Here is a 60,948-nt window from a genome sequence, read left to right on the forward strand (position 1 = left end):
ACCCAGGTTGAGGACCACTGCAACACCATCTCACTTGGAGATCTGCAAATAATTGAGTGCAGGGGTTTGAGGGACTACAGATACCCAAATCCCTCTGCCTTGCCTAGCTAGCCACTCCCAGCCCAATGTCCTCCAGATATTAGCAATACTGATGGAAGTGGAAAGGAAAAAGGTTGAGAAAAGGAAAAAGGAAAAGGAAAGGAAAAAGGTTGAGAAACATTGCTCCAGTGACACCTGGAAGTCAGCGGGGGGGGGGGGGGGGGGAGGCAATGTAATATCATTGGGGAGGGAGTTCCATAGCTGAGGGGTCACCACTGTGAAGGCCCTGTCTCTCGTCCTCACCAGTCGTGCCTGCGAAGGGGGTGGGACCGAGAGCAGAGCCTCCCTGGCAGATCTTAATGCTCTAGATCAGTGTTTCTCCACCCCGGGGTCGGAACGCCAGGGGGGATCACAAGGGGGGTCTCAGAGGGGTCGCCAAAGACCATCGAAAAACACATATTTCTGATGGTCTTAGGAACCCTTTTGCCAGAGAAGGTTGATCTCTCCGTCTGTCCTTCTCTTCCTTTATGGTGCTGGTGAACTACAACTCCCAGAATTCAAAAACAGCCCCCCTCCAATACCACAAGTATTCAGTGTTGACTATGTAGGTAGTGTGCCAATTTTGGTGCAGATCCATTGTGGGCTGGGTTCAGCGTGCTCTTTGTAGGTGAACTATAAATCCCAGCAACTACAACTCCCAAATGTCAATGTCTGTTTTCCCCAAACTCTACCATTTGGGCAGATTGAGCATTCGTGCCAAGTTTGGTCCAGATCCATCATTGTTTGAGTCCACACTGCTCTCCGGTTGTAGGTGAACGACAACTCCAAAACCCAAGGTGAAAGCCCACCAAATCCTGGTGTCTTTAGGGCTTTTAGGTGTCTCCTGGGCATACTATATATATTAAAGCGCTTATTGTGATCCAGATTGCTTGCTCTATTGAAACATTAGGCCAAGCTTGTATCCATATCAATGCCATTCAGCTAAGAACTCCCTCCTCCATTCAAATGCTCAGCAGCTTTTTGTGGCTTTGATGAAACCCCTGCCTCCCCACTTGGTCTTTTAATTGCTCTGTATGACTGTCTTTGTGGATGAACTGTTCTCCCCATTCCCATCCTTTGAAAGCAGTTCTATTCCAGTTGATACTTGCCTCCAAAGAAAACAATGGCAAACCACCTTGAGTACCTTGAGTACTCCTTGCAGAAGAAAACCCCATGAAAGGCATAGGGTTCTCATAAGTTGACAGGTAACCTGAAGATACACACCAACCACCCATTGGGGGATGTATCTGTGTATATATATCACCACAAAGGTTGTGAAAACCACCTTCAAGTGTTGTGAGTGATGGATTAGTAGGCTCTGGGAGACCAGTTTGATTCAGCTATGGGACACCCATTGGGTGACTTTGGGAAGTTACTCTCAAACATGGAGGACAAATCTTGCCAAGAAACCTCCATGATAGGGTCTAGAATCATTCCCCATGTTGTTTAACATCTACAATCCAAGGTTACACCATTAAGCTGTATTAAAATGGGTTTATATATCTCTGGAATGACCAGGGTGGGACAAAGAACTCTTGTCTGCTGGAGCTAGTTGTGAATGTTTCAACTGACCACCTTGATTTGACATTGTTGTGCACCTTGAAGTTGTATCAGAGTCCTGGGATTAATAGACTACATCCAATCAGATTTTAGTGAATGCCACATGATCTTGAGAGATGGTCCAATTCCACATCACTACATAAGAAAAGTCTTCAGAACAATTTATTCAGAACTACTTTTTAATACAACATGGCAACAAGCAAGAAACAAACAAAAAAACGGAAGAACGTACTATGTATAGAGAGATACAGCTTGTTTGCTATAGAGAAAATGAAAAAAAGGAGGAGCCAGTCAAGTGTGGGTGCCAATTGATCCTGGGGTGAAGGATGGGAAGTATCCGGGAAGACTTTTTTAGTACAAACAATATACTAAGGTTTTGTCACCTTAGTATATTGTTGATATTAATGTGACAAACCCTTAGTATAAACAATAAACAATGCTTCCTTCAAATGGAGCATCACCAGAATGTAAACAATGGACAAAGCACATCGTTTCAGGTGTTGCTGGGACTGCAGGACCCATCAGCCCTGGATACTGGTGAGCAATGCTAGCAGAGCTGTGGTTCAGCAACATCAGAATGGCCTCACCTTACTGACCCTTGCTTCAAACCTTCAGGAAAGGGAGATGGAATGAGGCTTATTTTTGCAAACTCTGAATCCTCCAGGTGTTTTGGACCTCCGCTCCCAGAATCTTTGATCATTGGCCAAAGTGGCTGAGGCTTCTGGGAGTTGATGTCCAAAACACTTGAAGTTTGGGAATTAATGGAATAAGGCATTTGCAGTATTGAGTATGACATGTTCCTCATTCCGACCTCTCCCTTACTAATTGTGGCAACACAGAAAGTTCAACAAGACAAGGGATGGAACACAACTGACCTTTGGAATTGCAGCTCTCATCCTCCATTGCCATTGGCTATGGACAGGACATGAAGGTCCCACCCCCTAACTAAAAATCCCACTTGGATTGTACCCAGTTTCCAGCAGACTTCCTTACTATATCCTCCCATAATATCTTCAAGGGAGCCACTACTACCACAAGGAAGTATTTGCAGGCTTCAACCTAGTGATAATTTGGACATCACACACAACCTCTCTCTAGATCAGTGGTTCCCAACCTTTGTACCTCCAGGTGTTTTGGACTTCAGCTCCCACCGTTCCTAACAGCTAGTAAGCTGACTGGGATTTCTGGGAGTTGAAGTCCAAAACACTTGGAGGCCCAAAGGTTGGGAACCACAGTTCTAGACCAATGGTTCTCAATCTGTGGGTCCCCATATGTTTTGGCCTTCAACTCCCAGAAATCCAAACAGCTGTAAACTGGCTGGGATTCCTGGGAGTTGTAGTCCAAAATACCTGGGGACCCATGGATTGAGAACCACTGGTCTAGTTGGAAAACAAGACTGGCCCAACTATGATGTACAGTGAGAAATGGCTCCCAATGTGATGCATCTCAACAGGTTCTCAGGGTCTTAGAAGACCACTTCTTCCATGGCTTCCAGTTCCATCCCCTGTCCCCCCCCCCCCCCCCCACTTAAATACTATATATTTATACCCAAGGTTTCTTCCAAACTCTTAAAGTTCTCTTCTCTCTACAACTGTATGGAACCCAAAATGAAGGTAGACATCCTCTCCCTTTCGCCGACCATGTATGTTGTGATTTTAAATGCCAGCAAGACCCATTCTGAAAAAATGCAATGTCTATGCTGTAGAGAAAGTTTTAAGAAGTGTTTTAAAGACATATTTAAAAGATCTAACCTAGATATATAAAAAAGAACACTGTACATAATGATGATAAGGTCTGGATGATGAAGACTTCTCCAGGATGGTCCAAACCTCAATATCTACCTGCTCTAAAAGTAATGATAGAACAGAATCCAGTTGCCGCCTTGCACTCTTGTTCCAGAGAATTTGCTTTTCTGTGCAATAAAACATAACTTCCCAATTGGACAAGATGCCCTTTCTTATTTGCTAATGCATTAATAGGGAAGTTGTCTTCCACCAAAGTCAGATACTTCCTTCCTTCTTCAGATGTTGGCTGCAAGATATGTACAAGTGTTGCAAGACATCATGGATGTTGGCTGCAAGACCAGTTTGAGTAGCCCCGCAATAGGTAGAAATCTCCAATAAGCTCTTTTCAGCATCTTCCACAACTCAAAGGTTCAGACGTCTCTGTGGTTTCTATCTGGATGTGAAGGACCAAACTCAGATGGAATGAGGCATTGTTCCATCACTGAATGCTTTGGTTGACCAAACCAACGGTTGTCCTTGGAAAGTACTAGTACTAGTGTCTGTCATCATCCTGCAGCAAAGAGATGAGGGACAGGTCAAAAAGGCCCTTGAAACAAAGCATCCCACATACATTCACTGGAAGGAATGGGAAGGTTGTGCCAATAATAATAATAATAATAATAATAATAATAATAATAATAATAATCACAAATGTAGACTCTGCAAGGAAGCAGGTGAAACATTAGATCCCATCCTCAGCTGCTTCAAGAAGATCGCACAGACAGCCTCCATGCAGAGGCACAACACCGTTGCTCTGATGATTCATTGGAACTTGTGCCACAAATCCCATCTGCCTGAGACAAAGAACTGGTGGGATCACAAACCGGAAAGAGTTACAGAGAATGAACATGCCAAATTCCTGTGAGACTTTCAGATTTAGACAGACAGAGTTTTGGAGCATAATACTCCTGACCTCACAATCATGTTAAAAAACAAAGTATGGATTGTTGATGCCGCAATCCCAGCAGGTGACAGCAGGATTGCAAAGAAACAACTGGAAAAACTGACACGATATGAGGATTTAAAGATCGAACTGCAAAGACTCTGGCACAAGCCAGTCAAGGTGGTCCCAGTGGTGATCGGCACACTGGGTGCAGTGCCTCAAGACCTTGGCCTGCACTTAAACACAATCGGCGCTGACAAAATCATAATCTGTCAGCTGCAAAAGGGATCTACATGCATTATTGGGATCTACACACATTATTTGCCAATACATCACATAGTCCTAGACACTTGGGAAGTGTCCGACATATAATCCAATACAACAGCCAGCAGAATGTCTGCTGTGGACTCATCTTGTTGTGTTTCAAATAACAACAACAACAACAACAACACAACACACAGTCCTAGACACTTGGGAAGTGTCCAACGTATGATCCAATACAACAGCCAGCAGAGTGTCTGCTGTGGACTCATCTTGTTGTGTTTCAGACGATGATAATAATAATAATAATAATAATAATAATAATTATTATTATTATTATTATTATTATTATTATTATTTTATACCCCTCCCCCTCTCCCTGAAGGTATCAGTGTAATGTCAATATATATATTGTACAAGTTTAAAATCTCCGTGCCGCTAGCTGTGAAAGAGTTAAGTTGTGGAATGTTATGAAGCATGTGTGGAACAGAAAAGGAAGATGTTGCAATAGACTAGGAGGCTGGACATTGAATTAATGAGCTGATAACAGTGGGGTATAAATAGAGCAGACACCATTTTGTTCTTTCCCTTGGCTCTTCTCCCTTGCATCTGACTGTACTAACGAGGAACTGTTACTGCAATAAGAGAAATGTAAATAAAGAGCTGCTACCGAAGTAGAAACAACCGTGGTCTGAAGCCAGTTAACTGAATGATAAGAAGCAAGTTGGCCAGCAAATTGCACTGATAGAAGGGACTCAGAGTGGCTTACAACAAGCAACAAATACAAAAATTATATATAAACAGTAAATAATAAATAACAGTAATAAACAATGATCATTTAGTAAAAACTAAAATAACACGAGTATTTAGAAATAACAATTTAAAAGCTAACTGCCCTTTAAAAACAATATAAATATATATCCAGTTCATTGGGAAATATACTCACAGAATCGTATGTTCTCTCTTGGAATCTCACTGTAAATCTATGGTCAACTGAATACAAACTCTGGTCTGGAATATTTTTATTATTCAGGACCCACTCAAGGGGAGAACTCACCAATCCTCCTTACAGTTGAAGTATGCACTCACATGTGTGTGTCCAGACACTCCAAATGCACCTCTTCCAGAGTGGGGCGGAAAGCTGGGTTATCCAGTTCAAACAACTCAATGCCGCCTTCAAGGTCACGCAATCTATTAATGATAATCTTGTCTTTCCGGCCAAGCATCTTCGGCTTTAATAACAAAATAAAAGAAAGGGTTAGGGAACCATGACATGCACTGCACTATAGCATGCTATCACATTAAGGAACAAACAAACATGTGCAGAATTAAGCTACTTTCAAGTGACTGGTATGTTTCATAAGACGACAGTTATATTTCTAAGACAGGGAGAATAAAATATAGTCTTCCAGATTTTAATGAATATTGATTCCATCATGGGTTGCTGTAGGTTTTTCGGGCTGTATGGCCATGTTCTAGAAGCATTCTCTCCTGACGTTTCACCTGCATCTGTGGCTAGCATCCTCAAAGGTTGTGAGGTCTGTTGGAAACTAGGAAAATGCAGTTTATATATCTGTGGAATAATGTCCAGGGTGGGAGAAAGAACTCTTGTCTGTTGGAGCTAGGTGTGAATGTTTCAGTTGGCCACCTACAAGAAGCACTGCCTGAATATCAAGCAAAAAGTGGGTGCTAGAAACAATATCATATGAAAGCTGACTGGCACAACCTGGGGATCACAACCAGACACAGTGAAGACATCTGCCCTTGCGCTATGCTACTCTGCTGCTGAGTATGCATGCCCAGTGTGGAACACATCTCACCATGTTAAAACAGTAGATATGGCTCTTAATGAGACATGCCACATTATCAGGGGGTGTTTGCGCCCCACACCACTGGAGAAACTATACCATCTGACATCTACCAGGAAGTAGCAACTAACAGTGAAAGGACCAAGGCAGGGACATCTCCAGATTATCCCTAGTTTGGGTATCAGCCAGCACGTCAACGACTTAAATCAAGAAATAGTTTTCTAAGATCTAAAGAGACACTCGCTGGAACACTCCAGCAAGCGAGAGTCCAAAAATGGCAGGCTCAAACCCAGAACCTCAATCAATGGCCGATACCAAATGAGAGACTCCCCCCTGGGCACACAGAAGACTGTGCGACTTGGAAGGCACTGAACAAACTGCGCTCTGGCACCACGAGATGCAGAGCCAACCTTAAGAAATGGGGCTACAAAGTGGAATCCACAACATGCGAGTGTGGAGAAGAGCAAACCACTGACCACCTGCTGCAAGGCAACCTGAGCCCTGCCACATGCACCAGGGAGGACCTTCTTATAGAAACACCAGAGGCACTCCAAGTGGCCATATACTGGTCAAAGGACATTTAATCAACTACCAAGCTTGCAAACTTTGTGTTTTGTTTGTTTGTTAAAAAAATGCAATACAACTGTTTGGTTTGCTCCTGACACGATAGATAGATAGATAGATAGATAGATAGATAGATAGATAGATAGAGATGTCTATCATTCATTTACAACTTTGGGACTACATCAGCAGAATTTATATAAATAAAAATGTAAAATTCATTTGTGGGATTAACATAACTCAAAACCCCCTGGATGAATTGACATGAAATTTGGATACTATACCCCTAACAGGCCAATGAGTGACCATCACTCATAACCCCCCCCCCAAAAAAAAAACAATGGAAAGGACTTAAAAACCCAAAAAGGCTAAATGACAAAAAAGCTAAATGACAATGCAGAAAAAAAGGGAAAGAAGAGGGAGGGAAGGGAGGGGAGAAAGAAAGAAAGAAAGAAAGAAAGAAAGAAAGAAAGAAAGAAAGATGGAAAAAGGGAAAGATAGAAGGAAGCATGGAAGCAAACAGCAAAGGAAGGAAGGAAGGAAAGAAGCAGAGGAGTAAGAAAGAGAAAGGTGAAGAGAAAGAAAAAGGATGGAAGGAAGGAAAGAGATAGAGAAGGAAGGAGGGAAAGAAGGAGAGAAAGAGGGAGGGGAGGAAAGGAAAGAGAAAAGGAGGAATGGAAACAAAGCAAAGGAAGGAAAGAAAGAGGTAGAGAAGGAAGGAGGGAAAGGAGAGAAAGAGGGAGGGGAGGAAAGGAAAGGGAAAAGGAAGAATGGAAACAAAGCAAAGGAAGGAAAGAAAGAGGTAGAGAAGGAAGGAGGGAAAGGAGAGAAAGAGGGAGGGGAGGAAAGGAAAGAGAAAAGGAAGAATGGAAACAAAGCAAAGGAAGGAAAGAAAGAGATAGAGAAGGAAGGAGGGAAAGGAGAGAAAGAGGGAGGGGAGGAAAGGAAAGAGAAAAGGAAGAATGGAAACAAAGCAAAGGAAGGAAAGAAAGAGGTAGAGAAGGAAGGAGGGAAAGGAGAGAAAGAGGGAGGGGAGGAAAGGAAAGAGAAAAGGAAGAATGGAAACAAAGCAAAGGAAGGAAAGAAAGAGATAGAGAAGGAAGGAGGGAAAGGAGAGAAAGAGGGAGGGGAGGAAAGGAAAGAGAAAAGGAAGAATGGAAACAAAGCAAAGGAAGGAAAGAAAGAGATAGAGAAGGAAGGAAGGAGAAAAGAAAAGAAGAAAAAGGAAGGAAGGAAGGAAAGAAAGAGGGAGCAAATAAAGGAGAGAAAGAGGGAGGGAAGATTGGCCACAGCAACGCGTGTTGGGTACAGCTAGTATTCCTATAAAAGACTCAATCTAATAATGCTCAAAGTGTGGCAGACCTGAGGAGTCTGGTTCACCCGCCATGCTCTGCTCCACGGGAAGGAAGTTGCATAGAATCTGTATGTCTGTATGTTTTTCTGTAATCTGATAGACCCTCTCACACTGGAAATTGCAATAAAAAGAACCCATGCATTAAAGTTATTGAAAAGTCATTCATGACAAATGCACCCTAAGACACTAGGATCCTGGTGAGAGCAAAACCATTGGCAACTACAGTTACAAAAATGGATTGATATAACTGAAGCAAGGCTGTCTTACCAGCAAAACCAAGATGGGAAGAGCAATAAGCGCAAGGACAAACAAAGCCAGGATGACTACAGCATAGATGGGAATCCCTAAACTGGCAAAGGGTGGCTCCAACATATCACCTGGAGGACAAAACCAAAGGGAACGTCATGTTACATTTTCAGGACAGGCTTAGATTGAAGCAATGTTCATTCTTTTCTGACTTTGGGCAGAATCCCTTGCAGTCCTCCATAAGTTGTTTGGCTGCCAATCCCATAATCCCCCTCACACGTGTTTATGTTTGGGTGGTGGAGCCCAGTAATGTTTGGAAGGCCCTGAATGGCTTATTCTTGCTATTTCGAGGCATACCTGCTACTGTAAAGGAGAATGGATCCACCTGAAGAGTAGATGAATCCAGGTAATCCTTTGGACCAACTGCAAGAGCAAGAGTCCGGAGAATATCCTTGCTTGTCGGGGCAGGATGATGGAATATCACATCTCCATGACACACCAAGGAGCCACCTCTGCAGTCCAAAGAAGAATATAACAAACCCTAGCTCATAATGGGGATGGTGGGCCCAGCAGCTCAATTATCTGGAAGGCTGCAGGTTCCTTATAGTGACTAAAGATCATATAGTAAACTAGCCGTCCCCTGCCATGCATTGCTGTGGCCCAGTCTGTGTATATGTGTTTTGTATGTATGTGTGTGCATATTTTTCTGTATATGTGTATATATGTGTGTTTCCATATGTGTGTGTGTGTGGTTTTATGAATGCATTGTAATGTATTTTTATTTATTTATTGTCTTTTTAAGTCTCTTCTGTTGTGTTTTTCAGTGTTTTTATGAGTGATGGTCACTTGTTGGCCTGATAGGTGTCTTGTGTCCAAATTTGGTGTCAATTCATCCAGTGGTTTTTGAGTTATGTTAATCCCACAAATGAACATTACATTTTTATTTATACAGAAGAGAAATGCCTACTTACGTAATCTCCCGGATTGCCACTTGAAGGAGGTTTTTGTACTTGCCCAGTACATGCATTATCTAATGGGAGGAAAAACAGTTTTTACAACTCTGTTACATCATCAGTCAAAACCCATGACAGTCAAGATCAGTGTTTCTCAACCTGGGGGTCGTGACCCCTGGGGGGGGTCATGAGGGGGTGTCAGAGGGGTCGCCAAAGACCATCAGAAAACACAGTATTTTTTGTTGGTCATGGTGGTTCTATGTGCCAAGTTTGGCCCAATTTTACCATTGGTGGGGTTCAGAATGCTCTCTGATTGGAGGTGAACTATAAATCCCAGGAACTACAACTCCCAAATCTCATGGTCTCTTTTCTTCAAACTCCACCAGCATTCACATTATTGAGTATTCATGCCAAGTTTGATCCAGATCCATCATTGTTTCAGTCCACAGTGTTCTTTGGATGTAGGTGAACTACAACTCCAAAACTCAAGGTCAATACCCACCAAACCCTTCCAATATTTTCTCTTGGTCATAGGAGCTCTGTCTGCTAAGTTTGGTTCAACTCTATCATTTGTGGAGTTCAGAATGCTCTTTGATTTTAGGTGAACTATAAATCCCAGCAACCACAACTCCCAAATGACAAAATATCCCCCCCCCTCCATATTCAAATTTGGGCGTATCGGGTATTTGTGCCAAATTTGGTCCAGGGAATGAAAATACATCCTGCATATCAGATATAAACACTGCAATTCATAACAGTAGCAAAATTACAGTTATGAAGTAGCAACAAAAATAACGTTATGGTTGGGGGTCATCAGAACATGTAATATAATTGTAATATAATTGACTGGTTGCCCTGACACGACAAATAAATAAAATCAGAACATGAGGAACTGTATTAGGAAGGTTGATAACCCCTGGTCTAGATCTAGGGTGATCAATTGGGATAGATCCATGGGTCAGTATTCTTCCTCTAAAATCCTCCTGACTCCTAATTATGGTGTCGTGTCCTCCACTTACCACTCCAGAGAGATCCCTCACAAGGTTCAGATGCTCCACAGAAGAGCGGTCCATCATTTTCTCATTGAATATTCTGTTGGTCACCAAGAAAGAAATGGGGAGTACTTGAAGGCTGAGCCGTGATCCTGTAAATTAGAGAACACTGTAGATCTAGCAGGCTGGCAAACTTCCATTCATGCCCCACCGTCACACTCAAAATGAGCTGAAGAGAGGTTGGGTTGGACCTACTGACCATCGATGGAGAGAGACGTGAGATCTACTGAGTAATTCGAAAGCTCTGTCAGTGCTTCTAGAGCCCAGCCAACGTCAACATGAATGTCAGTATCGATATAGACTTCTCCATTTATATCTATGCCACCCTGGAGGTTTCTGTGAAATAGAAACTGTGCTGAGTTAATGTAAGGAAAACAGAGATGGAACCAAAATCATATCTAAGTCTAGAGTTGTATCCATACTGCCTATTTGCATTCTCTTGAGGCATACTGTCTCTAGTACCAGAAGTAGTCTGCCCTCCACTTGAGGACTGACCGAAGATTAGCATCACCCAGATCTGAACAAAGTTAAATTACGTACATACCCACTTTCGATGAATGAGATGTTCTGCACGGCGTAACGAGCTCCAAGTAACATAGTCACCTACAAGAACAAGAGTAATGTTTTAAATTAGTTACAAGGCTTCAGCTCAGGTGGTAAACACCAGGATGAACCATCTACATTGGATACAACACCCACTACTGGAAGGACATGGTGGAGGACACAGTCTAGCCTAACTAGGAAAAGTGGGATTTATGTGTTCCTGAGCAATCTATTAGTGGAACACAAACTACACAAGAACTTGACATTCTGGATGCTAAATCTTCCATTACTCTAGCTATCTATCTATATATTCATTTGAAACATGTATATTCCACCCTTCTCACTCTGAAGGGGACTCAAGGTGGAGAACAACAGGGAGGGGGGCTGATCTAATCTCACCTGGGAGGGAGTTCCATAGCCGGGGGGCAATCACTGAGAAGACCCCCCCGCCAAACACGACTGTGACAATGGCAGGACCAAAAGCAGAGCCTCCATAGAAGAGCTTAGTCTTTGCGGTGGTTCGTAAAGGGAGACGTGTTTGGACAGGTAAACTGGGCTGGGGACTTTTAGAACTTTATAGGCCAAAGCCAGCACTTTGAATTGTGCCCAGTAGCAAACAGACAGCTAGTGGAGCTATCGTAATATGGGAGTTGTGTGTGCCCTATATGCCGCCCCAGTTATTAACCTGGCTGCCTTTCATTGGACTATTTGAAGCTTCCGAACAGTCTTCAAGGGCAACTCAATGTAGAGTGCATTGTGGTAATCTATCCTGAATATAATGAAAGCATGGACCACCGTGGCTGACTTCACAAGGTGCTGGTGAATAATTTTTAATCGTGCGAAAGCCCCCTCAGCCACCGCTGCAACCTGAAGCTCCAGGCTCAGTGATAAGTCCAGGAGGACACCAAAGCTGTCTTCAAGGGGAGTGTAACCCCATCCAACACAGGCTGTAACTCTATACCCTGTTCGGCCTTACGACTTGTCTGAATTCAACTTCATCCAGACTGTCACAGTGGCCAGGCTGTTCATGGCCTGGACAGCCTCCTTATCATCTCGTGGAAAGGAGTAATAAGGTTGGACGTCCTCTGCATACAGATGGTATCGGACTCCAAAACTCCGGATGATCTCTCCCAAGCCTAAAGGACACTACTCTCTTTGTTGGCTTCTCTTCTTACCAGATGGTTCCAATTCATCACACCACCCAAGGCTCCTCCAGAATCCAGTTCTAGAGCAGTGAATGACCTGGACTGCCTCCTTAGCATCTGGTGGAAAGGAGTAATACAGTTGGATGTCATCTGCATACAGATGGCAACGAACTCCAAAACTCCAGATGATCTCACCCAAGCCTAAAGGACACTATTTTGTTAGCTCCTCTTCTTACCAGATGGTTCCAATTCATCACACTACCCAAGGCTCCTCCAGAATCCGGTTCTAGAGCAGTGAAAGATATGGCCAACTTCTCAGGTTCTAGGTTGTCCATGTCGAATCCTAATGGAAAGGGGGATGACAATGCAAACAGGAGACATGCCTGAAAGTTGTAAGCAAATATTCCTAGAAACCATCATATTGAGATTACTCGAATTCAGTTGGCACAGAGCTCATTTGATGGGTGGTGCTTACCATTGGAATGAAGGGACTGTAGATCTAGCCTCCAGTCAAAGAAAGTGTCCATCGCCCGTCTCTCTACCTCTGTGGCAATTGTACGGATGATATCAGAAGGTGTGGGAACGGGGACCCTTCTCTGGAATACAGCTTCACACTTAACAACCACAGAGCCATTCCTATTCAAAAGTTAAAATAATTAATCAGGCCAGGATTTCAGCAGAACTCCAAACCTATCGCTAACAGAACACCTGTCCTTTGCTTCTTCCAATTCCATTTGGATGTCACCATCTCACTTTTCATAGGACAGAGTGGAATTGATACCGTACACGAAGACATTCAAGCACAACGCAATAGAAGGAAACTCAAGAGAGAACAGGACCAAGAGATTCAGATCAAGTCTAGAACATGGAGTAAAAAAACAACTGACAAAGCCATTGGGAGCGATGCTCCAAGGAAGTCACTCTCATCCTAACATATTGCATAAGACACACATTTTGCCTGGAAATTAATATGACACATTGATGAATGCTACTTACAAGAATCCAAGAATGTTTGTTTGAAGGAAGCCCTCGTAAGTAGATAGCATCTTGTTTACCTGGAGAGAGAAGATCACATAGATTTATTGTTCCAGGACTCTTTGCTCAAAGGAACATTTAGAACATCATTTCTCAATCTTCCTAATGCCGTGACCCTTTCATACATTTCCTCCTGTTGTGGTGACCCCCCACCATAAAATCATGTTAGTTACTACTTCATTACTGTAATTTTGCTACTGTTACGAATCATAATGTAAATATCTGATAGGCAGGATGTATTTTCATTCACTGGACTAGATTTGGTACAAATACCTGATATGCCCAAATTTGAATACTGGTGGGGTTGGGAGGGAATTGATTTTATCATTTGGAAGTTGTAGGGCTGGGATTTATAGTTCACCTACAATCAAAGAGCATTCTGAACCCCACCAACAATGGAACTGAACCAATCTCGGCACACAGACCTTCCATGAAAATACTGGGTTTGGTGGGCATTGACGAGTTTTGGAGTTGTAGTTCACGTACATCCAGAGAGTACTGTAACCCAAACAATGATTGATCTGGACCAAATTTGGCACAAATCCTCAAGATGCCCAAATGTGAACACTGGTGGAGTTTGGGGAAAATAGACCTTGACATTTGGGAGTTGTCGTTGCTGGGATTGACCTACAATCAAAGGGCATTCTGAACCCCACCAATAACAGCATTGGGCCAAACTTCCTACACAGAACCTCCATGACCAACAGAAAATACTGTGTTTTCTGATGGTCTTTGGCAGCCCCTCTGACAACCCCTTGCAACCCCCCAGAGGTCCCAACCCCCAGGTTGAGAAACACTGATTTATAAGGAAGAGTTAGGATGGAGCGACAAGACAGATACACCCATTGAAGCAGCCTGACATTCCATTCCCCATTCTTCCAACATGATGGTATGCATCAAGCCAGAGATACAACTGAGGCAGCACTATACTATTGTATCACCTGCACTGCCAAAGATTAATAATGTGTGCCTGTAGATCAAATATACCACAGAAGTGTGCTGGAGGACCAACAAATGCCTAGAGAGTTGTTCTCTCTAGCAATCTTCAGGTCCTCCAGCACAATTCTATGGTCAGAAGATATTACTAAAATCTGGAAATAATTACATATTGAAAGTAAAACTCTTAAATGTGGAAGGCCAACATTACTTCTCTGGAATGCTATCAAAATATCCAGATTCTCCTATACAGATACATGTATATGTGAAGGTCGCTAGAGTACTTACTGTTAATTGTACTTCTTTTTCCAGCTTCTTGTAGCTTCCAGAGGTCTTGTTCTCCAAGGATTGCAAATAATCCATTCCAGTGAGACGAAATGACAGGGGTAGAACATGCAACTCTGGAACCAGTAACAGAGGCGTCTTTGAGGAGATCAGATTCTCTTTTGTTGTTGCTTCCCTCAACACTGGATCTTTGGACTCTGGTTGCTCTGAAGATCGACCCCTTGGGATCACAGCCACCCCTTCAGTTACTATCCTTGTGATGATCGCCTTGGTGCTGGTGGCTTTGGTTCCCACCCCAACAGTAGACTTCTCCTTCCTAACATCTTTTGGGCTTAATGTGGAGACCCAAACATTCCTAGTCAAGTAGGGTTGGGAAGTCAGGAAAAGCTGAGCTAAAGATGGAGTGAAGGAGGATGGGATGGTTCTCAAAAGGCAAGAAATGTGGCTACAAGTTGACTTTGACTCTTCAGGAAGAAATTTGGAAGTGGTCAGGAGAACGGTTGTGGCAGAAGTAGTCTCTGAAATGGACAGATAAACAGAGGAATCTGGGTTAGGAATATACAAAGTTGCTATACCATCATCTTGTAAAGTAATGACAGCAGAAGCATCAACAGACTTACTATATCTTGGCTCGGTTCTGAATGTAGTTGTTCCAGCAGAGGCATCTGAGTCCTTTGAAGGCAGACTTGGTGGTTCTATTACATCCACAATGCTAGCTGATGCTGGAGAAGATGTCACTGCTTTGGGGTCAGGCTGCCAATCTTCTGAACTTGAGAACCTGGGCAGTGTTGTGACCTCCAGTGCTTCCTGCTCTTTCCGAGCTTTTTCAGCAGCCCCACTGTGCATTTCCAAGGACAATTCAGGAACACTGGTCCTAGAGGAGTCAAGTGATGTAATGTACATTGATACAGACCCATGGGTTGTCACTACAGAAGTTCTCTCTGGCTTTGTAGTCTCTGCAAGGGAAGCTGTGGCATGCAAAGGCATGGGGATGTCACCTTTCCATTGAGAGGATGTTACGCTGAAAAGCTCTATTGCTGGACTGGCTGTAGGAACTCCTGTGTGAAGATCATCATGGGTCATCCCAGGAGAAGTGGGTCCCACAGGCAAGGTAACCCTTACTGTGTCTTGGAAGGGATGAGATGCAAGTGTGGTGCCTGTTCCTTCTGAAAGCATGTGCACAACACCCTTGCTATCCTTCTTTGTGGTGAACAATTCAGTAGGTTCCTCAGATGTCAACACAACCCTAGATATGTCAAGAACAGTGGGATCTGGAGGAGATGGTGTTGCATCTCTCCACCTCTGAGGCAAGGTGTAGTGCTGACCTGCAAATTCAGCTTTGGGCTGTACAGAAATGAAGCTGGAGGCCAACTTTAGAGTCTGTGTGTCCTCTGTAATTGTATGTGGCAACTCCAAAGTGAAGATAGGTGACACCATAGTAGTTGTGGCCATCTCCACCAGCTCCCAGTAACTAGGAGTGTTAGTCATCGTTTCCAATGAACTATCTTCTCGAACAGGGATATCATACCCAGTTCCAGAATGCACCACATCAAGTGAAGCAGCAGTTGAAGGTTGCCAATATTTGAAGTCTGAGCCAAAGCTGATGGTATCACCCTTTGAGTTGGCCTCATGTGTAGGAGCACCATAAAGTTCAGCATGTTCCTCTCCTCTAGGAGAAGTCATGTCCTTCAATTCTAGCTTGTTTCTGTCATTAGCCCATGAAGTGCTTAGTGTGTCCTCAGTTGCTGCAGAGGAGACCTCATATGCTTTTGTTGTATCAAGACCTGGAGATAAAATGGGCATGGCTTGACTTCTGAGATCATATTTCGAATGAGAAGTCTGTTTTCCAAGAGACAGGTTAGCTTCTGTAGCCATGCCAACAGCTATTGTACCAGCATCTGGTTGGACAGTGGCAAGAGAACGGCTGAATGTTGACACTCCTGTTTCAGGTGAGTGAGTAATAGGAATAGCCGTTTCTGTGGCCAACTGGTAAATACTACTATTCGACACATCACTGGAAGACTCTTCTTTGGGACTATAAGACGTCACAGATAAATTTGCATTCCTCAAATGATAATCATACATTTTGTTGGAGCTTTGAGGCCACTGTGTGATGGATTCATTTGTGGAGGGTTGGCCTGAAGAGTTGATCCAAGTAATTGTAGATGATAGATCAGGCCCAAGTGGGAAGGAACGCTTACTTGCACCATAGTGAACAGCTGAAGTCAGAAGGGCCTCAGTTTGTGTAAAGGGTTTTGCATCAGGTTGGGTTCCAACCATGGAGGTTGATGGGGAAGACATACTATGAGTTGTGGGAGAAGATGCAAATGGGAACAAGCTGGCCTTCAGAGGTTCAACTTGGGGATGAGTGTGAAACTGCCTGCTAATTGTAGAGTCAGTGAAGTATCTCAATGGAGGAAGAGTAGGATGAGATGAGATCTTAGCTGAATGACTACTTGAGGACCTAACAGAGAAAGGGATTGGGGTTACACTAGTAGAAGGCACTCTACTAACAGGTTCAGTGATATCAAGTTCCTGGCCAGGATGCATGGTCATTTGGTCAGAGAAAGCTTTCCTTGAGCTTGAATCAGAAGACCATATTGGAAGAGAGTCAGATAAAATATTGGTAGAACGGTGAGATATTGTCCCACTACTTGAATGGAGACCTTTCCTCCCTGTGTCCATGGTCGCAGGTGGTTCCCCACCAGGAGATGTTGGACCTTGAGGTCTACTGCCCAGTGTCTCAGGACTTGTAGGAGTGAGGTAAGTATAGGTGACCATAGTAGAACTGTGGTTAGCATTTCCCATAGCCTGCCAAGGAGGATGGCCTTTGACAGATCCATTATTCAAATCTTGATTGCTCACATCCCATCCATTTGGGAAGTTCTGGAATGAGAAGGGTGTTGCAGAACTTGGTCTTCTGTCAGGTGGAGTTTGGTGAGATGCAGCCAAATGGCTTTCGTTGAATGCAGTGGTGCTGGCGACTAAAGGAACCACAGCCAAGACAATTGGCAACATCAGTCTTTTGGAAATGGCTACCAAGCCAGCAGGATTTTGCAGAGAACCTCTCCTGGATTTCCCGGAGCCTCTGTGAGAGTCCAGTTTGTCGGCTAGTGGTCCCGCTTGGCGGCTTGCAACACAAGAGTCCATCGCTGTTGGTCAACTGCACAACGGAGGAAAAGTTACTTGTTATAACATAACTTCACTTAAAATAGCTTTCTTATAGGAGTCCACACTGCCATATAATCCAGTTCAAAGCAGGTAATGTGGATTATCTGCTTTGATAAGGCATGGGCAAACTTTAGTCCTCCTTGTGTTTTGGACTTCAACTTCCATAATTCCTAACAGTTTGCCCATTCCTGATCAGGATTATATGGCAGTGTAGACTCATATAATCCAGTTCAAAGCTGGTAATGTGGATTATCTGTTTTGATAATCAGGCATGGGCAAACTTTAGTCCTCCTTGTGTTTTGGACTTCAACTCCCATAATTCCTAACAGTTTGCCCATTCCTGATCTGGATTATATGTAGACTCATATAATCCAGTTCAAAGCAGATAATGTGGGATTTATACAGCCATGTGAAAGGGCCCTGAAGCCCCATCAACACTGCCATATAAAATCCAGATTATCTGTTTGAACTGGATTATATGGTAACCCAGTTCAAAGCAAATATTGTGGATTATCTGCCTTGATATTCTGGATTATATGGCTGTGTGGAAGGGCCCTCAGTTGGAATCTCCGCTCACCCATGTCATCCACTTCTGCTCACTCATATAATCCAGTTCAAAGCAGATAATCTGGATTTTATATGGCAGCATAGAAGGGGTCTGGGGCCCCTTCCACACAGCTGTATAAACTGGATGATATGGCATATAATCCAGTTTATACTGAATATCATATCTGCCTTGATATTCTGGGTTATATGGCTGTGTGGAAGGGCCCTCAGTCTATACTGCCAGATATTCTGGGATAAGAATATAATCTGGGATATAGGGCAGTGTAGATCCAGCCTGAGACCCCTTCTATACCGCCATAGAAAATCTGGATTATCTGCTTTGAACTGGTATAGACTTGTGTATAATCTAGTTCAAAGCAAATAATGTGGATTATCTGGATTATATAGCAGTGTAGAAGGGGCCATAGTCATTCATAACTTTATGGTGAGCTTATCATAGGTTTTTCTTGGCAGGATTCGTTCCTCTGGTCCTTTCTACACTGCCATATAATCCAGATTATCAAAGCAGATAATCCACTTTATCTGCTCTGAGCTGGGTTATCTAGCAGCGGAGACTTGTATAATCCGGTTCAAATCAGATAACCTGGGGTCAGATCCTGGGATATAAGGCAGTGTAGATCCAGCTTTAAAGGCACACAAAGAAAACCAACTGAATTCTGATTTAACCCAGACTCACTCTGCCATAGAAAATCCAGATTACCTGCTTTGAATTGGATTAGATGGCAGTGTAGACTGATATAATCCAGCCGGTAGGCTGTTAGGAATGGTGGGAGTTGAAGTCCAAAACACAAGGAGGACCAAAGTTTGCCCATGCCTGATCTGGATTATATGGCAGTGTAGACTCATATAATCCACTTCAAAGCAGGCAATGTGGATTATCTGCTTTGATAATCCAGATCAGGGTGGACAAACTTTAGTCCTACAGAAGTTTTGGACTTCCAGCTGTTAGGAATGGTGGGAGTTGAAGTCCAAAACACCTGAAGAACCAAAATTTGCCCATGCCTGATCTGGATTATATGGCAGTGTAGACTCGTATAATCCAGTTCAAAGCTGGTAATATGGATTATCTGCTTTGATAATCAGGCATGGACAAACTTTAGTGCTCCGGGAGTTTTGGACTTCAACTCCCATCATTCCTAACAGTTTGCCCTTACCTGATCTGGATTATATGGCAGTGTAGAAGGGCCCCTAATTTAGCTCCTTACCCCCACTGGACCTGGCTTGAGTTTATCATTGGTCCTTCCAAAGAAACCCACGAATAAAGGGCCACATCCCACTTTTTGGGGGACTTGGCCCCAAATGCATAGTCCTGGCACCTGCCCCTCACCAAAGCCTCCCTTTTTGACCCATTTCCCAGACTCTTACCCACAAGCAGGAGACCCAAAAGCAGAGGAGGAAAGCAAGGCTGGTTCAGCGTGGGCCCTTTGCAGCTCCTCAGGGGTGGGAGGAGGAGACTCCAAGGGGTGGGGAGGCAGTGCTTCTTGCAAGGCCAATCATACCTGGGTTGTTTACCTAGCCAGGGCATTGCATCCCTTGGTCTGTTAATTTTGCATCACCGCCTCCCACCAAACCAGGAGAAAGAGAGAGGTTTGCAATGGAGAAGAGTAGACACGCAGGCTCTCTTTGCCCTCCTTGTCTCGTCTGAATAGGCTGACACGGGAGTTTGTGTTATTTATTTCTGGAACCCCAAATGAATGAAGAGTGTGTAGATGAAGCATCATGCCAGCAGCCTTCTTTTCTTCCACCTTCTCCTCCTTTTATTTTTAACTAGCCATCCCTTGCCATGCGTTGCTGTGGCCCAGTCTGTATATATGTGTTGTGTATGTGTGTATATGTGTATATGTGGGTGTATATTTGTTTATATATGTGTGTTTGTATATATATATAGATTACTAGCCATCCCCTGCCACATAGTGCTGCGGTCCGGTCTGTGTATATGTGTTGGGTATGTGTGTATATGTGTGCGTGTGTATATTTGTATATATGTGTGTTTGTGTATATATAGATTACTAGCCATCCCCTGTCACGCATTGCTGTGGCCCAGTCTGGAGAGCTGCAGGTTGTGCAGGCCTTGTTGAAAGAAATCATGCATTTGGAGAACACCCCAAAGGCCATCCAATCCAACCCCAATCCGCCAAACAGGAAGACACAACCAAAGTATATTGTGTTTATGTATATTTATAGTTTACTAGCTGTAGCTGCCGCACGTTGCTGTGGTCAACCTTCCCACCCTCTTTCTCTCCTTTCCTTCCTTCCTTCCCTCTCTTTCTTTTTTTCCTCCCTCCTTCTCTTCCTCTTCCCTTCCTTCCCCACTTTTCTTTCCCTTCCTCCCCCCTTCCTTCCCTTTCTTTCTCTCCTCCCTCTCTTTTTCTTCCCTTCCTTCCCCCTTTTCTTTCCCTCCCTCCCTCCCTCCCTCCCTTTCCTTCCCTCCCCTCCCCTTCCTTCCTTCCTTCCTTCCTTCCTTTCTTCCTTCCTTTCCCTCCCTCACTCCCTCCCTTCCAGCCCTTTTTTCTTTCCTTCTTTCTTACTTCTCTTCCCTTCTTTCCCCCTTTTCTTTCCCTCCTTCCCTCCCTTCTTCCTTCACTTTATCTCCTTCTTTCTCTTTTTCTTCCCTTTCTTCCCCCTCCCTCCCCCCTTCCTTCCTTCCCCTCCCTCCCTTCCAGCCCTTTTTTCTTTCCTTCTCTCCTTTCTTACTTCCCCTTTCCCCCTTTTCTCCCCCCTCACTTCTTCCTTCCTTCACTTTCTTTCTTTCTTTCTCCTCCCTCCCTCCCTCCCTCCCCTCCCCTTTTTTCTTTCCTTCTCTCCTTCCTTCCTTCTCTTCTTCTTCCCTTCCTCCCCTCTTTTTCTTTCCTTTCCTCTTTCTTCCCTTTCTTCCTTCTCTACCTATCCTTGGACTGCAACTCCCAGCAGTCCTCCTGATCGGTCTACCTCCCTCCCTCCCTATCTCTATCTAATCTATCTATCTGGAGAATTGCTGGGAGTTGCAGTCCAGGAATAGGAAATTGGAAATATGCAGAGATTGGGATACTCTCAAAGAAATCCGAAAGAAAGCTTGCAGCTTGGAAGCAGTGCATTTGGAGCATCCTCCTCACCTAAGGGGCCTGGTCTAGGGGATGCTGGGACCTGTAGTTCGGAAGAGAGCATGTTTTGTTTATCACCTTTCACATGCACTGTAGCATCTTTTTGGCTTTTTAAGTCCCTTCCGCTGTGGTTTTTCAGTGTTTTTATGAGTGATGGTTCACCTACAATCAAAGAGCATTCTGAACTTCAGCAACGATGGAATTGAACCAAACTTGGCACACAGAACTCCCATGACCAACAGAAAATACAGGAAGGGTTTGGTGGGCATTGACCTTGAGTTTTGGAGTTGTAGTTCACCTACATCCAGAGAGCACTGTGGACTCAAACAATGAGGGATCTGAACCAAACTTGGCATGAATACTCATTATGCCCAAATGAGAACACTGGTGGAGTTTGGGGAAAATAGACCTTGACATTTGGGAGTTGTAGTTGCTGGGATTTATAGTTCACAGACAATCAAAGTGCACTCTGAACCCAGCCCACAATGGATCTGCACCAAACTTGGCACACTACCTACATGGCCAACGTTGAATACTGGTGGGCTTGGGGAAGGGGGCTGTTTTTGAATTCTGGAAGCTGTAGTTCACCAATAGCAAAAAGGAAGAGAAGTAGAGGTGGAGAGATCTTCAGCCTTCTCTGCCAAGGGGTTCCTAAGACCCTCAGAAATATGTGTTTTCTGATGGTCTTTGGCAACCCCTCTGAAACCCCCTCACCGGGGTCAACCCCCAGGTTGAGAAACACTGGTTTAAAGAAAAGAGGAAAATAGGCTATGGTGGTAGAGTGATATATTCCAGGTGGGAGGGATTGGTTCCTGTCCCTTTAAGTGAAAAGGGCTTTGCAATGGAAGAAAATAGAGTTTAATCACCTGCTAATTGCTGCTGGAGGTTAAATTGCAGGTCAGCCTGGGTTCAAAAGCCTTGGAATGAGTGGCAAAATTAAGGAAGATATAACCTATTTTTGGAGTTCCCTGGAAGGTTTTGGTGGGCATTGACCTTTAGTTTGGGAGTTGTAGTTCACCTGCATCCAGAGAGCACTGTGGACTCAAACAATGATGGATCTGGCCCAAACTTGTCATGAATACTCAATATACCCCAATGTGAACACTGGCGGAGTTTGGGGGAAATAGACCTTGATATTTGGGAGTTGTAGTTGCTGGGATTTATAGTTCACCTACATCCAGAGAGCACTGTGGACCCAAACAATGACGGATCTGGCCCAAACTTGGCACGAATACTCAATATGCCCAAATGTGAACACTGGCGGAATTTGGAGGAAATAGACCATGATATTCATGTAACAATAATAATAGTAATAATAATTATAGAGTAAAATAATAAATGTAACAATAATAGTAATAATAATAGAGTAAAATAATAATGGAGTAATAGAATGTAAAAATAATAATAATAATAATAATAATAATAATAATAGAGTAAAATAATAATGGAGTAATAGAATGTAAATATAATAATAATAATAATAATAATAATAATAGAGTAAAATAATAATGGAGTAATAGAATGTAAATATAATAATAATAATAATAATAATAATAATCGAGTAAAATAATACATGTAATAATAATAGAGTACAATAACATGTAATAAAATGATAATAAATAGAGAAAAATAAATGTAATAATAAATAGAGTAAAATAATAAATGTAATAATGATAATAATAGAGTAAAATAATAAATGTCATAAAATAATAATAGAGTAAAATAATGGAAATGTAAGAATAACAGTAATAACAGAGTAAAATAACAAATTTAATAACAATAATAGTAATAATAATAGAGTAAAATAATAAATGTAACAATAATAATAGTAATAATAATATTAGAGCAAAATAATAATGGAGTAATAGAATGTAAATATAATAATAATAATAGAGTAAAATAATACATGTAATAATAATAGAGTACAATAAAAATGTAATAATGATAATAATAGAGTAAATGTAATAATAATAACAAATAGAGTAAAAGATTAAATAATAAATAATACTAATAACAGAGTAAAATAATAAATAACCTTGACTCGAGTATAAGTCAAGGGGGCTTTTTCAGCCTAAAAAAGGGGCTGAAAAAATAGGCTTATACTCGAGTACATACAGTAATCCTCCGGGGAAAGAAAACCTAAGCAAACCAGGGCTATAGGAACAAGAAGAAGGAATGGAGACCCCCAAATAATAATATAGAGACACAGCTCTTCCAAAACAAACATTTTAATTTCATCGAAGCACCTCTTAGAAACTGTAACTGTAACAAAACAACAGTAACAACCACAAATGTTATTTAAATAAAAAGGCAAATATACTTCCGTTGCAACTTTATACAAAATGTACAGTATCAAACATTTGTTACCAAATGACCACCCAGCATTATTTGGAGGAGGGGGGAAAATATTGTATTTCTTTATGTTGCCCAACAAAGGAAAGAGGGAAATGTATTCTCTGTACTCCCAACTATGGGAGAGTAATAATAAAACAAGTAGAAAATGCCTCCGGATAACATTGCCGGAGCAAAAGGGTGATGTAAACACAACTGGAGATTGACATGGCTCAACCCTATGGGATGATGGCAACTGTAGTTTTGCATTGTCTTCTCTGCCAAAGAGGGCTGAAGCCTCAGCAAACTACAACTCCCAGGATTCCATGGCATTTTACAAGGTTCATGCTGTTTAGCACCGCTTGAACTGCCCTGGCTCCAGGCTGTGGGATTCTGGGAGTTGTAGTTAGGTGAGCCTTTGAGCAGAGAATGCTGAAGGCCTTTGAAAACTACAACTTGCATGGCTCCATAGCCTGGAGTCATGGCAGTTCAATGTGGTGTCAAAATGCATCGATTCCACTTCGAAATTATCATGTGTTTTAGCAATGTTGTAACTTGCCTTGAGCCATGAGAAGAGGCAGGTAAGAATTATTATTATTATTATTATTGTTGTTGTTGTTGTTGTTGTTGTTGTTGTTGGGTTGCTGTTGAGAAATGCTGTTGTAGAATAATAATAATAATAATAATGGGTTGTTGTAGGTTTTTTCAGGCTATATGGCCATATTCTAGAGGCATTCTCTTCTGACGTTTCGCCTGCATCTATGGCAAGCATCCTCAGAGGTACTGACGTTTCGCCTGCATCTATGGCAAGCATCCTCACTACTTCTAAGGATGCTTGCCATAGATGCAGGTGAAACGTCAGGAGAGAATGCCTCTAGAACATGGCCATATAGCCTGAAAAAACGTTCAACAACCCAGTGATTTTGGCCATGAAAACCTTTGACAATACAACAACAACAACAACAATATGTTGTCAAAGGTTTTCATGGCCGGAATCACTGGGTTGCTGTGAGTTTTCTGGGCTGCATGACCATGTTCCAGAAGCATTCTCTCCTGATGTTTCACCTGCATCTGTGGCAAGCATCTTCAGAGGTTGTCCATCTATGGCAGGCAACCTCTGAGGATGCCTGCCATAGATGCAGGTGAAACATCAGGAGAGAATGCTTCTGGAACATGGCCATACAGCCCGGAAAACTCACAGCAATGCAGTGATTCCGGCCATGGAAGCCTTCGACAATATGGTTACACAACATTAAAAGAACAAACTTTTTTCAGTTTATCAAATTGCCAGTTTTAATATGTCGTTCCCTCTTCCTTTGTCACTAAAGAGCTGGATCAAAGCACCCTGATTGAAAAGCTTGGAGGTCCATTTCAATGTGTGTCGTTAGTAGTTGCAAAAACTGAGTAAACTGTCTTGGACGACAACCTCAACGCAGCAGCAACTCCTTATAAAGGCAAATTGATCACATTTCTAAAATGTGGTATTTGAAGCCACATACACACAAACTTGAAATACCAAAATTAGGTTGCCACCATTTTTTTTTTTGAGATGGTGCAGTCCTTCAATCCCATTCTTCTTGCAACAAAACATACACATTAGGATCGTTATTGTCCTTTAAAGGCGATAAACAAAGAATGAAGTTCTCCTGGTGGGTACTCAAACACAAGTTTTGACCCAAAGAGCAGAAAATGAGGCCATATTCTTTACAACTTAAGGACGGAAGGTCCTCTGATGTCCGGCAAGGCATTCCAGACATTGATGCAGGCCACCCATTTCTGAAGGTAAAGGACCTTTGAGGTATTGGTCAACTGAACTTGAAGAGTGCTGGCCATGTTATGGGCTGTCAAAAACAATTTTGTAGCTTTGGAAACTTCCTCCTCGTGCCGCCTCTTTGCCCACTTTGATGCAGTGTTGATTGAGCGCTCTAGCTGGAGGTCAGCTGCGACCAGCAGTGCTGTAGAATTTGAAGACGCTCAAACGGAGGGCGAAAGGGAGAAACGTACCAAGAGGAAGGCACATCAAGCCAACCTCGAGCAGGACCGCCTTCGACCTGGAAACCAATGCCCTCACTGCAGCAGAACATGCTCCACAGCCACCTACGTATCCACCACCAAGACACATCACTTGGAGGACCATCATCTTTGGACAACGAGGGATCGCTTAAATCAAGCTTAAGGCAGAAGGCTCATTGTCCACCAGACAGCTGATCTAGGAAGGACAGTTTGTACACTTTCTCCAAGGAGCAGATCTCCATTCTCTCTCTTGCTTCCACCTCTCTGGCATGGTTCAAGTCCTGTAAACATCCGACCCACCTCTGTCCACTTCAGGTCATCTACTGCCGACTCTTGCAATTCAAAACCTCCCCGGTGCAATCACCTAATGGAGTGGAAGAAGTGAAGAAGAACAAAGCCAAGCACGTTAATACCTTCCATTTCTGTAATCTCAGCCCCAAACACTTTGCTTAGACAAAAAGGCAATGGTTTCCCACCATCCTACCATGCCTGAAGCAACCAACCAGGATCTAGTTCAGTGTTTCTCAACCTTCCTAATGCCGTGATCCCGTCATACAGTTTCTCATGTGACCCTGAACCATAACATTATTTGTGTTGCTACTTCATAACTGTAATTTTGCTACTGTTATGAATCGTCATGTAAATATCTGACATGCAGGATGGATTTTCATTCACTGGACCAAATTTGGCACAAATACCCAATATTGGTGGGGTAGAGGGGGTTGATTTTTTCTTTCGGGCCCTGCCTATCTTCGCGATCACATCTCCATCTATGGTGTGTGGATATGCTATTGTGTGTTTTTTGTGTGTATATATATGGTTTTGCACATGCACTGTAGTGTCTTTTTGCTTTTTTGGCTTTTTAAGTCTCTTCCACTGGGTTTTTCAGTGTTTTTATGAGTGATGGTCACTCATTGGCCTGAGAGGTGCATTGTGTCCAAATTTGGTGTCAATTCGTCCAGTGGTTTTTGAGATATGTTAATCCCACAAACGTATAATAATATAATAATAATAAAACTTTATTTGTACCCCGCTACCATCTCCCCAAGGGACTCGGTGCGGCTTATATGAGGCCGAGCCCACAATACAACAATAAAAATAATAGCAACAGTAATACAAACAATAAATAAACTCATAAACAGCAATAAACATTAACAATAACACAACAACGTTTAAACACCTATGGCAGGGCCAAATGTACTAATTAAAATTTAAAAAAAATAATGCTGGGCGTGACCAGGTGACATATAAACAGGATAGAAATTTTGGAGAGGGATAGAGCGTGCAGACAATCCTAGATCACTAAAAAGTGCATTTAGGGGCGTACATTAGATTTTTATTTATATAGACTAGCCATCCCATGCCACATGTTACTGTGGCCCAGTCTGTGTATATGTGTTTTGCATGTGTATATGCCATCATAATGTGTATATGTGGTTTTGCACATGCATTGTAATTTTTTAAATTTTTTGGCTTTTAAGTCCCTTATGTTGTGTTTTCCAGTATTTTTATGAGTGATGGTCACTCGTTGGCCTGAGAGGTGTATTGTGTCCAAATTTGGCGTCAATTCGTCCAGTGGTTTTTGAGTTAAGTTGATGCCACAAATGAACATTACATTTTTATTTATATAGATGCTATTGTTTTTAACAGAATTTCTTGATTGCTTTGACTTGTTATAATTGTTGAGGCATCGAATTGTTGCCAATTTGTGAACTGCTCTGAGCCGCCTCTGGCCTGAGAGGGGTGGGTTAGAAATATAGCAAATAAATAAATCTATATATAAATAAAAATGTAATGTTCATTTGTGGGATTAACAGAACTCAAAAAACAATAGACGAATTGACACCAAATTTGGACACAAGACACCTAACAACCCAATGTATGTCCTTCACTCAAAAAAAAAATGATTTTGTCATTTGGGAGTTGTAGTTGCTGGGATTTATAGTTCACCTACAATCAAAGAGCATTCTGATCTCCACCAATGATGGAATTGAACCAATAGAAAATACTAGAAGGGTTTGGTGGGCACTGACCTTGAGTTTTGGAGTTGTAGTTCACCTACATCCAGAGAGCACTGTAGACTCAAACAGTGATGGATCTAGGCAAAAATTGGCAAGAATACTCCATATGCCCAAATATGGACACAGATGGAGTTTGGGGGAAATAGACTTTGACATTTGGGAGTTGTAGTTACAGGGATTTATAGTTCACCCACAATCAAAGAGCATTCTGAACCCCACTGATAGATTTGGACCAAACTTTCCACACAGAATCCCCATGACCAACACAAAATACTGTGTTTTCTGGTGATCTCTGATGACCCTTCTGACACCCCCCCCCCCACGACACCGTCCGGCAACTCGACCCCCAGGATGAGAAATGCTGCCTTAAGGCCAGCCCGTCCAACTCCCTTCACCAGGGCAAGAAAACATAACCAAAGCCCTCTTTTACTTTTCCAAATCACCAGACTGGGCCACAGCAACGCGTGGCAGGGGATGGCTAGTAAATAAATAAATAAATAAATACATCTTCTTTGCAAAATGAGTTCCTAAGACCATCAGATATATATGTTTTCTGATGGTCTTTGGCGACCCCACTCAACTCCCCTTGCAACCCCCTCCAGGGGTCTTAACCCCCAGGTTGATAAACGCTGCTTTAGTGGCACTTACCAAGCTGCTGCTTGATGCAATTGTGCCAGTGAAGGGTCAAGAGGTCCGGGTAAAGGTCCGGCAGCTGCTTCAAGGCCAAGAGCTTCAACATTCGAGAGGTGCAACTTTTCAGCTCCAACTCCCTCAGCAGCTTCTCTTCGGAGAGCGTGGTGGGACGCAGCTCGACCTTGTGGTTCTGCAGCACGTGGTCCACAGAAGTCCCAGGGAGGTTCGGGAAGAGCTTCTCCTTCACCACATGGATAGGGATGAAGATGGCTCCGGCACGGACCACATGAGGGAAGGGGCACTTGTGGGTGAGCAAGAAGGTGTCCAGCTGAGAGAGAAGCTTCCGAAAGAGGGCCACCACGTCCTTGAAGGCCAGCCACACCTGCTTGCCCTTGGACGGTTTGGCAGCGTCGGAGGCCTTCACGCCATTCTTGTGCTTGGCCAAACCCAGGGCCTTCTCCTTGAGGGCTTTCTCAGCTTCGGCCTTCTCCAGCCACTCCTTGAGCTGCTCTGGAGAGGACGCAGACACCGAACAGGAGATGACAGCACAGACGGAGGAATGCAAGTCGGTGAAATACTGCCCAGGAGAACTCTGTGGTTCTGGAGGTTTGTCACTGGCAGGAGGAGAAACATTGGCTGTCTCCAGGACAGGAGACCCTGCTGTTGTGCTAGGAAGCAAAACTGTTGACATATCTGGCAGCTGGATGTTCACACATTGCAATTGCAAACTTTGCATTGTTTCAGGCTGAGTAGCCACCTGGAGACAGCTTTGCTGCGTCACGTCTTGAACCGGTGAGTGAGTTGCCCCTTGATGGGGGCTTTGTCGTTCTCTTGGGCTGTTTTGGAGCGGACCTTGGGGAACAATTGGGCTGTTTTGCTGAGTTGCCACTTGCTCAAGGCCTTGTGGCACAGAGCAGACACCATTGGGGGAAACAGCAATTTGGGAAGTTGGCGACAACAAAGGGGTTCGCTGCACAACGGAGCCTGTCTCCGTTGACGGAGTTTTGCGGATCTTGAATTTTTTGAACAGGAATGTTGCAGAGCTCTGAAAATGGCCCCTTTTTTCGGAGCTGTTTTGCACAGGCATCTCTGAAACTGGCCTGTTAGTTTCTTGTAACAGTTCTGGTCCATTGGATGATATTGTTCCCACCTCAGTTCCATTGCTTTTGGAGCTTCCTTTCTGATGACTTGGATTGTCCACTGAGGTCTCCATTTTACAGCTGAGGTCTAGCACACAATCGCCATGCTCCATTTCCTCAGACTGGCCTGTCACACAACTATTTGAGGGAGATTGGCTAGACACAGAACCCTGTGGAGACAATACTGGGGGCCCAATGTTGTCCCAGGTCCCAACACCGTCTCCATTCTCTCTCTTGATGCAACTGTTACTCCGCTCCATTTTGTTCCTTTCTGACATTGTGTTGCCAACATCTTTGTCCCTGAGGACTTCTGATGACTTGGGATCATTTGGCTGTGCCGAATGGGGGGCGTCCACACTTCTGTCCTTTGGAGAAGTCACTTCCAAGTGGCTAGTTTTAGAAATGGGGATCTCCAGAGAAACTGAAGAACCTTCGAGGTAATCCCGGTAAGGTGCCAAGCTAAAGACATTGTTGATCACTGGCATAGGAGGAGAAGGTGGAGGTTGTGGGGTCTCGGGTCCCTTAATTACACCTTTCCCCCTTCCTTTAGGGGACTGTGGTCCATTGTGGAGAGAGGGAGCCAAACCTTCTGGAACATCTAGGGCTTCTTGACTTGTCTTACAGCAGGAACTGTGGGGCGTGCCTGGACTGTCAGAAATAATTATACAAGCTCCCGATTCCATTTTGTGATTGTCAACACTTTTCTTCTTGGCATCACAACTTAATGAGAATGGTTTGGGTACTTGAGAGGGATCCTTTCCCCGTGTCTTTGCCTTCTCTGATGGGCAAACACTCACTCCAGAGTCGGTCTCTTGGATTTGCGCAAAGTCACCAAAGAAGCCAGGCGACCGGTCCAAGGAGTGAAGTCGCTGCAAAGTCCCAAATTGTGAAGCTGGTTGTTGGCTCGGAAAGTCCTCCTTGGCTTGCTCTGGGACCCTCCTGTCTTTGTGCCAGTCTCTAGGGGACAAAGAAGCTCCGTAGGAAGTCTTCTGAGATCGGGCCACTTTAGCAATTGAACGTGGTTGGTGCTCTTGTTCCTTTGAAAGCCGAGGAGTCATTGGAGGCGCGGTCCGCATGTAGGGGTAGCTCTCCAAATGGCTGGGATGGTAACTCCCAGGCGTTGGAGGAGAAAAATAAGATCCTGGATGGATTGAGGACTCGTCAGTTCCTGGGGAGTCAAAGCTTTTGCAGACTGGAAATGAATTTGGCCTTTCTGCCTGTGCATAACTTGGATGATAGAGGTACATTTGCTCCTGGGATATCAGTGGGTAGGAGGCGAGTGGGTAGCATGCGGCTGACCTATCTTGGTACATCAAGGATGGAGGATGTGCCATTGGGCTGGCAGGAGGTAGCTTAGGCCAAGAGTGTTTGCCAAAACCGTTTCCATGCATTTCGGAGACGTTCTTCTGACTGTTGCACATGCTGGAGTAGCTTCCTTCTAGAAAGGAAGCCGTTTGCTCAGCTTGGCATTGTTCAACGGACTTGCGATAAGGGGAAAAGCTAGCCGCATCTTGGGGCCTTGGAGATAATTGTGGGAAAGTGGCTGCTTTCTTGGATACGGAAGTACCACAGCCTGAGTTCTCTGTGCAGTTCGAGTGTCCTGATGGAGGCGCAGGCCATTCCGTGCCCAGCGGTGGCTTCAGGGCACTTTCCGTCACCATTCCCAAATCGAGGGAGCTTTTGAGGCTGTAACCAGACTCGGGGCTGTAAACATGGTGCCGGTAAATGGGCTTGGGCATTGCCAAGGGTGCTCGGGGAGACTGCTGCGCCATATAGCCGTGGATCCAGCCCTGTGGGACGTAACCTGGATAGCCCATGTAGCCAGCCCACCTCTCCTGCGCATTGAATGCATCTCGGGATGCGTACTCGTTGCTCTTCTCATGCCCAAGAGCCTGCCCCCGTGCCACAAAGCTTTCCAACATGCAAAGGGCCTTCTCTGTTTTCAGCTGAGGACTTGCTGTGCCAGCCACGCAATGGGGGAAGGCCTCAGGGGGAGTCCAGTGAGTCAATGGTTTGGGACCATCGTGGTAGCGCAGAGGGTAAGAGAAGTAGGATCCCTTGTAGCCATAACAACTTTCGGAGGCATAGTTGGGCAGATCGCCTGACTTGCAGAAATCTGCGGCGAGACGTTGGTCCGGTTCCGCCGTCAGACGAGGGATTTTGCTGTAGCTCACGGTGCCCACAGAGCCCAGGTGACGCTTCTCCGCCATTATGCCTCCGCTTCAGGTCTGAGATAGACAGCAAGAGAACCACACCGGATATTCTGGAAGAGGGAGGAAGAAAAAAGAAGAATGTCAGTTATCCAAAAACATCACGTTTCATAAAATTATAGAATTCTAGAATTGGAAGGCACCTCAAGGGATATCCAGTCTGCCCCATTCTGCCATGCAGGAAAACACAATCCAAGGGCTCTCAACAGATGGCCATCCAGTCTCTGCTTAAAGATCTCCACAGAAGGAGACTCCACCCAGCTCCAATAAAGACCACTGCCAAACAGCCCTTACCATCAGGACTTTTTCCTCGTAATGTTTAGGTGGAATCTCTTTTTATTGGAAACTAGCCATCCCCTGCCACGCGTTGCTGTGGCCCACATGGGGGTTCTGTGTGAGAGGTTTGGCCCAATTCTATCGTTGGTGCAATTCAGAATGCTCTGTGATTGTAGGTGAACTATAAATCCCAGCAACTACAACACCCAAATGTCAAGATTCTATTTTCCCCAAACTCCACTAGTGTTCACATTTGGGCATATTGAGTCTTCGTGTAGAATTTTGTCCAGGTCCATCATTGTTTGAGTCCAGAGTGCTCTCTGGATGTAGGTGAACCACAACTCCAAAACCAAAGGACACTGCCCACCAAACCCTTCCAGTATTTTGTGTTGGTCATGGGAGAACTGTGTGCCAAGTTTGGTTCAATTCCATCGTTGGTGGGGTTCAGAATGCTCTTTGATAGTAAGTGAACTATAAATCCCAGCAACGACAACTCCCAAATGACAAAATCAAAATTTCTGAGTGAAGGACATACATTGGGTTGTTAGGTGCCTTGTGTCCAAATTTGGTGCCAATTCGTCCAGTGGTTTTTGAGTTCTGTTAATCCCTCAAACGAACATGACATTTTTATTTATTTAGATTCCATAACCTATTGGAAATAACTGCACCGTAACCTTATTAAAAAGGTAAAAATGATGTCACATCCGTTTGGCAAAGGTGAATCTCCGTGAACATGTGGAGACCACCTTTTGAAAACCACCAGTCAGGAAAAGCATGACCTTGTTAGAAGTCAACCCTTTGAACAAGTGATATTCATAATCATTAATGTAATGGCACACAGGTAACTTAGCTGTTAAACTGAAGAACCATCTATTATGAGTCGCCTAAGGGCTGAGAAGGGTGGTATACAAATATAATAAGTAAATAAATAAATATAGTGAAAGGCTTTCATGGCCAGAATCACTAGGTTGTTGTAGGTTTTTCGGCCATGTTCTTGAAGCATTCTCTCCTGACATTTCGTCTGCATCTGTGGCAAGCACCCTCAAAGGTAGTGAGGTTTGTTGAAAACTAAAAACATTGGTTTTATATATCTGTGGAAGGTTGCTTAAGACAGAGTTTCTGAAGTTGGAGATTGGGACCGCTGGGAGGGGGTCGCGAGGGGGTGTCAGAGGGGTCACCAAAGCATCAGAAAACATAGTATTTTCTGTTGGTCATGGGGGTTCTGTATGAGACGTTTGTCCCAGTTCTATCATCGGTGGGGCTCAGAATGCTCTTTGGTTGTAGGTGAACTAAAAATCACAGGAACTACAACTCCCAAATGTGAAGGTCTATTTTTCCCAAACTGCACCAGTGTCCACATTTGGGCATAATGTATTTGTGCCAAGTTTGGTCCAGATCCAGCATTGCTTGAGTTCACAGTGCTCTACCTGGATGTAGGAGAACTACAACTCCAAAACTCAAGGTCAATTCCCACCAAACCTTTTCAGTATTTTTTCTGTTGGTAATGGGAGTTGTGTGTGCCGGGATTGGTTCAATTCCATTGTTGGTTGGGTTCAGAATGCTCTTTGATTGTAGGTGAACTATAAATCCCAGCAAATACAACTCCCAAATGTCAAGGTTTATTTTCTCCAAACTTCTCCAGTGTTCATATTTGGGCCTATTGAGTATCTGTGCTAAATGTGGTCCAGATCCATCATTGTTTTGAGTCGACAGTGCTCCCTGGATATAGGTGAACTACAACTCCAAAAACTCAAGGTCAATGCCCACCAAACCCTTCCAGTATTTTCTGTTGGTCATGGGAGTTCTGTGTGCCAAGTTAGGTTTGATTCCATCGTTGGTGGAGTTCAGAATGCTCTTTGATTGTAGGTGAACTATAAATCCCAGCAACTACAACTCCCAAGAGACAAAATCAGTCCTCCTCAACCCCACCAGTATTCAAAATTGAGTGTTTTGGGTATATGTCCTAAATTTGGTCCAGTGCATGAAAATACATCCTGCATATCAGATATTTACATTATGATTCATAACCGTAGCAAAATTATAGTTATGAGTAGCAATGAAAATAATGTTATGGTTGGGGGGTCATCACAACATGAGGAACTGGATTAAGGGGTCGCAGCATTAGGAAGGCTGAGAAACACCGGCTTAAGGGAATTTGAATGTGGATGTTTCCTTCCCTAGGCCAGCAATAAAAATCTCCAAAATGTAAAGAGACAGAATGGGGGACGATGCCTGGCTCAAGAGCAGGACGTGTGAAAAAGATCTTGTGGACAACAAGTTAAACATGAGCCAACAATGTCATGTGGCGGCAAAAAAAGCCAATGGGATTTTGGCCTGCATCAAGAGGAGCATCGTGTCTAGATCTAGGGAAGTCCTGCTCCCCATGCTCTATTCCGCCTTGGTTAGACCACACATGGAATATTGTGTCCAATTCTGGGCACCACAATTGCAGAGAGAGGTTGACAAGCTGGAAAGTGTCCAGAGGAGGGTGACTAAAATGATCAAGGGTCTGGAGAACAAGTCCTATGAAGAGCGGTTTAAAGAGCTGAGCATGTTTAGCCTGAAGAAGAGAAGGCTGGGGGGGGGGGGGGGGGGGAGACATGATAGCCATGTATAAATAGGTGAGAGGAAGTCACAGGGAGGAGGGAGCAAGCATGTTTTCTGCTGCCCTGGAAACTAGGACTCAATGGAGCCATGGCTTCAATCTACAAGAAAGGCAATTCCATCTGAACATGAGGAAGAACTTCCTGACTCTGGGAGCTGTTCCGCAGTGGAACTCTCTGCCCCGGAGTGTGACGGAGGCTCCTTCTTTGGAGGCTTTTAAACAGAGGCTGGATGGCCATCTGTCGGGGGTGCTTTGAATGCGATTTTCCTGCTTCTTGGCAGAATGGGGTTGGACTGGATGGCCCCCGAGGTCCCTTCCAATTCTAGGATTCCTAGCTGCCCAGATTACACAACAATGCCAAATATTTATTAAAATGAAGCCACTTCTTATATAAGGCTTGGGTTCTGCATTTCTCAGAATCCAATGCATTATCTGAAAGTGTTGCGCCACCAACTCCTTGCACAACACAGAGTTTTAGGCAGCACACTACTTCAGTTATGTGGTGGGAAAAGTAGGCATTGTAACTTCACAGAACATTCAAACCTATTTGCTTCTTTACCAGTACATACTAGATTCGTAACTAAGCCTTAAAGTCTACCTATTATTTGGGTAATAACCCACAATGGCGCAGTGGGTTAAACCCTTGTGCTGGCAGGACTGAAGACCGACAGGTTGCAGGTTCAAATCTGAGGAGAGCGCAGATGAGCTCCCTCTGTCAGCTCCAGCTCCCCGTGCGGGGACATGAGAGAAGCCTCCCACAAGGATGGTCACACATCAAAACATCTGGGCAATGTCCCCCGGGCAATGTCCTTGCCGATGGCCAATTCTCTCACACCAGAAGCGACTTGCAGTTTCTCAAGTCGCTCCTGACATGAAAAAAAGATTTTCCGCCCTGAGCTGAGAGATCAGACATTCATTTTACGCACATTTTAAAGGCTTTTCCCACGCCTTTGTTAAAAACAGGTAAAGCTACTTCTGGTATTCCAAGCTTGTGAGCCATTCAGTAGCACAGCGTTTCTCAACCTGGGGGTTGGGACCCCTGAGGGGGTCGTGAGTGGGTGTCAGAGGGGTCGCCAAAAACCATCAGAAAACACAGTATTTTCTGTTGGTCATGGGGGTTCTGTGTGGGAAGTTTGGTCCAATTCTATTGTTGGTGGGGTTCAGGATTCTTTTTGACTCTAGGTGAACTATACATCCCAGCAACCACAACTCCCAGAGGGCAAGGTCTATTTTCCCCAAACTCCATCTGTGTTCATATTTGGGCATATGGAATATTTGTGCCAAGTTTGGTCAGTGTTTGAGTCCACAGTGCTCTCTGGATGTCGATGAACTACAACTTCCAAACTCAAGGTCAATGCCCACAAAAACCCTTCCAGTATTTTCTGTTGGTCATGGGAGGTCTGCGTGCAAAGTTTGGTCAATGTTTGAGTCCACAATGCTCTCTGGATGTCGATGAACTACAACTCCCAAACTCAAGGTCAGTGTCCACCAGACCCTTCCAGTATTTTCTGTTGGTCATGGGAGGTCTGCATGCCAAGTTTGGTCAATGTTTGAGTCCACAGGGCTCTCTGGATGTCGATGAACTACAACTCCCAAACTCAAGGTCAATGCCCACAAAACCCTTCCAGTATTTTCTGTTGGTCATGGGAGGTCTGCGTGCCAAGTTTGGTCAATGTTTGAGTCCACAGGGTTCTCTGGATGTCGATGAACTACAACTCCCAAACTCAAGGTCAATGTCCACCAGACCCTTCCAGTATTTTCTGTTGGTCATGGGAAGTCTGCATGCCAAGTTTGGTTCAATTCCATCCTTGGTGGAGTTTCAGAATGCTCCTTGATTGTAGGTGAACTATAAATCCCAGCAGCTACAACTCCCAAATGATAACATCAACCTCCCCCAACCCCATCAGTATTCAAATTTGGGCATATCGGGTATTTGTGCCACATTTTGTCCAGTGAATGAAAATACATCCAGTATATCAGATATTTGTATTACGATTCATAACAGGAGCAAAATTACAGTTCTGAAGTAGCAATGAAAATAATTTTATGGTTGGGTCACCACAACATTAGGAACTGTATTAAGGGGTTGCAGCATGTGAAAGGTTGAGAACCATTGCATTAGCAGATGATGTGCAAGAGTCCAAGTTTCCATTGTACGCATATACCCATCACATGATGTTAGGTAACCATACAAGCCAGGAATGCTCACGCAAAAGATGTACACATCTCCCAAGGTTCCTTTGTGCCATCTTCTGAAAGACCATCATCTCATTTTGCAATCTGTGCAGTTTCTTCAGCAGCATCATGGACATTTCCAAAACGCTTTTCCCAGGGGAAACTCTTTTGGCCGGCAGTCCTTTTAACTTTGACTTTGCCTCCCGACAAAAAGTATGGCGAGATCCCCAGACTGGCCCATGGCGCATAGCACACCATCCATGTCATTTGATGCAACCAGAGCAATAAACCCAATGTGGGCCCAGCAGTTATTAGAAGCAGTTTTCAAAATGTCTTTTTGTTTTCCGTGCTGTAGCTTGAGACTAGCGGTAGACCATTGGCATTGCTAGATGCGGGTTGGCAAAATATACGTAACCAAGCCTGCCCGCAAATGCAATTACTACAGAAAAGTATGACCATAACTGGAGGGAGAACACCATAAACTAAATACCATTGGCACAATGCTCTACCACATCTGATATTGACCCTTTACAGAATGCTCTCCATCAGAATCAAAAACATTATATGCTCAGTCTTAGGTATTCTGTTGGGGTCACTATCTCAGCCATCGGTGTGGTTAACTTGGGAGTATTTTGATTTTGGAATTCTGGATTAGAGCTGTTCAGCCTGTACTTAACACCTCAGTACACATACGAGGGTTGAATGAAAAGTAATGCCTCCACTTTCGTTAACTCAACAGATGGCAGTACTGGTATGCGGCAGGTAATGGCTTGTTCAGTAGACTCTTCTCTACAGTTCCATTTGGGCGGGAAGCCTTAGCATTGAACAGTTGTGTTGTTAAAGTGCGAAGTATGGAACCCTGCGCAGACGGACAGTCAATACGACTTAAGCAACGTATGCAGCAGGTACTGGCTTGTTCAGTAGACCTTCCTCTACAGTTCCATTTTGGTGGGAAGCCTTAGCATTGAACGGTTGTGTTGTTAAAGTGTGAAGTATGGAACCCTGCGCAGATGGTCGATCTAGGCCTGGGTAACAACGGAAAAATTTGTTTCTAAAATCGATTTGTATTTGGGGGGGTTTTTTGTTTCGATATTTAAAATAATTACAAAATTTTCCTTTTAAAAAGTTCGATATTTACGAAATTTCGTAAATGGTAAAAAATTAACGAATCGATTTCCGAAACAATAACGAATCGATTCGTTAATGGCGGGCGCGACCGCAAAATACGCTAAAAAACCTCCAAAACCTTCTGAAGCTTCCCTCTCCCCCTGTTGTTGACTGTTGGTGTGATATTATAATTTTTTTTCACTAATTAAACCATAAAACTGGCCCAGACATGCGGAAATAATAACAAAACGACCTCAAAACAATAACGAAACGAATACAATATCGAAATACGAAGCATTTACAAAACGTTTTTGAAAATTCGTTTTTTTTAATAATTGCTCCAGAATGGTTCGTTATCGTTTTGTAATTGAAAAAATTAACGAATTATTAACGAATTACGAATTAACGAAACGAAACCGCCCAGCCCTAGGTCGATCAATGCAACTTAAGCAACGTATGCGGCAGGTACTGGCTTGTTCAGTAGACTTTCCTCTACAGTTCCATTTTGGCGGGAAGCCTTAGGCATTGAGCAGTTGTGTTGTTAAAGTGCGCAGTATGGAACCCTGCGTGGACGGTCGGTCAATGCGACTTAAGCAACGTGCAGTCATTGAATTCTTGACCTCAGAAGGTGTCACCCCAAAGGAGATTCATCAGAGAATGCAAGCTGTTTATGGTGATTGTGTGGATGTGAGGACTGTGCGTCTTTGGGCGAGTAAGTTTAAAGATGTTGAGGTGGGAACATCTGACTTGCGTGACAAACAGAGTTGGATGTCCTGTGACAGCAACCACTGAGTTTCACAAGCAAAAGGTTGACAGATTGATTCAGGACGATCACTCAGAGAGAAATTTCAAGCATAATTGGCATTTCACAAGAACATGTGGGTCACATTATTGCTTTGTTTGGCTATCGGAAGATCTGTGTACGATGGGGACCCAGGATGGGAGAACTGTGAGACGCTGGTTACGGAAACAGAGTGCCGACTTCTTCCATGACGGCTTCAGAAAACTTATTCATTGTTAGCAGAAATGTATCCAGTTGTCTGGTGATTATGTGGAAAAGTGAATAGTGGTAGTTAAAGAGCACATTCTAAGGATTATTTCTGCGTTTGATTTATTTAAATAGTCCCATCCAAACCCAAGTAACGAAAGTGGAGGCATTACTTTTCATTCAGCCCTCGTTAAACCCCTGCACTGGCAGAACTGAAGACCGACAGATTGCAGGTTCGAATCCGGGGGAGAGCGCAGATGAGCTCCCTCTATCAGCTCCAGCTCCTCATGAGGGGACATGAGAGAAGCCTCCCACAAGGATGATAAAACATCAAAAACATCCGGGCCTTGCAGACGGCCAATTCTCTCACACCAGAAGCGACTTGCAGTTTCTCAAGTCACTCCTGACACGACCAAAAAAAAGCCCTTGTACTATCGTCTGCCATCTATTTCTGGTATTTTACAGAGGGGCAAGTTGCTACCCAACTGTCAAAGCAAGCTGGAAGGGGGAGGAAGTAAAAACAGTGGTAAACAGGGAAGAAATGCCTGGGGTGAGCACAGGTCAGACGTCCAGCACATATTTTGCAGGCAAAAGGTCTCAGGCTCATTCTTCAACAAGTCAACCCAAAGCTATTAAGCAAGCACTCCTTTCTCAAATGCTGGAAAAATGCAGTCAGTTCAGTCTGGCCATAGATAAGCGGTGCTTTGAACTACAACTCTCATCTGCCTCAGTCTGTGCATCCAGTCATTGGATATTAAGGGAGCGGTGGCTCCAAATATCTGGAGGGGACCTGTTTCCCTTAGGTATGTATACGTGTGTGTATACACACACACACGCATATACATAAATACATATATAAAATCCCTTATGTATGTATACATGTGTGTGCATGTGTGTGCGCGCATCTATATAAATAAAAATGTAATGTTTGTTTTTGGGATTAACATAACTCGAAAACCACTGGACGAATTGACACCAAATTTGGACACAATACCCCTAACAGACCAATGAGTGACCATCACTCATAAAACACTAGAAAACACAGCAGAATAGACTTTAAAAGCAAAAAAAAAATACATTACAACGCATGCGCAAAACCACATATATAGAAATATACACACATACATCGCTCATAAAAACACTGGAAAACACAGCGGAAGATACTTTAAAAGCCAAAAAATAAAAAACATTCATTACAATGCATGCACATAACTACATACACACACACATATACACAAATATATACACACACAAAACACATATACACTGACTGGGCCACAGCAATGCGTGGCAGGGCTCAGCTAGTAATCTATATAAATAAAAGTTTAATGTTAGTTTGTGGAATTAACATAACTCAAAAACCACTGGGCAAATTGACACCAAATTTGGGCACAAGACTCTGGCCAACGAGTGACTATCACTCATAAAAACAATGAAAAACACAGCGGAAGAGACTTAAAAAGCCAAAAAAAAAAAAACATTGCAAAGCATGGATAAAACCACATATATAAACATATATACAAATAAATACACACACACAAGCCCTATGAGGAGTGGCTTAAAGAGCTGGGCATGTTTAGCCTGCAGAAGAGAAGGGCGAGAGGAGACATGATGAAAGCCATGGATCAAGATGTGAGGGGAAATCATAGGGAGGAGGGAGCAAGCTTGTTTTCTGCTGCCCTGGAGACTCAGAACAATGGCTTCAAACTACAAGAAGATTCCACCTGAACATGAGGAAGAACTTCCTGACTGGGAGAGCTGTTTTGTTGACATATCTTGTTGTATGCCTTGAGCTTGGTTCCCCATGTAAGCCACCACAAGTCCCTTTGAGTAGATGGTGGTGGGGTCTAGAAATAAAATTATTATTATTATATTATTATTCAGCAGTGGAACTCTCTGCCCTGAAGGGAGTGTGGTGGAGGTTCCTCCTTTGGAGGCTTTTAAGCAGAGGCTTGATGGCCATCTTTCGTTTTGGCAGTTCCTTCTTCCCATCATCTCCTTCCTAACTGTGAGAGCTGTTCAGCAGTGGGAGTCTCTGCCCCGCAGTGTGGCAGAGGCTCCTTTTTTGGAGACTTTGAAATAGAGGTTGGATGGCCATCTGTCAGGGGTGCTTTGAATGCGATTTTCCTGATTCTTGGCAGAAAGGGGTTGGATTGGATGGTCTCTTCCATCATAGAAGTTGGTACCATAGAAGTTGGTACCATAGGTGTCCGGAGGGTGCATTCACACTGTGTAATTGTTATTGTTGTTGTTATTTATTTACTATATTTATATACCGTCCCTCTCAGCCCGCAGGCGACTCGGGGCGGTTCAGTCGGTAGCAAGACCATAATATACAGTTAGATGGCACTTTATTTGCCTTGGCTTGATAATATTGAATCCTGGGATGTATAGATTTCAAAGGTCTTTGTCCTTCTCCACCCACTCTTGCTGCTTCGCCAGAGCTACAACGCTGAGGACTCCATAGCGTTGAGTTATGGAGATGCCCCTTACACAGCTGTGTCTTTGAATTCTATTTCCTGCATTTTGGTTCGTGTTTTCTGTAACACATCTTTGACTTGCACAAAAGGCATTGAATTATATCGCAAGCCTGTGAAAACCCACACTGAAAGTAGTGAGGGTGACTTTCTGAAGCGCAGCATTTCCCAGCAATGTGGTCTTCTGGAGGCATCACCCACAAAACCATCCAAACCAAAAAGAAACCCTCCCTGCGATGCAAATAAAACCCTTTCTCCCTCCTTTTCCCCCTTCCTGCCCGTGTGTCTCGTGCTTTTGGAGCAGAGCTCTCAAAGCATGACACGCTTGCTCACGCCAAAGGCATTTCCTCCGCCTTGCCCACGGAGCGCATTTGTGTACAGGAGAGCCATAGTTACCGCTCCACATCACGGCTTTTGGGGCACAAATATGAGCTTTGAGCCAGAGATGGCCACGTGTCTGATGCCAAAGCCATCCTTTTTCGGAGACACACACAAACACATATACACACACACACATCCCTCCCATGTGCTGCTATAAAACCGCAAGCACAACTTGGCCCGTCCATAAATGGCCAGGAAAGCTGTAACCAGAGCCTCAAGGCCAGCGCATTTTCATAACCGTTCAACAAGAAACAGATGATCTGATGTGAACCAGTGAAAAATAGAGACAAAACAGAGGAGGGGAGATCCACCCCACAGTCAACAAAGGGCTTGAGAAGAGCGGCAAGGCATGCATATGCATATGATTTTTATATATATATATATATATATATATATATATATATATGGTAAAAGTTTTCCCCTGACATTAAGTCTAGTTATGTCTGAGTCTGGGGTGTGGTGCTGATCTCCATTTCTAAGCTGAAGAGCCGGCGTTGTCCGTAGACACCTCCAAGGTCATGTGGCCGGCATGACTGCATGAAGCGCCGTTACCTTCCCGCCGGAGCAGTACCTATTGATCGACTCACATTTGCATGTTTTCGAACTGCTAGGTTGGCAGAAGCTGGGGCTGACAGCGGAAGCTCACGCCGCTCCCCGGATTTGAACCTGTTTGGTCAACAAGCTCAGCAGCTCAGCGCTTTAACCCACTGCACCACCAGGGGCCCTTTTATGCATGTATGCATGCATGCATGCATGTATGTATGTATGTATTTATAAATAAATAAATAAATAAATGTAATGTAATGTAATGTAATGTTCGTTTGTGGGATTAACATAACTCAAAAACCACTGGATGAATTGACACCAAATTTGGACACAATACATATATTACGCCAACAAGTGACTTTCACTTATAAAAACACTGAAAAACACAGCAAAAGGGACTTAAAAAGCCAAAAAACCAAACATACATTACAACGCATGCACAAAACCACACATACATACACATGTACACACATACAAAGCACATATACACAGACTGGGCCACAGCAACGCATGGTAGGGATGGCTAATATATATATATACATATATATATATATACATATATATACACACACACACACACATACACACGCACACACACACGTGTGTGTGTGTGTGTATGAAACTTGTGTTTGATCAAAACCAGCTTCCCTCCGAGGTGGGATTTATTCACTCTTGTTGAAGAAGCACATGCTTCACTCATTTCCTTTTCTCTCTTCTCTGTAGAACACTGTTCTCAACCTTCCTAACGCCGCGACTCCTTCATACAGATCCTCATATGTTGTGTTGACCCCCAACCATAAAATTGTTTTCGTTGCTACATCACAACTGTGATTTTGCTACTATTATGAATCGTAATGTAAATATCCGATATGCAGGGTGTATTTTCATTCACTGGACCAAATTCGGCACAAATACCCAATACTAGTGGGATTGGGAGGGATTGATTTTGTCATTTGGGAGTTGTAGTGGCTGGGATTTATAGTTCACCTACAATCAAAGAGCACTCCGAACTCCAGCAACAATGGAATCGAACCAAACTTGGCATACAGTTCTCCCATGACCAACAACAAATACTGGAAGGGTTTGGTGGGCATTGACCTTGAGTTTGGGTGTTGTGGTTCACCTACAACCAGAGAGCAATGTACACTTAAACAATTATGGATCTGGACTAAACTTGGCACAATATATAACAGGCTACTTTTTAATTTAATTTTAGCTGTTAAGTCATAATTTGTTTTTATATGTTGGCTTGCCAGATGTAATTACTATGGGTGTAATTAAATTTGGCCCAGCCAGAGGTTTTAAATGCTTGTTGTTATTGTTACTGTCTATTGTTTACTTTTGTTTATGAGATTTGTTTTAACTGTTGTATTGATTGTTTCCTTATTGCTTTTACTGTTGATGTACTTTGGGCTCAGCCTCATGTAAGCCGCACCAAGTCCCTTGGGGAGATGGAAGGGGGGTATAAATATTTGAATTAATTTTTAAAATTATTATTATATGTATTGTTGTCATGTCCGGGCATTGCATTTTTGCCTTTTGTATTTGGAATCTGCCCTGAGTCCCTCTGGGGAGATAGGACAGTGGCACAGTGGGTTAAACCGCTGAGCTGCTGAACTTGCTTACCAAAAGGTCACAGATTTGAATCCAGGGAGCGGAGTGAGCTCCTGCTGTTAGCCCCAGCTTCTTCTAACCTAGCTCCGGCAGGAAAGTAACGGCGCTCCATGCAGTCATGCAGGCCACATGACCTTGAAGGTGCTTATGGACAACACCAGCTCCTAGGCTTAGAAATGGAGATGAACACCAGATTCCCAGAGACAGGCATGACTGGGCTTAAGATCAGGGGAAAACCTTTACCTTTCTTCTTCTTCTTCTTCCTCTTCTTCTTCTTCTTCTTATTTGAAACACAACAAGATGAGTCCACAGCAAACAAGGTCACTCTGCTGGCTGTTGTATTGGATTACATGACGGACACTTCCCGAGTGTCTAGGACTGTGTGATGTATCCGTGAATAATGCGTGCAGATCCCAGTAAGGGGCCTTTTGCAGCTGGCAGATGGTAATTTTGTCAGCACCAATTGTGCTTAAGTGCAGGCCAAGGTCTTCAGGCACTGCACCCAGAGTGCCAATCACCATTGGGACCCCCTTGACTGGGATGTGCCAGAGTCTTTGCAGTTCAATCTTTAAATCCTCATATCGTGTCAGCTTTTACTATTATTATTATTATTGTTATTATTTGAAACACAACAAGATGAGTTCACAGCAGACAAGATCACTCTGCTGGCTGTTGTATTGAATCACACGTCAGACACTTCCCGAGTGTCTAGGACTGTGTGATGTATCGGTGAATAATGCGTGCAGATCCCAGTAAGGTGGCCTTTTGTAGCTGGCAGATGGTAATTTTGTCAGCACCAATTGTGCTTAAGTGCAGGCCAAGGTCTTCAGGCACTGCACCCAGAGTGCCAATCACCATTGGGACCCCCTTGACTGGCATGTGCCAGAGTCTTTGTAGTTCAATCTTTAAATCCTCATATCATGTCAGCTTTTACTATTATTATTGTTATTATTTGAAACACAACAAGATGAATCCATAGCAAACAAGATCACTTTGCTGGCTGTTGTATTGGGTCACACGTCAGACACTTCCCAAGTGTCTAGGACTGTGTGATGTATTATTAATTGTTGTTGTTGTTGCATCCACAGCATTATTATTATTATTATTAGAAACACAACAAGATGCGTCCACAGCATTATTATTATTATTATTATTATTATTATTATTATTAGAAACACAACAAGATGCATCCACAGAATCATCATCATTATTATTATTATTATTATTATTATTATTATTATTATTAGAAACACAACAAGATGCGTCCACAGCAAACAAGGTTACTCTGCTGGCTGCTGTATTTGATCACACGTCTGACACTTCCCAAGTGTCTAGGACTATGTGGTGTATCAGCTAATAACGCGTGCAGATCCAAGTAGGGTGGTGTTTTGCAGCTGACAGGTGGTGATTTTGTCAGCTCTGTTTTTAAGTGCAGGCCAAGGTCTTTAGGCACTGCACCCAGTGTGCTGATCACCACTGGGACCACCTTGACTGGCTTCTGCCAAAGTCTTCGCAGTTCAAACTTTAAATCCTCATATCGTGTCAGCTTTTCAAGTATTATTATTTGATTCTATGAATGCTGTTCGATGCCACTTCAACTGCCATTGCTCAATCTGATGGAGTCCTGAGAATTGTAGTTTGCTCGGACACCACCCCTCTTTGACAGAGAAGGCAAAAGACATTGTCAAAGGGTCAGGGGCGGTTTAACCCATTACGCAAAGTAAGCATTTGCAGTATAGTTGGTTTTGCCCCGGGGCGCTCTTGAGGGAAAACAGACCTTGGCATATGCGAGTTGTAGTTACTGGGATGTATAGTTCACCTACAATCAAAGAGCATTCTGAACTCCACCAATGATGGAATTGAACCAAATTTAGCACACAGAACTCCCATGGGCAACAGAAAATAATGGAAGGGTTTGGTGGGCACTGACCTTGAGTTTCGGAATTGTAGTTCACCTACATCCAGAGAGCATGGTGGAATCAAGGAATTATAGACTTGGACCAAACTTGGCACAAATACTCAACATGCCCAAATGTGAATGATGGTGGAGTTTGGAGAAAATAGACCTTGACCTTTGGGAGTTGTAGTTACTGGGATTTCTAGTTTACCTACAATCAAAAGAGCACTCTGAACTCCACCAATGATGGAATTGGACCAAACTTGGCACACAGAACTCCCATGACCGATAGAAAAAATACTGGACGGGGTTGGTGAGCATTGACCTTGAGTTTGGGAGTTGTAGTTCACCGACATTCAGAGAGCACTGTGGACTCAAACAATGATAGATCTGGACCAAACTTGGCATGGATATTCCACATGTCCAAATATGAACACAGATAGAGTTTGGGGGAAATAGACCTTGACATATATATATCAGTGATTGGTTGGGGGGGGGGGTGTGCCAAAATGCTGTTTGCTTACCGTTGAAAATTACCTAGGGCCGCCTTTGCAAAGGGCACAACCATCTCTTCAACTGGGCTGACTTCCAGTTCAAAACATATCCCAGACTCAAAGGAAGTGACAATCTCCGCGTTCCAAAAATGCAAGACATGCCCAGGAGCATTGAGTCTCTCTTCCTGTTGGTGATTTTCCAGAAGGCTTTTCTATGGCTTGAGATAAATGCCGGCCAGACTTTCTTTTCTTCGGAGGGAGCTGAGGCCCAGGAAAAGGGAATTACTTTCCCAAATGGGTTCTTTTTTATTTTTACAGGAAGTGCACCGTGTGATCCAAGGGATCCCTTTTCTGCGAGCCAGTCCTCGAAGCACATTTTGGGCCGGCGTCCAAGCTTACGAGGAACAGACTAAACAGTCTCTTGTTTCTTCCTTGCTCTGTTTGTTGGGAAAAGGCCATCCCCGCCAGGCAGAAAGACCCCCCCCCCAACCGGGCCCGCTTTCCACCTGGGTCTTCTCTCCCCAAAACAGTCCCTTTATGAACTGATTCAGGTCAAGACTTCACTCTGGTTTCACTCCCATACAGATGGAGAGGGGGAAAGAAAGGGCATGGATCTTTGGCCCCTTCTACACTGCCCTCTAACCCACTCCAAAGCAAATAATCTGGATGATATACAGTAGGGCTGGGCGGTTTCGTTCGTTAATTTCGTAATTCGTTATTAATTCGTTATTTTTTTTATAACGAAGCGATATTGAACCATTCAGGAGCAACTAAAAAATGAAACGAATTTTTCCAATTCGTTTCGTAATTGTTTTGTAATTGTTTTGAAATTGTTTCGTAATTGTTTCGTTATTATTTCCGTATGTCTGGTGCAAGTTTTATAGTCATTGTTTGTTTTATCAGTGATAAAAAAAAATTATCACACCAACAGTCAACAACAGAGGGAGAGGGAAGCTTCAGAAGTTCCCCCTGTCCCATTTGGAGGGTTTTTTACCGTATTGCGCAATCACGTCTGCCATTAACGAATCGATTCGTTATTGTTTCGAAATTGTTTCTTAATTTCCGAAATTTCGTAAATATCGAACTTTTTAAAAGAAAAATTTCGGAATTCTTTTAAATAACGAAATGCAAAAACCCCCTAAAAACGAATCGAGTTTAGAAACAAATTTTTCCGTGGTTGGACAGCCCTAATATACAGCAATGTAGAAGGGGAATTACTGTATATACTCGAGTATAAGCCTAGTTTTTCAGTCCTTTTTTAGGCTGAAAAGGGAGCTCCCGGTGGCGCAGTGGATTAAAGCCATGTGCCGGCAGGACTGAAGACCGACAGGTCGCAGGTTCGAATCTGGGGAGAGGCGGATAAGCTCCCTCTAACAACTCCAGCTCCTCATGCGGGGACATGAGAGAAGCCTCCCACAAGGATGATAAAAACATCAAATCATCCGGGCGTCCCCTGGGCAACGTCCTTGCAGATGGCCAATTCTCTCACACCAGAAGCAACTTGCAGTTTCTCAAGTCGCTCCTGACACGACCAAAAAAGGCTGAAAAGGTCTCTCCCGGCTTATTTATTTAATTTATTTATTTACTGTATTTGTATACCTTCTTTCTCAACCAATTGGCGACTCAAGGCGGTTTCCAACAAATATGTATACATAAAACATAATAGATAAAAAACAATAACAGTATAAAACATCACAAAGAAAAGAAAAGCAACATCATCAGCGTCTCATTATACCCAAGCATTTTCCAATTCCATTGTCAGGTCATCCGATTTCCTATATTAGCTACTCTGTATTTGTAAACGCTTGCTTGCATAGCCATGTTTTAACTTGCCTCCGAAACGTCAAGAGGGAAGGAGCAGATCTGATCTCTCTAGGGAGGGTGCTCCATAGCCGACGGGCCACCACTGAGAAGGCCCTGTCTCTCGTCCCCGCCAAACGTGCTTGTGACAAAGGCGGGACCGAGAGCAGGGATTTTGGCCTGCATCAATAGGAGCATAGTGTCTAGATCTAGGGAAGTAATGCTACCCCTCTATTCTGCTTTGGTTAGACCACACCTGGAATATTGTGTCCAATTTTGGGCACCACAATTCAAGAGAGATATTGACAAGCTGGAATGTGTCCAGAAGAGAGCGACTAAAATGATCAAGGGTCTGGAGAACAAGCCCTATGAGGAGCGGCTTAAGGAGCTGGGCATGTTTAGCCTGAAGAAGAGAAGGCTGAGAGGGGATATGATGAGGGCCATGGATAAATATGAGAGGAAGTCACAGGGAGCAGGGAGCAAGCTTGTTTTCTGCTTCCCTGGAGACTAGGACGCGGAACAATGGCTTCAAACTACATCTGAACATGATGAGAGAGCCGTTCAGCAGTGGAACTCTCTGCCCCGGAGTGTGGTGGAGGCTCCTTCTTTGGAAGCTTTTAAACAGAGGCTGGATGGCCATCTGTCAGGGGTGATTTGAATGCAATATTCCTGCCTCTTGGCAGGGGGTTGGACTGGATGGCCCATGAGGTCTCTTCCAACTCTTTGATTCTATGATTCTAGGGCCTCCCCAGATGATCTTAAAGTCCTCAGTGGTTTGTAAAGGGAGATACGTTCGGACAGGTAAGTTGGGCCAGAACTGTTTAGGGCTTTCTAGGCCAAAGCCAACACTTTGAATTGGGCCCAGTAGCAAACCAGTAACCAGTGGAGCAGGCGCAACAAGTGGGGTGTATATTCCCTGAGCGCCACTCCTGTTAACAACCTGGCTGCCGTTCGTTGGACTGGTTGAAGCTTCCAGACCGTCTTCAAAGGCAACCCCATGTAGAGAGCGTTGCAGTAGTCTATACGGGATGTAACTAGAGCGTGGACTACCGTGGCCAAGTCAGACTTCCCAAGGTGCGGGTGTAGCTGACGCACAAATTTTAACTGTGCAAATGCTCCGCTGGTCACCACCGAGACCTGGGGCTCCAGGCTCAGCGATGAGTCCAGGATCACACCCAAGCTGCGGACCTGCGTCTTCAGGGGGAGTGTGACCCCATCCTTATACTCGAGTCAAGGTTATTTATTATTTTACTTTGTTGTTATTATTACATTTATTATTTTACTCTATTTATTATTATGTTTATTATTTTACACTATTATTATTATTATTATTATTATTATTATTATTATTTTACTATATTATTATTGGAAGGATACGTAAGCACATTTACATTGAAGAAGGTTAGAATAATGGTTGAATCAGAGTTTGACAGTCTTATCTTGAATTACAGTTTTATGTAAATATTTAAAAAATTAACCTACTGATGCCTAAATTAATATAATTTTATTGGTATATATATTTATTTTGAAATTTACCAGTAGCATCTGCATTTCCCACCCTCGGCTTATACTCAAGTCAATACGTTTTCCCAGTTTTTTGTGGTAAAATTAGGTGCCTCGGCTTATATTTGGGTCGGCTTATACTCGAGTATATACGGTACTCTCCCAATTAAAACTGCCTTGCTAAAGAAGCTCTCGACCCAACCCTGGGTTTTATCTATATTGTACAACAGTGTTTCTCAATTAAATGACAACAACAACAACAACCAAACTTGGAAGCCTCTGGGTTGATATGTCTATGTTCTAGAGGCATTCTCTCCTGATGTTTCGCCTGCATCTATGGCAAGCATCCTCATAGGTAGTGAGGTCTGTTGGAACTAGGAAAATTGGGTTTATATATCTGTGGAATGATGACAAGGGTGGGGCAAAGAATTCTTGTCTGCCGGAGCTAGGTGTGAATGTTTCAACTGACCACCTTGATTAGCATTGGATGGCCTAGCAGTGCCTGGGGCAATCTTTTGTTGAGAGGTGATTAGATGTCCCAGATTGTTTCCTCTCTGTTGTTTTGCTGTTGTAATTTTAGAGTTTTTTTTAATGCTGATAGCCAGGTTTTGTTCATTTTCATGGTTTCCTCCTTTCTGTTGAAATTGTCCACATGCTTCATGTGGATTTCAATGGCTTCTCTATGTAGCCTGACATTGTGGTTGTGAGAGTCGTCCAGCATTTGTGAGAAAACACAACCTACAAACTATCTACAGACCCACCAAGAAAATCCAACAAATGCTAAATTCAGGAAAAGACAAGAGGGATCCTCTCACTTCTGCAGGAGTCTACCGTGTACCATGCATCTGTGGACAATAAGTCTACAGAGGGACCACCAAATGCAGCATTGCCCAACCACGAATCAAACAACATGAGAGGCACTGCAGACTACTTCAACCAGAGAAGTCAGCCATAGCAGAGCACCTGATGAACCAACCTGGACACAGCATATTATTTGAGAACACAGAAATGCTGGACCACACCAACAGCCACCATGTCAGGCTACACAGAGAAGCCATTGAAATCCACAAGAAGCAGGTGGACAATTTCAACAGAGAGGAGGAAACCATGAAAAGGAACACAATCTGGCTACCAGTATTTAAAAAAAACTCTAAAATTACAACAGCAAAACAACAGAGAGGAAACAATCAGGGACATCTAATCACCTCTCAACAAAAGATTGCCCCAGGCACTGCTAGGCCATCCAATGCTAATCAAGGTGGTCAGTTGAAACATTCACACTTAGCTCCAGCAGACAAGAATTCTTTGCCCCACCCTTGTCTTCATTCCACAGATATATAAACCCATTTTCCTAGTTCCAACAGACATCACAACCTCTGAGGATGCTTGCCATAGATGCAGGCGAAACGTCAGGAGAGAATGCCCCTAGAACATGGCCAGATAGCCCAGAAAAACCTACAACAACCCAGTGATTCCGGCCATGAAAGCCTTCGATAATACATCGTAAGCCTCTGTTTCAAGGGTGAGCAACATTCCACAAGGTCTCAATGCCCTAAAACAGTGCTTCTCAACCTTCCTAATGCCGTGACCCCTTAATCCAGTTCCTCATGTTGTGGTGACCCCCAACCATAACATTATTTTCGTTGCTACTTCATAACTGTCATTTTGCTACTGTTACGAATCGTAATGTAAATATCTGATATGCAGGATGGATTTACATTCACTGGACCAAATTTGGCACAAATACCCAAAATGCCCAAATTTGAATACAGGTGTTTGGGGGAAGATTGATTTCGTCATATAATAATAATAATAATAATAATAATAATACTTTATTTATACCCCGCCACCATTTTCCCCAAGGGGACTCACTTACATGAGGCCAAGCCCAATTAGTACAGAAAATATATAACATGATAATATAAATGATGACAAATACTGGAAGGGTTTGGTGGCACTCTCTCCTGACGTTTCACCCGCATCTATGGCAAGCATCCTCAGAGGTTGTGAGGTCTGTTAGAAACTAGGAAAATGTGGTTTATTTATACGTGGAATGATATCCAGGGTGGGAGAAGGAACTCTTGTCTGCTTGAGGCAAGTGTGAAAGCTGCCATTGGCCAGCTTGATTATCATTTAATGGCCTTGCAGCTTCAAAACCTGGCTAAACAAAGGATTCCCCCACACAGCAATCAGCCAGGCTTTGAAGCTGCAAGGCCATTCAGTGCTAATGAAGGTGGCCAATGGCTACATTCAGACTTGCCTCAAACAAAGGATTCCCCCAATTAGCAATCAGCCAGGCTTTGAAGCTGCAAGGCCATTCAGTGCTAATGAAGGTGGCCAATGGCTACATTCAGACTTGCCTCAAACAAAGGATCCCCCCAGGCAGCAATCAGCCAGGCTTTGAAGCTGCAAGACCATTCAGTGCTCATCAAGGTGGCCAATAGCAACTGCCACACCTGCCTCAACCAGACAAGAGTTCTTTCTCCCACCCTGGACATTATTCCACAGGTATATAAACCCCACTTTCCTAGTTTCCAACAGACCTCACAACCCGTGAGGATGCCTGCCATAGATGTGGGTGAAACATCAGGAGATAGTGCTTCTGGAACATGTCCAGGCAGCCCAGAAAACTCACAGTAACTCCGTGGTTACAGCCATGAAAACCTTCCACGACGACAACAACAAGAACAACATATTATTATTATTATTATTATTATTATCATCATCATCATCATTATTCTAGAACAGCATTTCTTAACAGCAACCCAATAATAATAATTGTTATTATTGTTATTATTATTATTATTATTATTATTATTATTATTCTAGAACAGCATTTCTTAACAGCAACTCAATAATAACAATAGTAATTATAACAATTATTATTGTTGTTGTTGTTGTTATTATTATTATTATTCTAGAACAGCATTTCTTAACAGCAACCCAATAATAATAATAATAATAATAATAATTGTTGTTATTATTATTGTTATTATTATTATTACCCGCCTCTCCTCATGGCTCGAAGCGAGTTACAACATTGCCAAAACACATAATTTCAAAACACTCTGTGGAATGAATGCATTTTGACACCACTTGAACTGCCATGGGTCCAGGCTATGGAGCCATGGGAGTTGTAGTTTTCAAAGGCCTTCAGCATTCTCTGCTCAAAGGCTCACCAAACTACAACTCCCAGAATCTCGCAACCTGGAGCTCAAATGGTGCTAAACTGCATGAACCTTGTAAAATGCCATGGAGTCCTGGGAGTTGTAGTTTGGTAGAGAAGACCATGCAAAACTACAGTTGCCATCATGCCATAGGGTTGAGCCATGTCACAGTGCATTCAGTCTCCAGTATGGATGATGCCCCCCCCCCCACTTTGTTTTGACCCTATGGCTGTGTTTATTATCAGGAGTGACTCTGGATTACCTGTGTTTTGCATGCGGTCAAGGAAAAAGCAGGTCAGGGAGGTAAAGGGATGCTCCTGGCATGGAAAGCAGGCACAGTGGGGCAGGTATGGGCAAACTTGGGCCCTCCAGGTGTTTTGGACTTCAACTCCCACCATTCCTAACAGCCTACCGGCTGTTAGGAATGGTGGGAGTTGAAGTCCAAAACACCTGGAGGGCCCAAGTTTGCCCATACCTGCTGTAGAGTAAAATTTTAGTTTGCAAAGTGGCCAAAGAGGACTGGTGCCTTCTCAAACTACAATTCCCAGGGTCCCAGGGCACTGAGCCATGGCAACCAACCTGGTACAGAACTGCATTAACTGTGCAACCTCTGCACTTATACAATGACCAATTAAGAGGCTGATAATTAGTAAAATGTATTACTACTACCACTACTACTGGTCCTGAAATCTGGCCAATGCCAAGATGCCCTTTAAGGGAAGGAGGTGAATCCTGGACCCAAACAAAAGCCAAGCTTCAAGGTGGGTCTTACCTGGAGCTCTTTGGGTCTGGCGCTCCCCGCAGGTAAACCCGGCCTCCTGGGGGGCATCTTCTTCTCTCCCCCCACCTTTCCTGGGGTCTTTGGAGGAGTTAACTTGAGGAGAGGGCAAAGGAAGGAAGGAGGGAAGGAAGGAAGAAGGGAAGGGAGAAAGGAAGGAAGGAAGGAGGGAAGATGGGAAGAAAGGAAGGAAAGTAAGGAAGAAGGGTAGGAAGAAAGGGAAGGAAGGGAGAAAGGAAGGAGGAAAGGAAGGAAGGAAGGAGGAAAGGAAGAATGAGACAGGGGAAGGAAGGAAGATGGGAAGGAAGGAAGGAGGGAAGGAAGAATGAAAGGATGGAAGGGAAGAAAGGGAGAAAGGAGAGGAGGAAAAAAGGGGGGAAGGAAGAGGGGAAGGGAGGGAGAAAGGAGAGAAGGAAGAAAGTTAGAAGGGAAGGAGTTAGGAAAAGAGGGAGAGAAGGAAAGGAAGAAGGGAGGGAAAGAAGCAAGGAAGGAAAGAAGAAGGGAAGGAAGGAAGGAATGAAGAAAGGAAGGAAGAAAGGAAGGAAAGAAGAAGGGAAAGAAGGAAGGAGGAAGGAACAAGGGAAGGAAGGAGGGAAGAAGAGAAGGAAAAAAGAAGGGAAGGAAGGAAGAAGGAAGGGAAGAAAGAAAGGAATAAGGAAAGGAAGGAGGGAAGGAAGGAAGGAAGAAAAGAAAGAAAAGAAAAAAGAAAGGAAGAAGGGAAGGAAGGAAGAAGGGAAGAAGAGAAGGAAGGAAGGAAAAAGGGAAGGAAGGAAGGAAGAAGGAAGGGAAGGCACAAAGGAAGGAAGAAGGGAAGGAAGGAGGGAAGGAAGAAAAAAAGAAAGGAAGAAGGAAAGAAAGGAAAAAGAGAAGGAAGGAAGGACGCAAACAACTTGAGGTGTCGTTTATCCAAGGGATTCCACGCGCAAAGCCATGAGATCCCGAAGAAGAAGAAGAAGAAGGGCTTCCTTTCCAAACTTCCAGCAGGAAAGAGCCACGAAGGCAAAGAATCCACTCGGAGGATCCGGATTCTCCGCGGATCAACCTGGTCTCCAGAGCCAGCGGTTCTTTCCTGAAGCCCCCCCTGTTCCCTCCCCGGGTGGGAGAGAGGGAAAGTCTCTCTGGCGTGGGCTCCGGAGTGGGCTCCGTCCCCTTCCCCTCTCCAACAGCCCACTCGGCTTCCTTTCCCCGCTTCCTTCCCTTCGAGGCCACAGGAGGGAGGGAGGGAGGAGGAGGTCCCACGAGGGGGAGAGAGAGAGAGGGAAGGAGGGAGCGCGAAAGAAAAGAAGGAAGGAAGGAAGAGTCCGAGGAGGAGCCCAAAGGCCGTCAAGGGGAGGGAGGGAGGGATTCGGTGCGCAATCCGGATTCAAAGCGGGGAAAGGAGCCAATCGGGTTCCAGCGGGGCAGCGAGAGGCGGAAAAGGGAGGAAAGGCTCAAGTGAAAGAGGGAGAAAGAAAGAAAGAAAGAAAGAAAGAAAGAAAGAAAGAAAGAAAGAAAGAAAGAAAGAAAAGAGAGAGAGAGAGAAAAAAAAGAGAGAGAGAGAGGAGGCAGGGAGAAGAGAAGGGAGAAAGAAGAGAAGGAAGAAGGGAGGGAAAGAAAGAAGAACGGAAGGATGAAAGAAAGGAAGTAGGAAAGGAGTTAAGGAAGGAGGGAGGGAAAGAAGGTAGAAGGGAAGAATTGAAGAAGGGAAGGAAAGAAGAAGAGAAGAATTGAAGAAGGGAAGGGAAGAAAGAAGAACGGAAGGAAGGAAGAAGGAAAGGAAGTAGGAAAGGAGTTAAGGAGGGAGGGAAGGAAGGAAGAAGGGAAAAATTGAAGAACGGAGGGAAAGAAGTGAGGAAGGAAAGAAAGAAGAAGGGAAGGAAGAAGGGAAGAAAGAAAAAAGGGAGGAAGAAGGGAAGGGAGAAAGAAGGGAAGGGAAGAAGAAGGGAAGAACTGAAGAATGGAAGGAAAGAAAGAAGAACAGAAGGAAGGAAGAAGGGAAGAATTGAAGAAGGGAGTGAAAGAAGAAAGGAAGGAAAGAAAGAAGAACGGAAGGAAGAAGGGAAGGAAGAAAGGAGGGAGAAGGGAAGGGAAGGAAAGAAGAAGGGAAGAATTGAAGAAGGGAAGGGAAGAAAGAAGAACAGAAGGAAGGAAGAAGGAAAGGAAGAAGGGAAAAATTGAAGAAGGGAGAGAAAGAAGTGAGGAAGGAAAGAAAGAAGAAGGGAAGGAAGAAAAAAGGGAGGGAGGGAGAAGGGAAGGAAAGAAGAATGGAAGAATTGAAGAACGGAAGTAAAGAAAGAAGAATGGAAGGAAGGAAGGAAGTAGGAAAGGAGTTAAGGAAGGGAAGGAAGGAAGAAGGGAACGAAAGAAGCAAGGAAGGAAAGAAAGAAGAACAAAAGGAAGAAGGGAAGGAAGGAGGAAAGGAGTTAAGGAAGGAAAAAAAGAAGAAGGGAAGGAAGGAAGAAGGGAAGGAAGGAGGAAAGGAGTTACAGGAGGAGGGAGGGAAGGAAGGAAGAAGGGAAGGAAGCAAGGAAAGAAGGAAGGAAGTGTTTGATTGACTGGAAGCTTCTGCCAACCTAGCAGTTCAAAAACATGCAAATGTGAGTAGGTCAATAGGTACCGCTCCAGCGGGAAGGTAATGGTGCGCCATGCAGTCATGTTGGCCACATGACCTTGGAGGCATCTATGGACAACGTCGGCTTAGAAGTAGAGATGAGCACCACTCCCCAGTCAGACACAACTAGACTTAATGTCAAGGGGAAACCTTGACCTTTGCTCTCTGGCAACCACAGCTGGTAGAACTAAATGCCTGAATTTTTCTTTTTCATGTCTGTTGAGAAGAATCTTTCAGAACCCAAAACTCTTGCAATATAATCCGGTTCAAAGCAGATAATCCAGACAAGAAATGATCACCTCCCAACAAAGGATTCCCCCAGGCAGTAAGAAGCCACACCTTGCAACTGCAGGCCAATCAATCAATTCTAATCAAGGTGGCCATTTGCAACATTCACACTTGCCTCCAGCAGACAAGAGTTCTTTCCTCCACCCTGGACATCATTCCACAGATACATAAACCCCACTTGCCTAGTTTCCCTCCCAACAAAGGATTCCCCCAGGCAGTAAGAAGCCACACCTTGCAACTGCAGGCCAATCAATTCTAATCAAGGTGGCCATTTGCAACATTCACACTTGTCTCCAGCAGACAAGAGTTCTTTCTCCCACCCTGGACATCATTCCACAGATACATAAACCCCACTTGCCTAGTTTCCAGCAGACCCAACAACCTATGAGGATGCCTGCCATAGATGCAGGTGAAACGTCAGGAGAGAATGCTTCTAGAACATGGTCATACAACTCACAATTGATTGAGTTCAGTGCGAACTGGTGCCCAAGTGCATTAAGTGGGTTGCTGTGAGTTTCCCGGGCTGTATGGCTATGTTCCAGAAGCATTCTCTCCTGATGTTTCACCCACATCTATGATAGGCATGCTCTGAGGTTTTGAGCTCTGTTGGAAACGAGGCAAGTGGAGTTTATATACCTGTGGAATAATGTCCAGGGTGAGAGAAATGTATTGTCTGTTGGAGGCAAGTGTGAATGCTGCAATTGGCCACCTTGTATTGGCCTTGCAGCTTCCAAGTCTGGCTGCTTCCTTCATGGGGGAACCCTTTCTTGGAACGTGTGAGCTGGCCCTGACTGATTCCTGTCTGGAAGCAAGGCCATTCAATGCTAATCAAGCTGGCCAATTGCAATAAGTCTCCGACAAAGGAGAGTTCTTCCTCCCACCTGGACATCATTCCACAGATATATAAACCCCATTTTCCTAGGTTGTTGTAGATTTTTCAGGCTGTCTGGCCATGTTCTAGAAGCATTCTCTCCTGACTTTTCACCTACATATATGGCAAGCATCCTCACAACCTCTAAGAATGCTTGCCATCGATGGGGGTGAAACGTCAGGAGAGAATGCTTCCGGTACATGACCATGCAGCCCAGAAAACTTAACAGCAACCCAATCATATTTGTTTATTCCCTTTATTTTTATGCTAATACTAGCGGTCCCCTGCCAGGCATTGCTGTGGCCCAGTCTGGTGATCTAGAAAATAAAGTAATGGGACAGTGTTGGTTTCTAATATATGTAATTTTTTACGCTTGGGTGTAAAAAGTATTTCTTATTGTTTCTTTGTCTGGTTTGCCTACTCTGGAACATGCTACATGTCCTTCTTCAGGGGTCCCTTTCAAATCTATGATACTATATCTGTGTGTGTATGAATCATATGTACCTATATCTATGGCAGGATGGCTCTTTGTCAGGAGGGCTTTGATGACGTTTTCTTGCCCCGGTGAAGGGAGTTGGACTGGGTGGCCTTAAGGATTTTCTATTGGTCATGGGGACTCTGTGTGGGAAGTTTGCCCCAATTCTGTCATTGGTGGGGTTCAGAATGCTCTTTGATTGTAGGTGAACTATAAATCCCAGTAACTACAACTCCCAAATGTCAAGGTCTATTTCCCCCAAATTCTATCTGTGTTCATATTTGGACATGTGGAATATCCGTGCCAAGTTTGGTCCGGATCTATCATTGTTTGAGTCCACAGTGCTCTCTGGATGTCGGTGAACCACAACTCCCAAACTCAAGGTCAGTGCCCACCAATCCCTTCTAGTGTTTTCTGGTGATCATGGGAGTCTGGTGTGCCACATTTGGTTCAATTCCATCCTTGGTGGAGTTCAGAATGCTCTTTGATTGTAGGCGAACTATAAATCCCAGCAACTACAACTGTCAAGATCTATTTCCCCCAAACTCCATCTGTGTTCATATTTGAGCATATGGAATATTCATGCCAAGTTCGGTCCAGATCCACGATGGTTTGAGTCCACAGTGCTCTCTGGATGTAGGTGAACTACAGCTCCCAAACTCAAGGTCAAGGCCCACCGAACCCTTCTAGTGTTTTCTGTTGGTCATGGGAGTCCTGTGTGCTATATTTGGTTCAATTCCAAATATAGTTCAGAATACTCGTTGATTGTAGATTAACTGTAAATCCCAGTAACTACAAAATCAAATATTGGGGGGTGATGGTCACTTCTTGGGTTAGTAGGTGTCTTGTGGGCAAATTTGGTGGCAATTTGTCCAGTGGTTTTTGAGTTTTTGAGATAATCTGGATTTCCTCTGGCCGTGCAGAAGGGGCCTCCCTAACCTTGCCAACCTTTGATAACAAGGGAGAACTTTGGAGAATGATGCAAGCGCCTTGGGCTTTGGAGGAGCTGCCAAGGCAAGAATGGAACGTTTCCATTTAACAAGACCCTTGGGAAGGGGAGGGGGGGGGAGCCTGATAAAAGCAGCAGCAGAAGCAGTTGGCAAAAACACCCCCGCCAACAATGGAGATTTGCAAAAACATCCCTGAGTACTACAGCGCCCATTCCAGCTGGCCAGCATCCCAGGAGTCAAGACATTTGGGATGTGTAGTTTGACCATGGGTGCAACTGTGCTGAAGAATGGCTGCAGCTTGACGTAACTTGGACTGCTACAAAATAATAATAATAATAATAATAATAATAATAATAATAATAATCTATATAAATAAAAATGTAATGTTATTTTGTGAGATTAACAATACTCAAAAACCACTGGACGAATTGGCACCAAATGTGGGCACAAGAACCTAATAACCCAATGTATGTCCTTCACTCAAAAAAATGATTTTGTCATTTGGGAGTTGTAGTTGCTGGGATTTATAGTTCACCTACAATCAAAGAGCATTATGAACCCCACCAACGATGGAATTGAACCAAACTTGGCACAGAGTTCTCCCCTGACCAACAGAAAATACTGGGAGAGTTTGGTGGGCAGTGTCCTTTGGTTTTGGAGTTGTAGTTCACCTCCCACCAGAGAGCACTGTGGACTCAATCAATGATGGATCTTGACCAAACTCTACACGAATAGTCAATATGCCCAAATGTCAACACTGGTAGAGTTTGGGGGGAAATAGAATCTTGACATTTGGGAGTTGTAGTAGCTGGGATTTATAGTTCACCTACAATCAAAGGGCATTCTGAACCCCACCAACGATGGAATTGAACCAAACTTGGCACACAGTTCTCCCCTGACCAACAGAAAATACTGGAAGGGTTTGGTGGGCAGTGTCCTTTGGTTTTGGAGTTGTAGTTCACCTACATCTCGAAATCACTGTGGACTCAAACAGTGATGGATCTGGACCAAACTCTACACAAAATACTCAATATGCCCAAATGTGAACACTGGTGGAGTTTGGGGAAAAATAGACATTTGGGAGTTGTAGTTGCTGGGATTTATAGTTCACCTACAATCACAGAGCATTCTGAACCCCGCCAACGATGGAATTGAACCAAACTTGGCACACAGTTCTTCCATGACCAACAGAAAATATTGAAAAGGTTTGGTGGGCAGTGTCCTTGGTTTTGGAGTTGTAGTTCACCTACATCTCGAGATCACTGTGGACTCAAACATTGATGGATCTGAACCAAACTCTACACAAATACTGAATATGCACAAATGTGAACACTGGTGGAGTTTGGGGAAAATAGAATCTGGACATTTGGGAGTTTTAGTTGCTGGGATTTATAGTTCACTTACAATCATAGAGCATTCTGAATCCCACCAACGATAGAATTGGGCCAAACCTCCCACACAGAACTCCCATGTGGGCCACAGCAACGCATGGCAGGGGATGGCTACTCTATATAAATAAAAATGTAATTTTAGTTTGTGGGATTAACATAACTCAAAAACCACTGGACGAATTGACACCAAATTTGGACACAATACACCTACGAGTGGCCATCACTTTTAAAAAATGATTTTTGTCCTTTGGGAGTTGTAGTTGGTGGGATTTATAGTTCACCTACAATCAAAGAGCATTCTGAACCCCACCAACAATGGAATTGAACCAAATGTGGCACACAGAACTGCCATCATCAACAGTAAACACTAGAAGGATTTGATGGGCATTGACCTTGAGTTTGGGAGTTGTAGTTCACCTACATCCAGAGAACACTGTGGACTCAAAACAATGATGGATCTGGACCAAACTTGGCATGAATCCTCAATATCCCCAAATGTGAACACAGATGGAGTTTGGGGGAAATAGACATCTGGGAATTGTAGTTACTGGGATTAATCTCTCTCTCTCTCTCTCTCTCTCTCTCTCTCTGTGTGTGTGTGTGAATCATATCTATCTATATCTATGGCTGGATGGCTCTTTGTCAGGAGGGCTTTGATTACATTTTCTTGCTCTGGTAAAGAAGGGAGTTGGACTGGATGGCCTTAAGTATTTTCTGTTGGTCATGGGGGTTCTGTGTGGGAAGTTTGCTCCAATTATGTCATTTGTGGGGTTCAGAATGTTCTTTGATAGTAGGTGAATTATAAATCCCAGTAACTACAACTCCCAAATGTCAAGGTCAGTTTCCCCTCAAACTCCATCTGTGTTCATATTTGGGCATATGGAGTATTTGTGCCAAGTTTGGTCCAGATTCATCATTGTTTGAGT

At 43.8% G+C, this 60,948-nt stretch overlaps 2 protein-coding genes and 2 long non-coding RNA genes across 4 annotated transcripts; all 4 read right to left on the reverse strand.

Moving 5' to 3' along the window:
- Positions 1-10,746: 10,746 nt before the first annotated feature.
- On the reverse strand, positions 10,747-12,370 carry LOC137097594 (uncharacterized). The gene is made up of 3 exons (XR_010910284.1): positions 12,259-12,370; positions 11,085-11,143; positions 10,747-10,876 (listed from the first exon to the last, which is right to left on the reverse strand). It is a non-coding gene; the product is annotated as an uncharacterized lncRNA (long non-coding RNA).
- Positions 12,371-12,468: 98 nt separating this feature from the next.
- On the reverse strand, positions 12,469-13,283 carry LOC137097595 (uncharacterized). The gene is made up of 3 exons (XR_010910285.1): positions 13,225-13,283; positions 12,704-12,864; positions 12,469-12,571 (listed from the first exon to the last, which is right to left on the reverse strand). It is a non-coding gene; the product is annotated as an uncharacterized lncRNA (long non-coding RNA).
- A 1,123-nt stretch (positions 13,284-14,406) lies between these two features.
- On the reverse strand, positions 14,407-17,634 carry LOC137097622 (mucin-4-like). Its single transcript, XM_067471469.1, has 2 exons — positions 15,105-17,634; positions 14,407-15,002 (listed from the first exon to the last, which is right to left on the reverse strand). Exons 1-2 carry the CDS (start codon positions 17,632-17,634, stop codon positions 14,407-14,409), a joined length of 3,126 nt encoding a protein of 1,041 aa, XP_067327570.1.
- Positions 17,635-23,514: 5,880 nt separating this feature from the next.
- C9H15orf39 (chromosome 9 C15orf39 homolog) lies at positions 23,515-54,690 on the reverse strand. Its single transcript, XM_060755553.2, has 3 exons — positions 53,452-54,690; positions 28,316-31,702; positions 23,515-26,010 (listed from the first exon to the last, which is right to left on the reverse strand). Exons 2-3 carry the CDS (start codon positions 31,647-31,649, stop codon positions 25,967-25,969), a joined length of 3,378 nt encoding a protein of 1,125 aa, XP_060611536.2. The 5' UTR covers positions 31,650-31,702; positions 53,452-54,690; the 3' UTR covers positions 23,515-25,966.
- Positions 54,691-60,948: the final 6,258 nt, after the last annotated feature.

This window comes from Anolis sagrei, chromosome 9, assembly GCF_037176765.1.
Source record: "Anolis sagrei isolate rAnoSag1 chromosome 9, rAnoSag1.mat, whole genome shotgun sequence".
In the NCBI taxonomy this organism is placed as follows: domain Eukaryota; kingdom Metazoa; phylum Chordata; class Lepidosauria; order Squamata; family Dactyloidae; genus Anolis; species Anolis sagrei.

Coding starts and splice junctions, on each gene's coding strand:
- LOC137097622 (XM_067471469.1), bottom strand. CDS start 17,634: ATGGACTCTTGTGTTGCAAGCCGCCAAGCGGGACCACTAGCCGACAAA. Junction 15,003..15,104: donor CAGAACCGAGCCAAGATATA/GTAAGTCTGTTG, acceptor TGTCCATTTCAG/AGACTACTTCTGCCACAACC.
- C9H15orf39 (XM_060755553.2), bottom strand. CDS start 31,649: ATGGCGGAGAAGCGTCACCTGGGCTCTGTGGGCACCGTGAGCTACAGC. Junction 26,011..28,315: donor TTGCATCAAGCAGCAGCTTG/GTAAGTGCCACT, acceptor CCACTCCATTAG/GTGATTGCACCGGGGAGGTT.